The 61,567-nt window shown below is 41.3% G+C and overlaps 2 protein-coding genes and 1 non-coding gene across 8 annotated transcripts; all 3 read left to right on the top strand.

Moving 5' to 3' along the window:
* The first annotated feature begins 1,406 nt into the window (after positions 1–1,406).
* STX12 (syntaxin 12) lies at positions 1,407–35,568 on the top strand. Of its 4 annotated transcripts, XM_067725027.1 has the most exons (11): positions 1,521–1,673; positions 12,405–12,551; positions 13,332–13,520; positions 14,707–14,776; positions 16,557–16,656; positions 20,809–20,946; positions 26,857–26,900; positions 28,211–28,316; positions 31,822–31,894; positions 32,952–33,044; positions 34,336–35,568. In XM_067725027.1, exons 3-11 carry the CDS (start codon positions 13,433–13,435, stop codon positions 34,419–34,421), a joined length of 798 nt encoding a protein of 265 aa, XP_067581128.1. In that variant the 5' UTR covers positions 1,521–1,673; positions 12,405–12,551; positions 13,332–13,432; the 3' UTR covers positions 34,422–35,568. The 4 variants fall into 4 exon arrangements, with proteins under 4 accessions (XP_067581126.1, XP_067581129.1, XP_067581127.1 ...); XM_067725028.1 differs by lacking the exons at positions 12,405–12,551; positions 13,332–13,520 and adding an exon at positions 33,174–33,244 and having other exon boundaries at positions 1,409–1,673; positions 32,952–33,034; XM_067725025.1 differs by lacking the exons at positions 12,405–12,551; positions 13,332–13,520 and having other exon boundaries at positions 1,407–1,673.
* A 4,926-nt stretch (positions 35,569–40,494) lies between these two features.
* Positions 40,495–57,979, top strand: PPP1R8 (protein phosphatase 1 regulatory subunit 8). Of its 3 annotated transcripts, none has more exons than XM_067725030.1 (7): positions 40,495–40,652; positions 42,545–42,605; positions 47,240–47,393; positions 48,161–48,639; positions 50,506–50,650; positions 54,966–55,030; positions 56,519–57,979. In XM_067725030.1, the coding sequence occupies exons 4-7, from the start codon at positions 48,556–48,558 to the stop codon at positions 56,870–56,872; spliced, it is 648 nt and encodes a 215-aa protein (XP_067581131.1). In that variant the 5' UTR covers positions 40,495–40,652; positions 42,545–42,605; positions 47,240–47,393; positions 48,161–48,555; the 3' UTR covers positions 56,873–57,979. The 3 variants fall into 3 exon arrangements, with proteins under 3 accessions (XP_067581131.1, XP_067581130.1, XP_067581132.1); XM_067725029.1 differs by lacking the exon at positions 48,161–48,639 and adding an exon at positions 48,698–48,918 and having other exon boundaries at positions 40,496–40,652; XM_067725031.1 differs by lacking the exon at positions 42,545–42,605 and having other exon boundaries at positions 40,529–40,652.
* LOC137220361 (small Cajal body-specific RNA 1) lies at positions 44,177–44,342 on the top strand. The gene has a single exon (XR_010941661.1). It is a non-coding gene; the product is annotated as a small Cajal body-specific RNA 1 (non-coding RNA).
* Positions 57,980–61,567: the final 3,588 nt, after the last annotated feature.

The raw sequence follows: 61,567 nt of genomic DNA on the forward strand, positions 1-61,567 counted from the left end.
TGTAAATGAAAACATTCTCAAGACTATTTTATAGGTAAAAAAGTACAATGTACACGATTTACTATAAGATAGGACATAAAACTATGGATTCTAAGAAATCGTATGGTTTTAATAACCAGAATGAGAGGACCCAAATGTCGTCTGACCTTTTCTAAAGAGAAAAAATTGCTCTTATAAACGCTCCAACGAAAAATAGAGACAGCATTGCTTACAAAAGCTCTAAGGCTGAATGCAGGCTCATTCACCCATTTAGGGTCCCCTCCTACACAGGCAAGCAGCTTCCTCTCTTGGTCATTCCCCAGAGATTGCAAAGCAGACTGGAGTGAAGTGGGGTGGAGAATACAGGAAACAAACACTGCCAGTTCCCCCTCACTTCTCTCTATCTTGATCTCCTCCCAAAGCAAAATCCTACTCTTGTCTTTCCATCTAACATACGCTCACAAAATGCAGTCTTCTATGGGAACATTGAGGTCATACACTCCAAATTACTTAAGAGAATGATTTTAAAAATTTGACAGTCTAGTTCTCCAAGAAATCCTGGTTTGGGATATAGATGAAGAAGTTATTTGGGAGGGATTTAGATGGAGAATGAATTTGGTAATATGAGAATGCGTTTTAGGGACATAGCAAGATGACAATACAATTAGCTTAGTGTTTGGGTTTTGCAGTCAAATCTCAGAAAAACAAATTAACCTCTATGGTCTTAACTTTCTCAACTGTAAAAGGGAAAATAATAATGCTTGCTCTGTCGAGTTACTTTACTTCAACATTAAAAAAAATCGATTGTCCGTTATCTAGTCTGAAGGTAAAAATATAGTTAGAACATCGTCCCTTGCTGTGAAAGAGCTTATGAACAACTGAATTGCAGTGAGGGGATCACAAATAATACGTGCTCAAGAAATCTTATTATTATCATTTTATTGTTTAGACTAGAAGAGGGGTGGAGGGAGAAATGAAAGTAATTTGTAAACCATAAAAGTGCACTCCAATAAAGATGTAAAAAAAATAATAATAATAAAAAAAGTGCTCCACAAATCCTAACAAAGCCCTAGAGGATGGAAGCAGAGTGAGGAATTTCAGGAGTTTGGTTACGGATCTGGGTTTCAAGGCTGTCGAATTCTCCATATTTGGGCCTGAATGCTCAGAATAGAACAGAATAGGATGTTAGGGCTGAGATCATCTGGTACAATTTTATGCTAATCGAAAAATTCTTGCCTTCTGTCACCGTGCCCTGGCGATAAACAACACCGCCACCTCAGATTCTCCAATCCGAGCCCCAATGGTATGATGTCATCGCCCCGCCCCGCATCCCCAAGCTCCAGGGCGTCACGTCTCTAAGCTACCGTGCCTACACCAGTTCCAGAGGCGCCTGCGCAATGTGGGGGAGCCAGGGCGGACGTGAGCGCGCTGAGAGGGGGCGGGGCTAGCGCTCACGCAGCTTTAGCCCCTTCCCCGCCCTTTCTCTTCCCGGTTTCCCTGTCAGCCTGCTGGTCGGGTCTGGCGGCTGCTTCCGGTAGGAGCGCGGTGCAGGGCGAGTCGGTCTCGGCTCCTCGTCATGTCCTACGGTCCCTTAGATATGTACCGGAACCCGGGGGCCTCGGGGCCCCCGCTCCGGGACTTCAACAGCATCATCCAGACGTGCAGCGGCAACATCCAGCGGATCAGCCAAGCCAGTGAGCCGGGGTACCGGGCTGGAGGGCGGGGGCCGTCCCGGGGACAGGCCCGGGTGAGGCTGCCGGGACGCGGAGCCCGGCTAGGGCTACGGCCAGGGCCACACCTGAGGCCGTCTTGGGTGCTCTACTCTGGGTACGGCGGGCTGCTATCCCTGAGTCTGCCAGGCCCAGGCACCCCGAGGGTCCGGAGCCCCAGCTGCAGCTCGAGTTTCTTAGGAGTTCTGCTCTTACCGTGTTGGGGACAAGACAGCAGTCCTGACAGCCGCAGGGTGGGAGGGTGTGTGTGTGTCCCCTCCAGGCAGTGAATGAGTCGACTGGCTCCAGTGGTCAGCCTAGTTTTTCCTGTCATCTGCCTCCCTCCACCCACCTCTCTTTCCTCTTTGGCCAGCTTGGATCGGGAGCTGTTTACTGGTTTAGACTTTACATTCTGCTGAGCTTCTGGCTTCTTGGAAGTCAGAACCTTTCAATTAAGGGAAGTGGAGAGTGCATGTGTTTTGGTGACTTTAATACAGTTCTTCCTGTAAGGAATTTGGAAATCAGATACAATGACTTGGATTCGAGGGGTGAGATGACTTCTACTTTAATAAAGAGAATTCACCAAAAACATTTTAGTTTACATTCTTTTGTCTTTTGTAGCAAAAGATTTGCATATATTTTTGGATTTCAAGCCAATGAGGCTTTTGTTTTCCTTCCCCACCTAGTTACTCTTTTGAACAAGCATGATACACAGAGAAGCTCAGGGACATGGCCACAATCACATAGCAAGTAAGACATGGTAGAGGTGGTGGTGGATTTCAGAATGTCATTGCTTGTCTTAAAACTCCCTCCCCACCATTAGGGTCTGAATGATACTATAGTTGAATGAGTCAAATACACGTTATTCCTTGTGCCTGAAAATTAGCTCAGAGCCTTATAAACAGGAGGTCAGCAGCAGCAACTACTTGGAAAGAATGGTATCATGATCCTTGTTGTTTATTATTGTGTTTTTGTGAGCTTGGCTGTACCCTGTTAATAGGTACAACTAGTTGGTCCTGAATTACAATTATGTTCTATATTTTAAAGAACAATCTATCACTTAGCTTTTAAATTTAAATATATAATGAGAGAGGGAAGTTTCTGATGGAAAGCGTTTGAATCTGGGCACTTTGGAAGTGGAAAAAAGAATATGTGGTCTGTTAAATCCAGAAATTTGAAACAAAAATTAATGTGACCACTGGTTAGAAAGTATAGTACTTTGTGTTCCAGTTTCCTTTGTGAGGGAGCTGTAATACAGGTTAGATCAGAATATTCTGGTTCAATACTGAAAGTTTCTTATTGAGGCCAAATATAATTTTAATGTCTATTTGTGAAATTTTCATTCTGCATGTATTTGAGTATGAGGCATGTAGTATGTATAGGAACTGACATGGATTCCTTCAACAGGGAACCTGTGGCGTACATAATGACTGAAAGGGATCGCTACTATAGAAGAGATATAATAAAATTATAGATATTCAGGAGAGAAAGACACCTTTTTCACTTGGGAGAGGCCAGGGAAATGCATTATTGGCATTTGAGCTAGATCTGGAAAGATGGTGGAAAGTATTTGAACTTTCGAGAGTAAAGAAGGGAAGAGCATTCCAGGAGGGAATAAAATGAACAAGGCATGGTAGTGGGAAAGCATGTGGTATGTATAGAAAAGTAGAGTGATTTAATTTGGCTAGACTGGTGGAGTCCAGAAAGTAGTGGAAAATAGGATTGGAAAGGTGAGTTGGGGCCCAAACATGAAGTGCTTTAAGTGCTACACTAAGGGGGTTTGGATATAATTCTTTAGAAATGTGTAAATTGAGTTGGAAGGGAGAGAGACTGGAATCAGAGACACCAGTTAGGATCTGAAAATGAAAAGAAGGAAAGGATAGGAGAGGTGTCTGGTGATAGAATTGTTAAGGTTTAGCTGTTGATTAGGCATCAGGCTCAAGGGATAGTTGGATTCATTTCATTAATAACATTAATAGCTAACATTTGAGTACATACTGTATGCCAGGCAATATAAGTGCTTTACATGCATTCTCTTAATTTTGTAACAAACCTGTGAAGTAATTACCAATATTATTTCTTTTTATGGGTTAGGAAACAGGCTGAGAAAGGTTAAATAATTACCCAGCTTACAAATGGCAATACCTAAATTTGAAACCAGATCTGTCTCTTATGACCAGCATTCAGCCTTTTTATAATTTTTAATTAATATTACAGTTTTATAACAGTTAACACTTCAAGTTACAAGTGACTTTTCTTTCTTTTTTTTTTTTACTCTTCATAGGAAGCTATGGGGAATACCTGAGGCTGTGGAACTTTCTCTTCTTGTGGTGTGTCTGCCTCTCCTGCTAGATTGTTAGTTCCTTTGAAGAAATGGGACATGACTTATTCATCTTTATATTTCTAGTACTTATCTCAGACCCAAGTATATGTTAGATTCATTCATTCACTGTTCAACAAATATTCTATGAGCACCTGCTGAGCACTGGGGCTGGAGTGATGAGCAGGACAGACAAAACCCTGCCCTGATTGTGTGTATGTGTGTGTGTTTGTGTATGTGTACGTATACACACATATGCATACATGCACATATATAAACAATATTGAGAAATAATAAGTGCTATGAAGAAAAAAATAAGGGGACAGAGAGTGAGGAGAGCAAGAGGGTGGGTGTGCTATTTTATATTTTTACATCAGTTGGTCAAGGAAGGCCTCTCTGAGGGGGTGATGTTTGAGTAGACACCTGAATGAAGTGAGGGAGGGAACCTCGTGAGTAGCTGGGGGAAGGCATCCTAGGCAGAGGGAATAGCAAGAGCGAAGACCTCAGTGCTTTCAAGAATAGCAAGGAGACTAGTGTGGCTGGACTGCAGTTAGAGAAGGGGAGCGTAGTAGGAAAAGAGGCCAGGGAGGTAGCCAGGGATCATATCATTTAGGGTCTTGATGCTTAGTAAATTGTATTTAGTAGATTTGAATGAATGAGGTTTCTCTACCATCTTGGAACTCTTCCTGACTCATTTACCTTGTGCTGTGTGGTTCCTACCACATCTTATGACCCTAGTCAGTGTGAGTTGGAATTCTCCCCTTGGGATTGTTTACTGAGGCACTGGGAATTTGAAATTGGTAGGGTGACATTGACCCACTTATCAGGCTGGTGCCCATCCCCCAGACGTGGCCAGCATACCTAAGTATACAGTCTGAATGTGACCTCCCAGACATATGCCCACATCCATAAAGTCCTGCAAGGACCTGTATCTATTGAAAATTTGAGAGAATAGCTATTCTTTTTTTCTCAACTGTGGGTTTTTTCACATATGTGGGTTTGGAATTGCTGAGCATATCAGCCTGAAATACAGCAGGCCACTGCATGGGTTGTTATAGGTACAGCTAAGGTTGACTGCCTGGTACAAGGGGTTGTTACCAGTATGTGTGGGCTACAGAAGAAAAGTGCTTGACTCTGTCTATTGTGAAACAAAGGGTCTGGGCAAGTATTGCTGAGGCAGATATAAGGAAATAACCTTAACAGGCGCCAAGTTATCTCTGAAGAGATTTAAAGAACATCATTTCTGTTCTTTAACGTTGCTAATTTTTTTAAAAAATTTATTTATTTATTTATTTTTGGCTGTGTTGGATCTTCGTTGCTGCGCGCGGGCTTTCTCTAGTTGCGGCGAGCGGGGGCTACTCTTCGTTGCTGTGTGCAGGCTTCTTATTGTGGTGGCTTCTCTTGTTGCGGAGCACAGGCTCTGGCGTGCGGGCTTCAGTAGTTGTGGCACGCGGGCTCAGTAGTTGTGGCTCACGGGCTCTAGAGCGCAGGCTCACTAGTTGTGGTGCATGGGCTTAGTTGCTCTGCAGCATGTGGTATCTTCCTGGACCAGGGCTTGAACCGATGTTCCCGGCATTGGCAGGTGGATTCATAACCACTGCACCACCAGGGAAGCCCAACGTTGCTAATTTATTGATATGGTTCTGTTTACTAAAAAGATGAAAAGCAGTTGAACTTTTAAAACTGATTATCGTGTGCAATCCTCTGGGTTGTTCTTTCAGAGTTATTTTCATATTGGCCCCTTGCTCTTTATTTCATTGTCCTCCTCATAAGTCTTCATGATCTCAGCCTCTGTCGTCCAGCAGCATAGTCTCAGTGTCTCTGTTCCCATTCTAGTTCATCCTGATAAGGCTATCAGCAGTTTGTCTAAAGTCCTGTTTTCATTATACCACTCACCTCCTCAAGAGCCTATGGCGGCTCTCTGTTGTCTGCTGTATCAGATCTTAACATTCCACCTTGCTTTCACTGTCTCTGTCATCTTAACCCAAATTAGCCATATTTTCTACTTCTCTTTGTTACAGGCAGGCTGTTTTTGTTAACATCCCTAAACACGGGGTTTTGCTGCAAGTTTTTGCTCTTTCTGTTCCTCCTTTCTTTAATCTTTCCCTATCTCACTAGCTACCTAAATTATAAAAATCCTTTGAGTTGTGCTTAAATCCTGCCCCTTGTAACTAAGCCTTCCTTTGCTTTTGAAAGAGTGAAGTCAGGAAGAGCCTGGGCCTTAAGCTCAGTAGATCTGTGACTGAGTCCTTGCTCCTCTGTGTTGTACTGTTCACCTTGGGCAGGCTAGTTCCCCTTTCTGTCTGTTACCCCATATGTAAAATGAATGGTGTTGTTAAAGTGGGATGTTTGAAAGTGCCTAGTCTAGTGCCCGGTACATAGTAGACATTCAGTAAATGGTGATATCATTGGTTGAGCCCCCTGCTCCACTATAGTTTAGTAGTTAAGTGAGCAGGCTCAGGAGTCAGACTGCCTGGGTTTGAGTCCTAGATCTGCTTCTTACTAACTATGTAAACATATTGCTGTACCTCTCTATTTCACAGCTTCCTCATCTATAAGATGGAGTTAGTGATAGACTCTACTTCACAGGATTGTGAGAATTAAGTGAGGTAATTTATATAAAGTGCTTAAAGCAGTGCCTGCAACATTGTTTAAGAAATGTTAGCTATCATTTTGGTTTTTTCCTTTGAACTTGCAAGCTTAGCACTTACTTTATTCTGTAGTCTTTAATTCATGCTTTTTGACCTTGTTATTCCAACTGAGAGATTACTATTAGTTTTGTTGTGGGGATAGTGATCACACATTGTACAGCTGTCTTTAGCTTCAGTGCCTGGCACAGCAGTGGATATGTAGTTAGCATTCGATATGTACTTAATTGATTTTATCATTGCTAAGTACATTTTTCTTGGTCTCGAGTTTGATAATAATAGCTATCCTTAATTGAGTTCTTTTAAGTGCCAGACGTGTTCTAAAGTTAGCTTCATATTATCTTAGGTCATCCTCACAACAACCATATGAGGGTTCTCTTGTTTTTCCCATTTTTTAGGTGAGGAAACTGAGGCACAGAGGAATAGAAACTTTTGCTAGGAAGTGGTGGAACCAGGAATAGCACACAGCAGTCTTAACTGAGAGTCTGTGCTCTTAACGAGTTCGTGTCCTGTCATGGGTATGGTAAATAGAAGATTATACCTTTGATGTTTAGTATTCATGTTCAGTTTAGTTTAGAGCTTTACTATTGTAGTATAGCGGCTACTTTTTTTTTTTAGTTGTTTTAATTTTTTAGCTGCATTGGGTCTTCGTTGCTGTGCGCGGGCTTTCCCTAGTTGCGGTGAGCAGGGGCTACTCTTTGTTGCGGTGCGCAGGCTTCTCGTTGCTGTGGCTTCTGTTGTTGCGAAGCACGGGCTGTAGGCGCGTGGCTTCAGTAGTGCGGCACACGAGCTCAGTAGTTGTGGTGCGTGGGCTCAGTTTTTGTGGCTCGTGGGCTCTAGAGTGCAGGCTCAGTAGTTGTGGCACATGGGCTTAGTTGCTCTGTGGCATGTGGGATCTTCCTGGACCAGGGTTCGAACCCATGTCACCTGTTTTGGCAGGCGGATTCTTTTTTGTTGTTGTTGCTAGAAATCTCTCCTGTCTTAGGAAGTTGACAGAGAGATGCTACTTTTTTTTTTCTTGAATTTTATTTTATTTTATTTATTTATTTATACAGCAGGTTCTTATTAGTTATCCATTTTATACATATTAGTGTATATATGTCAATCCCAATCTCCCAATTCATCACACCACCACCCCGTGGCAGGCGGATTCTTAACCCCTGCGCCACCAGTGAAGTCCTATAGTGGCTACTTTTAAAAAGTCAGGTCATTTTCATCGTAGCTTTGCAAAAGCAGTGCAAACCTAATTTTCAAAGACACTGAGATGACTTCATTGTAATAGTGACCACATAGGCTATCATTTTCTCATTTAATGTAAATAATGCTCTTTCTTTGAATTTATATTTGCTTGTTTAATATACTGAATTAGAGCATTCGAGTCTCTCAGATGAAGAAATTTTTACCTGTATGGTAGTTGCTTTTGCTATGACTAGACATTGATTTGGATTAAGGTTCATTTGGAGATTCACATTCTGCCTATATCAGCTAAAAGCACACGAAGAGTGTTCAGTTTAGAGTAGTTCCTAGTGTGGATGTTAGCTGTAATGTGCAATAAATTGATTTGCTTCGTAGTCTTCTAAAAATTTTAGCCAGGACATGCTTTTAAAAGTGAGAGGTCAGTGATAGGAGAAATTGAGGCCTAGATTTAAAAATAACAAAATTGCTTACCCGGAACTGAGGCCTAGTCATCTGGTTTCCAGGATTATGTAGCATTTCATAGAGAATAGATACCCAATTATTTTCATCCAAAATATTTTGACAAATCAATCTAAAGTAAAACTTTTATTTACTAGAATGCTTAGAAAAGGAGTTTTCTCATTAACCAAGCTGACCAGAAAACCCTTTTAGATGTAGCCCATTTTGGTAAAAATTGTTCCAAGAAGTATCACTGTACTTTTTGACATTTTAAGTACATTCAAGTGAAAATAAGCATGTATGTAAACATTCACACTATTCTATTTCTTTTTGTGCTTTAGGTTTAAGGGATACATTTCTTAGTTGTAAAACAGATGGGTCATTAAGTCACTATTTTCAAATAAACCTCTGATGTTGGTGGTTATGGAGGGCGGTATACAAAACAATGATACTTCCAGTAGATGTAGACACCACTGTCTTTATCGTTTGAGTTTTGGGGCATCTGATACCTGAGTCTTGCTGGAAACTTTTAGGAAAATATCAACATGCAGGAATTTAGATAGAATTGATGGAGGCTTGGATTCATTCTGGTGCTAAACTAGTAAGTGACCCTATAAAGTCCTCCTCCGCCCCACCCCCCATCCCAATTCAGGTAATCTCAGCAAACAAAAGAAGTCAGAAAAGTCTAGATAAATAAAAGTTCTCAGCTGAGAATATACAAAGAGCAGCTGAATTTCAATTGATTTTTTCCCCCCCAAAGTCTGTAAAGTCCCCTTTGCTCTCTAGGGCATTTAATATGGTTTGATAGATGATTAACAACTTGAAACTTTGACATACCTGTAGAGTTTCTAAGGAGAATGCTCTATATAAAGACAGTCAGTAAGATGAAATGTTTCCTTGAACTGCCATACCAGTAACATTTCCCTTTATATGTCACCCTGTAACCAACTATTTTCTGGAGGGGTATGTATGTGTGTGTGGTTATGCAAAAATGAGTAGAATGTGGTCAGTGCCATCAGAGGCATATAGTCAATCCAGTCCCATTTGTACACAGGCAGAGTCTCTCTAAGCCAAACTCTGACTTAAAAACACTGCTTGGTTACACAGCATCATTCTGGGACTAGAGCTTCTTCATTATTGCTGAATTTTAGCATTGAGCAGTGGTGGGAGTACTTAGAGATCATTTAGTCCTTACATAGTTGTAATAATTTAATGAATACAAAGCCCCACACAAATAGTAAGTACTGTGACAAATAGTAAGTACTCAATATATGTTAGTTAAACCTGAATATCATATACAATTGGTGAAAGAGACCCAGCAACATGAAATGACTTGTCTGGTGCCATACATGTAGTTAGTGGTCGAATCTGGCTTAGAGTTTAGGTCTCATTATTCCTAGCTCATGTTTATTCATATCTTCTGCCTTGAAAGTGGCATGACATAAAACAGAGGCTAACTCAATTAATCAGCAGTTACTTATTACCCGCTGGGTGCTGGCACTCTGCTGAACTCTGGTGAGTACACAGGAACCTTACCAAAGGTGGGAGGGAGTCCGGGAAGGGAGCAGGTTAGAGCAAGGGCATCAGCCTATCTGGAGCAGAGAGCTATTAAGTTAGGAAGCTATCAGATAAGCAGGTGGGGCGAAGTGGAACACTGGGAAACGGAGGCCTGCCCTAAGTCACTAGTTCTGTGTATTTCCTTTAAGCGTCAGCCTTTTGAGGGAACCTAGTGTGGCATAAAATATATAGTCATTGGGGGCTTCCCTGGTGGCGCAGTGGTTGAGAGTCCGCCTGCCGATGCAGGGGACATGGGTTCGTGCCCTGGTCCGGGAAGATCCCACATGCCGCGGAGCGGCTGGGCCCGTGAGCCATGGCCGCTGAGCCTGCGTGTCCAGAGCCTGTGCTCCGCAAGGGGAGAGGCCACAACAGTGAGAGGCCCGCATACCGCAAGCAAAAAAAAAAAAAAAAAAAAAAAAATATATATATATATGGTTATTGGAATTAGCCCTCCTGGGTTTGAATTCTGGTTTTTATGACACTCTGCTCAAAACCATCAGTGGCCTCACATTTCTTTAAAATTCGAAGTCCTTGCTCTAGTTTACAAGGCCCTATGTCATCTGGCTCCCCTCTCTTTCTTACCTCTCTTTTGCTCCCTCTAGGCCTCCTGTGCCTCCATCACAAGTGCTCTTGCCTTGGGGATTTTGTGCTTAATGCTCTCTGCTACAGAGCTCCCCCAGAAATTTCGCATGGCTTGATCTTTCACTTCCTTTAGGTCTCTGCTCTGTGTCACCTTATCAGAGAAGTCTCTGACCGCCCGTGTAAACTAGTACCCCCTCCCTACCAGCCTTTATCTGAATTTATTTTTCTTTATAGCACTTATCACCACCTGATATATGCTTATTATCTCTTTTCCTTAAAATGTAAGCTTCTCGAAAGCAATATCTTATAGAGCATATAACAGTGTAGAGCAGGTATTCTAAATGAATGAATGAATGAGTTTTGTAACACTCAGTGTGAGCCTCAGTGTGCCCATCTGTAATAATGCTTATTTAATAAGATAATACTTATCAAGTGTGAAGGAAACACACTTCTGTGTTTCCTCCACTGTCAATACTTCTGACACCAGATGTGTGGATTTACCACACACCAAGCAATTATCATATTCTCTGGACTTCAGTTGGGTGTCCTCCAATTTAACTCAATTCTGACACTACCTGGAGTTAGCATCAGATTCCACAAATTAAGGACTTAGTCCCACAAGACTCCCCCCACCCCACCCCCTTCAGATGCCAATTGTAAGTCCAAGTTCTTATCTGTGCTTCTGACCAGTGAGCCATATTGGAGGTTCCCATGAGCCCCTCCTCAGGTTCAGCTAGTTTGCTAGCTCAGCTCACATAACTCAGGAAAACATTTACTTACTAGATTACTGGTTTATTATAAAAGGATATAATTTAGGAGCAGCCAGATAGAAGAGATGCATAGGGCAAGGTATGTGGGAAGAGCTCAGAACTTCCATGCTCTCTCTGAGCGCTGACACCCTCCCCGCATCTCCCCCCCCCCCCCCCCCAGCCTTTCCAGAGGTTGATGGGTGGAACTGAAAGTTCCAACCTGATAATCACTTGATCTTTCTGGTGACTAACCCCACCCAACCTGAGCCTATCAGGAGCCCTACCCTAAGTCACTTCAATAGGTAAACTCAGTATGCTCCAAAGGAACCCTTTATGAATAACAAAAGACACTACTATCACTCAGGAAATTCCAAGGGTTTTAGGAGCTTTATGCCAAGAACTGGGGACAAAGACCAAATATATTTTTTATTATACCACATCAAGTATGTAGCCCAGTGTCTGGCACATGGTGAATGCTCAGTAAATGCTAACGTCTGTCCTCTTTCTTCAATTATTTGTTTGGCCACCCAGTAGATAGCTTTGACTCTGATTCCCATTTGACTTAGGTAAGAAGGACATTATACATCTTAGTGATGAAAAATGATTATTTATATCTTACATAGTGTTTTTTTTAGCAGAATGCAGTATTTTATAGTGCTTACCTTTTCCAATGGAACCAATAAGCTAAAAACCCTCATTTAATAGAACAGATATATTTTAGGAAAGTTTGTCAAAAGGCAACTTTTTAATCAAGTGAATTCTATATTTCTATTGTAAAAGTGGAGTTATAGTTTTACTTAAAAAATGGCCTCAAAATAAGATAAAATCATAATTTGAAGTGTTAAAAACCAATATATTCTTGACTTTGCAAAATTTTGCTTTGCTACACCCATGATGACACAGGGATTTGGGCTAGCGAGTGTTGACCTAAAACAGAGACTGCCAGACATTTCTCCAGCAAAGAGGGGTTTATTCACGGTCAGCAGAGAGTTGCAATTTGGGGTCTGCAATCATGGCTAGCCAAGTGGAATCCCCCTCCTGGCAAGGGAAGAGGAAAAGGAAGTTGGGAGGGGTATAGCAAACAAAGAGTCCACGGCTTTTCATTGGCTGAGAGGAGTCTTCTTCATAGCAGTTGGGCTTGGCTGTTGTGGCAGGGTGTGTGAGCTCCCCCTTCTGGTCTCCCAACTCTGTTTAACTGAAGTTTCTGTTTATTAATTTTTTACAGGAGAAATAACTTGTACATGCTGCTAAGGACTAAGTTGTTCAGTTTCTACTTAGGAGAAGAGTCACTCAGCAATCACCTGGAAGATTTTGCTTAATTATTGTTTCTTAACAGACTTAGAGGCTATTAACACATCTGTGTTTTTGTAAGGTAACTGGTACTTAATAAACTTCGGCTTGCCTTTTTACTACCCTTGGTGACCGAATAAGGGCCAAGGTTATGACTCTGACCCCCAAATTTTGTTATTTAAGAAGCATCTTGTCATAAGAAACAATTAATTTTTATTTATTAATTTTAAAAAATATTTATTTATTTTGGTTGTGCTGGGTCTTAGTTGCGGCAGGTGGGCTCCTTAGTTGCAGCTCACGGGCTCCTTAATTGTGGCACGTGGGCTCCTTAGTTGCGGCAGGTAGGCTCCTTAGTTGTGGCGCGTGGGCTCCTGAGTTCTGGCGTGCGAACTCTTAGTTGCGGCATGCATGTGGGATCTAGTTCCCTGACCAGGGATCGAACCTGGGCCCCCTGCATTGGGAACACAGAGCCTTAACCCCTGTGCCACCAGGGAAGTCCCAGGAACAATTAATTTTTAAAATTTAAAATTCTAGTAAGTGCAATTTCATTTTCATTGGACATTGAAGCTTTGTTTATATATTGTTACTATGAGATATAGACAAATGATACAGTATACAGTGGTTTCCTCATCTTCTTCCACTACGCCAGTCATTTAGCAGTCTGGTGTTTCACAGGTGAAACTTGGGCATTAATCCTGAGAGGGTAGGAAAGGCCCTCACAAAGGACACTGTCTTTTGGCTAGAGGAGCCATATATTACCTATTGTGTTATAGTATCTCTTGAAGTTCTAGTGAGACTTGAAGGTAATTAATTGTGTTTCCCCTGGGCAAAAAGTACTCTATTATTGTGTTCTGTATTCTAGCTACTTGCAATAGAAGACAGGGAATGCTCTTAAAATGCAAGCATGTAAACAAACAAAAAAGTCGTACAATAAAATTCCAAGCTCTGCAAATGAATGAATGAATGAATCTCCCTCGTCCTCCCTGCCAACCAGAAAAAGAAAATAGAAAGCAGGACATGGGAAATCAGGGGCTCTGTTCCTGTTGCAGAGGTCAGTGAGGGACAAGGGTGTTCAGATTCCCAGGCAGGCTGGTGTTTCTCCTTATTGAGAGATAATCCATTCCTCTGCTTTCCTAGTCCAGGACTAGGGGCTTAAACATCTAGGATTCAAACATGACCATTCCAAATCTTAGCACAATATCTAGGTAGAGTAATCTGAACAAAACAATACACTGTTTGTCTACAGACAGCGTAGTTAAAATATAGGCATTGCAGTCTGATGTACCTGGGATTGATTTTTTTGCCCTGCTACTTTTTGTGTGCCCTTATATAAGATATTTAACTTCTTTAAATATATTTCCTCATCTGCACAGTGGAGATACATCTACTTCAGACTGTTGCTATGAAAATTAATAAGATTATGTATACAAAGCTCCTAATATAGTACTTGGCACATAGAGGTGCTCAGTTAGTGGTAACTTAATAATAAGTGTACATTGTCTTTCCAAAAATGTTTGCCGTATAAAATATTGTGTATGAGTGAATTTAAATTTTTATTGTTGTGAATTGATATTTGGTATCAAGGCCATTCCAAAAGCAATGAACATTTTAACCAGTGCCATGGGAAATCTGGCAAAATGTGGGAGTTCTTTGGGAGTGACGAACAAAACCACCACCCTCTACTTAGTGGCACAGTTACTCTAGAGGAGAAAGGCGGACCTTATAAGTAGCTTTAGACGGGAATATATATGCCAAGGTCTTGATCATAGCATGCTTTCTATTAGTTGTGTGTACTTATTCAGGATGTGGAGAGAGACCAGTGATCTGAGAATTAGGATGCTCGTGATGAATGTATTTTTCTTTTTTAAAAAATTTATTTATTTTATTTATTTATTTTTGGCTGTGTTGGGTCTTCATTGCTGAGCGGGGGCTACTCTTCGTTGCGGTGCACAGGCTTCTCATTGTGGTGGCTTCTCTTGTTGTGGAACACGGGCTCTAGACGCGTGGGCTTCAGTAGTTGTGGCACGCGGGCTTCAGTAGTTGTGGCTCACGGACTCTAGAGCGCAGGCGCAGTAGTTGTGGCGCACAGGCTTAGTTGGTCCACGGCATGTGGGATCTTCCTGGACCAGGGCTCGAACCCGTGTCTGCTGCGTTGGCAGGTGGGTTCTTAACCACTGTGCCACCAGGGAAGCCCTGTGTTTTTCTTTTCAATAAATCTTTTTTTCTTCTCTCCCCAGCTGCTCAGATAAAGAATTTGATGAGCCAACTAGGAACTAAGCAAGATTCAAGCAAGCTACAGGAAAATCTGTGAGTAGCTTCCTAACAAGGTTGGGATTTGTGAGGACCTTTTGGGGACACGCTTAATACCCTTGCTGCCTGGCAGCTGAGGTTTCAGGCCTGTGAAATCAGAATGAGAGGCAGTGGGATATTAGGTCATAGCTGGATCTAGAAGGGGAGCAACAAAATATATTAATGGGTTGTGATCTCCGTTGCCTCGCAGAGTCCTTGAACGCTGCTTCTTTCCTCCCTTGGGCAGTTTAGCAGAACAATTTAGGGAAGCAGAGAGGGAATCCCTACCACTCTTAAACTACATTCTGCCTAAATGAGCTTCCCTGTTGGCAGAGGCCTCCTGATCGAGTTACAGCGCTCGTCTAATCTGGTTGGATTTCCAACTGTCTATCATATTAGAAAAATGTATTCAGAATGACCCGAGGAGAGTCTGAGGGAGAGAATATTGGAATAGATTCTTTTTATTATGTCCTTCTTGACTCCATCTCTGCTTTTAGAAGTTCTAGTTTTCATCTTTAACACGCACTGAACAATATTCTTTGTTTCCTGACCTAGACATTGTGAAGTGAGAGAATGACTTACTACTTTGAGCTTTTTCCAGGGAGATGTGAGATAGCTCTGGGTATGTTAGTACTGTCTACGATGCTCAGGCTTCTGATTGACTTCCCTCTTGGGGTTTTTTTGTTTGTTTGTTTGTTTTGTCTCCCTCTTGGTTTTGATTCCTTTGTTTTATTTATTTTTTTATTTTTATTATCTTGGAGGCCCCTTTGCAGTGAAAAAAACATTAGTAATTAGTGGTGTGGTTTCCCTGTCCTCCCTTAAACGCTTTGTACAAATGGCCAGATAGTAGAGGAAACCATGACTAAAGGAGCCTTTTTTTTTTTTTTTTTGTTGCGGTACGCGGGTCTCTCACTGCTGTGGCCTCTCCTGCTGCGGAGCACAGGCTCCGGATGCTCTCCCGTTGCGGAGCACAGGCTCCGGACACTCAGGCTCAGCGGCCATGGCTCACAGGCCCAGCTGCTCCGCGGCACGTGGGATCCTCCCGGACCGGGGCACGAACCCGCGTCCCCTGCATCGGCAGGCGGACTCTCAACCACTGCGCCATCAGGGAAGCCCTAAAGGAGCCTTTTTTGTATTTCTACTACCTTTCAATCCCACTTAATATAGCACACATTCTTCCCTCTTTAATTTCCTTCCCCCTCTGCTCGTTACATTTTTTTACACAGTATAGGTCTTCTTTGTTTTGGAGGGAAGAGCCAGAAAGTCAGGCCTAAGGGACAGGTAGGGAGCCAAGGATAAAGCTGAAAAAGCATGAGCTTTAAGCAAGAGCGTGGGAGTAGATCTTTGGAGGTTGTTCCCTAGGGTGGAAGCTGTGCTTCTAATGCACATTTCGTCCAACCTCCAGTGCCTGGATTCTGTCACTAGTCGGTGGACTGTGACAGACAGTACCCATGCAGAACTCCTGGGCAAATCAATACGAGAGTTTTGAGAGAGCGTTCAGTGTGTTAAAACTCTTAGATTGAGGTGTGGGGGCAGCTTCTCCTTCCTCCCCGAGGAGTTAAAATACCCAGTCAGCAGGTTTCCTTGAGGCAGGTTCTTTCTACTCTGTAACATGAAGACGACTTGAGGTGAGTATGACTGGGTAGTATTTCCGGAATTTTGTTGTGAACCTGGGCATCTAGGAACCCATTTCTTCAAGTGCCCTTTCATTCCCTGCGTTGTGAGACACTGAGAATGAACTGATAACAACAGCTCTCAAGAAGTGAGAATATCCTAAAACATATCTTTTCTCTCTTAGGCAACAGTTACAGCACTCTACAAATCAGCTTGCCAAGGAAACAAATGAATTACTGAAGGAATTAGGGTCCTTGCCCCTTCCTTTATCTACTTCAGAACAGGTTGGTATTTTGTGGGGTTTTGGCTTGTTTTTTAATAAGAAAGGACTTTGTTTCTGTGGAGAGGCAGTGTGTGAAACAAAAATAACTTGGCCTGTGGTTCTAGATAGACCTTCTCTGAACCTCAGTTTCCTTATTCATAAAATGGATAAGTGTCTTTTGTGACAACAGAAAGAACGCATGCACCAGATCTTGCAAAGTGCCTAGCATTTAGTAGGTACTCAATATGGGTAATGGCTGCTGTTATTAGTAATAATATATTAGTAAAATGGGTTTAACTGGAGAAGAATGTCCATGTTTGCATCTTGTTGGGGTTTGACCTGCAGCTTTATGCTTTCGGGCTTGATCCTAGTTTTCTTGTATCCTGTATCTATAAATTTCAAGCAGACGTCTTCTATATTTTGTGGTCACTTTCATGTCGCATCATGAATCATTTATAGGTCTCAGGTTGAGGAAATGCTCAGGGAAATAGATTCCTCTATTTAAGTCATTTTCTTCAGTGGCCATTTAAATCCTTTAAAAACACACAATTTTTACTGGAATTCATTGTTCCCTTGATATGCGTGCCTTTTCTTCAGACGTTCCTGAAGTCAGATGTGCCCCCTCCATTGTGGCTTGACTTTTTAATCTATTATTCATGGTCTGCCTCAGGCCTCAGATCCTCTCTCTTCCAGGGCAAAAACCTTCTCCATCTATCTTAGCCTATTATGATTCTATTTTGCTTTTAGTTTCTGTACCATTCATGGGAGCACTTACCTTACATTTCTTTTTATTATTGAATTTTTTTAAATGATGGTATCCTATCTCTGATGGCTCTTAAAGATGAAGCCTACCACCTCCCTATCCCGGGTTGTCTGTGCATTGTGACTATTGGAACATAAAACAATTTTAGTGTGTTGTGATCATCATTTATAAAAATGAAACAAAGTAGAAATATCAGAGTGTGTAACCATGTAATAAGGGTAAATACTGTTAATGAAACTTTCATACATTTGTAGACATATGGTGCTAGGTCAAGATGTCACATTCTTATTCTGTGTCTCCATCAGAAAAGTTTGAAAATCATCAGTTTAACCCATTCCTGGCAAGTCATTTAATGAAGTATACGTTCAGTCTTTGGAGTTTTGGCATCCCCTTGCACAAAAGAAAAGAACCAAAACTAGGTGCTTTTGTCATCCTGCTCCAAAGTAGTAACCTTAATGTAATCACCCTTTGACTATCCGCATGTGCTGTTTGTTTTGTTACTCATCCTGATACTTCACCTATGGACCAGTTCCCCCTTGCCATTCATTATCTCAAATTGTTCCCAAATCACCCCTTTCCTCCTCCCAGCTGTGCACTTAGGGAATACACACTTGCAGATAGTTTTAGCAGTAATAAAAAGGGAGTCTAAGAGTCTGATGTAAACAGAGTATTGAAAGTACTTAAGTGTTAAATAGTAGCCTAAGCAAAATATAAAGTTCAATCTGCTTAAAAATAAATCTAACGTATTCCAAAATCAAATAGAATTTAGTTTTGGATTATGCATGCTCTTGTTCCCTTACGTTATCTTGGATCATTAAGAACATGAAATAAATCTACAGACATATTCTCTCTGGTGAAATACAAATCCTTGATTCCCTTCCTCCTATTGTGCTGAATATTCTTTGCACTTTCAATTGTTTCTTTAATTAATGTTAGCCCTGTCACCCATCTTTTTGTTACTGGACTATCAAACCATACATCCTACTCTCAGCATTTTTCTCATACTTACGTGCTATCATCAGTAACCTTCTAGTTGCTAAATCCAGTGGGCTTTTTTGAGTTTATTCACTTTTCTTTGTTTCATTTGATCCTCTTGCCCATCCTGTCTTCGCTGAAACTTTCTTCTTTCCATGATCTCTGTAGTAAAGCCTACAAAGTAGTTTTCATGTCTCCCAACTCTGGTGATCCCTTTCTGGCCTATTTTCTCTTACCCCAGGTTGAGTCTCAGCCTCCTTCTCTGACTTTATATCTTCCTAGAAGTGGGTGTGCCCCAAGGCTCTGCCATTGATCCTGTAATTTTATTACTCTATGCTTTCTCCCTCAGGAGTCTTTTCTACTGTACTTTTATGAGCTTCCTGTCACCTTTATGAATGTGATCCCCAGATCTTTTTCAAGCCCTAGCCCCTAAACCTCTAAGTATTTGGCCCATATTGCCAATTCCTGCTCTAACATCTCCTCTTGAATATGCTGCCTTCATCTAAAATTTAATGTGTTGTCTTATACTGAATTCCTACTGTTTCACCCAAACCCCTTAACTAAGCTGATTAACAATGCTTATTGTCATAAAAACGTTTGTGCCTTTTGACCTAATGTTCCCACTCATGCAAATGTGTCTGCGTTCTAAGAAAAAGAAACCAACTATATACTCTGGAGCCAAATTTCCTGGATTTAAATTCTACCCCTGCCATTTACTGTGTGATCATAGGCAAATTGCTTAACCTCTCTGTGCCTCATTTGTCTGATCTGTAAAATAGGTACTATAATAGTACCTAATTTATAGGTTGATGGATGGATCAAATGAGTTATTATATAAGGTACTTATAACAGTACTGGTACATGATAAGCACTGTATAAATATTAGCTGTTACAATGGGGCTCACTTTAGCTTTATTTATAATGGTTAAAAATGGAACAGTCTAGAAGGAATATTTACCTAAAATTTACTAGATCAACTTGATGGAGTATTATATAACAAAGACCATAATTGTGAAGAGTATGGTAACATGGAAAATGTTAATGATATACTTAAAAGATAGTACTTTTGTATAGTGAGATTGGGGAGTGATGGGTTTTTTTCCCCCTATTGTTATAATGTTTATGTAAAAATTAAAATCCAAGAAAAGGGATAAAAAGTCCCTTATCTAAATTTGCTTTTCAGTATTACCATCGCTCTCCCAGGTGTGAAATTTGAGTCATCCCTTGACTTTATACCCCTTTCCCCACAGCCAGTCACATAATATTCCTTAGATTCATTTCTTTGTGTTCCCATTACTGATACCACGTCTTCCTAACCTTAAACCTAGATTATTGCAGTCATCTTTTTGACTTGTTTCTTTTTCCCATTCCATCGCCATCACAGACTAATTTTTCTAAGTTATCATTTTGTACCCATCGTGTTCTCCACACAGAAATCTTCGTTGCTCTTTGTTCTGTAGAGGTTGAATCCCAAACTCATTATCTTGGCATTTAAAACCTGCCGTGGCCACCCCCTTTCCTCCTTTTCCAATTTTATCTTTTAGCTATGCTCATGAAAAAGCCTTTGGTTCAAGCCAAACTATCTTCTTCTAGATCCTCTGCAAATTTCTGCCACCATGGCTTTGCTCACACTGTTGCCTTGCCTGGATTCGCCTTACCCCTTCTCTCTGCTCTTCACGGCTTACTCTTCCTTCAGTGCCCACCTCCTCTGGAGGCCTTCTGATCACTTAGATTCTTACTGATCATACTTGCCTCTGTATAATGTGTACAGTACTCTGTATAGTACTAATTGAATATAGCAATTATTTGTATTGATTTGTTATTTGTATATCTAAATTCTTTATCTCCAAATAGATGATAAGCTGTTTGAGGTCAGGGGTGACTTTTTACTTCTGTGTTCTCAGCACCCAGCAAGTGCTCTCAGTATGTGTTTTTTGAGATGTAGCATCAGTAAGCTTAGTAAAGGTAGCTTGTAACTCTACAAAGTAGTTTTCAGGTTCTCAAAGATTTTGAACCTCACTACAGTGTGAAGGAAAATGATTCCATGGTTTTCAGGTAAGCTGCGAACTCAGTATAGATGAATACAGTTTTAACATTTTAGCAAGAAAACAATCTCTGTTGGGTATTCTGCTTTTAGATTCTCCTGGGAGCTAACATTTTGAATTGTGGTTCCCTCTGAGATTCCCTTACCAGGTAAATGATACCCAATTCCCAGGTTTGTCAGAATGAAAGAAGGAAAACTCTGACTTGGCCTATAGTATTAACCAGGGATTTGAGTTAGAAAAGGACAAATTTATTAATTTAAGGAAGAGCCTATTTCATAGTAATTTTCCTAGTTGGAACTCTTTAGGAGGTATAATTTTGCTTTTAATGGGAATTAAAACCAAATGATTCTGGGTTAATGTGAAATTTCAAGTTCTTATTTAATTTCCTTAGCGCCAGCAGAAACTTCAGAAGGAACGTCTCATGAATGACTTCTCTGCAGCCTTAAACAATTTCCAGGCTGTGCAGAGAAGGGTATCTGAAAAGGAAAAGGAGAGTATTGCCAGAGCAAGAGCTGGATCTCGTCTTTCTGTAAGTTTATTTCCAAAAGAAGACCTTTGCAAATTTCAGGATGTTCTTTCCTAAGTTTTTAAAAATTTTTTGACCATTTTCTTTGCTTACTATCCCTCCAAATAATAAACATAGACATTAGCTGCTGTGAAAATGTCAGATTGGTTTACCCTTTGTTTAAAAAAAAAAAGTGTACATATGGTCACTTTGTACACTAGACTAGAAAAGAATGTGCCCAAAGATTTACAAAAGTGACAGGTAGAATTGTGTGTAATTTTCTTTTTCCTTTTTTCTTGTCATGTTGATCTTATGTTAAAAACTTAAAAAAAGAAAAAAGAATACATCTGTTTCCTAGAATATCGCAGGCTAGGTTATTTGGACAAGCCTTCTCTTTGAAAAGAATTAACAAATACTAGACTTTAACAACCCAATTTCTTAAAAATATTAAGAGCCATGAAAATATTAAGGTCAAAGTCTAAGAGAAGGTGTGAACCCATAGACATGAGCAGAGCACTGAAACTGCTTTTCCACTGAGTGCATTTACTGAGGGCCAACTTCAGTTTTGATGTCCTCATGGCATGAAGGGGGACAAAAGTCAAAGCCAAGGATCCATGCATGGTGGATAATCTAAAAGAAGGTGCTCCTCAAATTAAACTGGGCCCTAAAAACTGAAAAGTAAGCCCTCCTTTCCCCTAGCAGACTGCAAAAAAGGTCGCATTAGCACTGAGGATGGCAGGAGGGAGGGGAAATCCAGACAGTAAGTTGTACCACAAAGTAACCTTCAGGCAGATTTACTGCCCAAATTCTACCTGAATGGTCCAAAAGCCTAAAGCTTCAAGTAGTCCTGGTCTGGTTGAGTACCTACATGCCAGACAGAAGCAAATACAAATCCTTTCTGTTTAGAGGCCTTTATCCTAGCCCTAAAAGAATACCCTCAAATAATTTTTGAAGTGTAATGAGCAGCCCAGGGTACACAAATAAACAAATAACCCCGGACAAAAACTAGTAGAAACAAAAGTGAGGTGAAATAGACCTATAAAGACTTAATGTATTAGAATTATAAGCTAACTATACTTATTGGGTTTAAAGAAATAGAAGATCTTGAACACATCTACAGGAAGAAGGAAACTACAAAAAGCTTTGTAAAGAGTCAAAAGATTTTCTAGAATTGAAAAATATAATGTGGAAATTAAAAACTTAACGGGTGTGTGGTTTAACTGGAAAATAGGTTAGAAGATATTATCCAGCATGTAGGACAGAGGGTTAAGAAGTTAAATAGGGAAGAAAGGTTATGAGAAATGGAGACTGAAGTAAAAGGATCTAAAATAGTTTTTTTTAAATAAATTTATTTATTTATTTATTTATATTTGGCTGCGTTGGGTCTTTGTTGCACATGGGCTTTCTCTAGTTGTGGCGAGTGGGGGCTACTCATTGTGGTGTGCGGGCTTCTCATCGTGGTGGCTTCTCTTGTTGCAGAGCATGGGCTCTAGGCACACGGGCTTCAGTAGTTGTGGCACACGGGCTCAGTAGTTGTGGCTCACGGGCTCTAGAGCGCAGGCTCAGTAGTTGTGGTGAACGGGCTTAGTTGCTCCATGGCATGTGGGATCTTACTGGACCAGGGCTCGAACCCGTGTCCCCTGCACTGGCAGGCAGATTCTTAACCACTGTGCCACCAGGGAAGTCCCTATAATAGTTTTAATTAGAGTTACAGAATGAGGGTAGAGCAGACATAGATCAGAAGTCATATTTGAAGAGATAATGGCTGGTAATATTTCAGAACTGATGAAAGTCACTAATCTACAGTTTCAAGAACCCCAACAAATCCCAAGAAGGATAAATTTAAAAACTCTCATTCTAGGTATATCAAAGAGAAACTTCAGAACACCGAAGACAAAGAGAAAATCATAAAAATAGCCAGGGAGGGCTTCCCTGGTGGCGCAGTGGTTGAGAGTCCGCCTGCCGTTGCAGGGGACACGGGTTCGTGCCCCGGTCCGGGAAGATCCCACATGCTGCGGAGCGGCTGGGCCCGTGAGCCATGGCCACTGAGCCTGCACGTCCAGAGCCTGTGCTCCGCAACGGGAGAGGCCACGGCAATGAGAGGCCCGTGTACCGCAAAAACAAAACAGCAACAACAACAACAAAAAATAGCCAGGGAAACAATAGAATATCTTCAAAGGTGCAATAGTTAGACTTCTCAACAGCAACACTTGAAGCCAGTAGAGTGTTGTCTTTAATGTTATGAAGGACGATAATTGCCTCCCTAGGATTCTAAACCCAGTGAAAATAGATAACCAGAATGAGGGCTAATTAAAGACGTTTTCAGTCAAAAGAGAGTTTGCTATCAGCACACCTTACTTAAGAACATTCTAAAGAATGAACTTCAGGCAGAAGGAAGGTGATCGCAGATAGTAAGCCTGAAAAGCAGAAAGGAGTAAGAATAAAGAAAGTGGTAAATATGTGAAAAGACAAATCACAAACAGGGAGAAGATACTGCTGTTTGTACAACTGACAAAAGACTGGTATCGACAATATATAAAGAATTCTCAGGAATCAATATGAAAAAGACACAACCCAACAGAACAATAGTTTCTTAAACTTTTTGATTTCAGGGCCCCATTATACTCTTAAAAATTATTAAGGACCCCAAAGAGCTTTTGCTTGTATGAATGATATCTATTGATATATATTGTATTAGAAATTAAAACTGAGAAGTTTTAAAAATGTTTATTATTTCATTTACAAATAATAATAAACCCATTACCTACTAACATAAAAATATAAATGAGATTTTAATTAATACTACTTTTCCAAAACAATAAAAAAAGTTTTAATAAGAAGAGTGGCATTGTTTTCATTTTTGCAAATCTCTTTAATATCTGGCTTGACAGAAGGAAGCTAGATATTCATACCTGCTTCTGTATTCAGTCTGTTACGATATGTTGTTTTGGTTGAGGTATCTGAAGAAAATCCAGCCTCACAAAGGTAAGTAACTGGAAAAGGAAGGAGTATTTTAATTAACCTCTTCAGATCATTGTTGATATTTTTCCTTGATACTACATCAAAACTGGACAAAACTTAGTTGCATTGTGGAATCGAAAACCATTGTCAATGACTTGTTCATACTCTGACGCATTAAAATCTTGGTCTGTCTTATGCTTTTATTGGATCTTTTATCCGTGTATGATTTTTATAACATCATGTATTTATCATTTGGAAAATATTGGTTCCCTGACTTATGCAGGTCTTCTAAATGTTGATATATTTCATTTTACAATATCAAAAAATCATGTATTATCTTCAGCTTGACCAGAAAAGTCTTTAAATATTGAGAATCTCTCAAGTTCACAAGCAGTAGATACAAGTTTTCCAGAATTCTTTTTTTTTTCTATTTGAAAGCTAGATTTTTATCACTGGCAACAAACACTGTGCATTATTTTCCTTGAAGTGACAGGCTCACATTGTTTATCTTGAAGACCTTGTCTTTTGAATACCCATCTGAGTAACCATAGATTGTTAGTTATTCTTTTATATATATCATATATAATATATGTTTGTGTATAATATATATGTATATATATATATACACAAATTGTATTAAAAGTTTATATATTTTAAAAGTTTTATATATAAGTATAAACTATATTGAATAAGTAAAAATGCTATTCCCTAAAAAAAGTAGCTAGTTCACCCAGCAACTCAATTACACAAGTGCTTTTCCTGGAGACAAACATCGTATTGCTGTTTGTAGCAGGAGGGCTTTATGTATACTTCCCATTTCATCATACAGAATATTAAAAAGACGTACTAAAAAAAAAAAACGAGACATGTACTGAGATTTAGTTAATTAATACATTTAATGGCTTCATTAAGGACGAACTGGCTTTTATCCCCCTATGTGTGGTGATAAAGAATAGAAAACTAGTATGGTTTGGTGCCACTGCCTTGATTTGTGTTAAAGTGCAAGTGGTAGTTTTGTCCACCTTTGTTTTTGTCAACACAGTGAAAAAAGCAAATAACATCTTAGTATTGCTTTGAATAATGGTCAAATGGACCATTTTTAGTAGTCATGGAATTACAGATTAAAACCACCCTGAGATACTATTTCATGTCCAAAATAAGGGCAGAAAAAAAAAAAAGGCAGAAATTTTAAATTCTGTGAACAAGGAGGGTTGTTGCCATGGATATGATGCACAGGAACTTTCCTATCTGGCCAGTGGTAGTATGAGTTGGAACAACCACTGGAAAACATTCTGGCTGCAACTTCAGAACACATGCACACCTTATGACCCAGCAGTTCTATGCTAGAGAACACTGTAAGTCTGTACCAGGGTATATGTACAGGAATGTTCATAGCAGCATTATTTGTAGTACTCAAAAATCGGAAACATCCAAATGTCAATTAACAGTAGAAGAGATAGGGCTTCCCTGGTGGTGCAGTGGTTAAGAATCCACCTGCCAATGAAGGGAACACGGGTTCGAGTCCTGGTCCGGGAAGATCCCACATGCTGCGGAGCAACTAAACCCATGCGCACAACTACTGAGCCTGTTCTCTAGAGCCCGTGAACCGCAACTACTGAAGCCTACGCGCCTAGCGCCCATGCTTTGCAACAAGAGAAGTCACTGCAATGAGAAGCCCGCGCGCTGCAATGAAGAATAGCTCCTGCTCACCGCAGCTAGAGAAAGCTCGTTGCACAGCAACGAAGACCCAAGGCAACCAAAAATAAATAAATACATTAATTAATTTTAAAAAACATAAAAAATACAAGAAAATGATGATCACAAAGTCAGGATGATGGTTACTCTAAAGGAGAGGGAGGTGCTTGTAACTGGAGGAGGGCACATAGGTAGGCTTTAGGACACTAGCAGTGTTCTGTTTCTTTTTTTTTTAAATTTATTAAATTTATTTATTTTTGGCTGCATTGGGTCTTTGTTGCTGCGCGTGGGCTTTCTCTCATTGTGGCGAGTGGGGGCAACTCTTTATTGCTGTGCACAGGCTTCTCATTGCGGTGCCTTCTCTTGTTGTGGAGCATGGGCTCTAGGCGTGCGGGCTTCAGTAGTTGTGGCACACAGGCTCAGTAGTTGTGGCTTGTGGGCTCTAGAGCTCAGGCTCAGTAGTTGTGGCGCACGGGCTTAGTTGCTCCGCAGCATGTGGGATCTTCCTGGACCAGGGCTCAAACACGTGTCCCCTGCCTTGGCAGGCAGATTCTTAACCACTGTGCCACCAGGGAAGCCCTTGTTTTGTTTCTTGATATGGGGAAAGAGTAAAAATGTTTTTTAAAAAAACCCACAGTGTTCCTCTGGGTGGGAAGAATTTTGAAATTTTCTTTATTTTGCTTATCTTGTTAATTATTGTTATCATAAAAAGGGACGGCTTTTTCAAAATAGGAAAAGATTGCTCTTTTAACATTTTTTCTTGGTTGTTAAATTACAAAAGTAATACATAATTAGACTGATTTTTTTAAGTCAGTTTGCCACTTTAGTACCTAATATGCTTTAAATGTCCATTTAAAAAAATCTTCACATATTCTGAAAATTTGTTTCCTAGCAAATTTTCAACTCCTTCCCTTAATCCACCTGCCTCCAAATTTTAAGATAGGTTATCATTATTATTAATTTTTATTCCTTTCTCCTATCCATGTTTTCTCTGTCCTACTTAGTATGGTTTCTGTTCTGAATCCAAATTGGAAGGCAGATTTGCTTTCAACTACTTCACACCCATTTCCTGGTCCAGTCAGATTGCCAGAGCCCTGTGTCATCTTACAGAGTCTGTTGGAGCCAAGGGATGTTACTTCTTTATACTGTAGCTAAAGGAAGCCATTGTGTGTGTGTGTGTGTGTGTGTGTGTGTGTGTGTGTGTGTGTGTGTGTGTGTGTCTGTCTGTCTGTGACATGTTTCTGGATAACAGCAGCAATAATGCCATCTGCTTTCTAGGTGGAGGAGAGGCAAAGAGAGGAGCAGCTCGTCTCATTTGACAGGTAAAGGAATTATTCTAATGTAGAGAATCGAGATGGGATTTTATACTTAATTTTAATTTTAAAAATCAATGAGAAAAAAGGAGGAAAAAGAAAGGGAGTCCTGGAGTAGGTAATTTATAATCCATCAAATAAAAAAGTCAAAACTGTGGGCTTTTCCAAGATCTTTGAATTATGGAAGGAATAATTTCAAAGTGAATAAAAAACTTACAAGAAATCTCTGATGTCTATGTGTTGAGGAGAGGGTGTGGCTCAATAAGAATAAGTATGAGCCCCCAAATCTACGGATTCGGAGGTCTGAATAATTTTACCTCAAATTCAGATTTAAATTATTCAAAGTTCTTGGGTCTGTGTTTACTCATCCCTAAAATGGAGGCAACCCATCCTTCTAGGAGTATTAAAAGAAGAAGCAAATAATTTGTATCTGAAGAACATCTCCTTTCTTAACTTCTCCAAACTGAATTAACTAATTCCATAAAAATGTACTGATGGTATTAGTTGAGAACATAAAATGTTTTCTTATAGCTTTGTATCTATCTCCCCCCCCCCCCACTGTGAGCACCTCAAAGGCCTGGGGTGCTTATTCAGTTTTGTATTTCCAGCACATGGAGGAAATTCTTTAAATATTGTGGAGATGATTTGTGATTTATGTGTACTGTTGGAAAATGCTTAATACTGAATTTTCAAAGTGTTACATTTCTAGTATAAGATGTCATATGCGTTTCTTTTAAATATGGTACCTGAAAAGAAGAGTTATAACATTTCACTAGCTTTTAACTTTGGCTTTCTGTTAAGAGACATTTAACCTAAAGCATAACCTCAAAGAGATTCTCGAAAACCAGGGGGTGTGATTCTATCGGACTAATTGGTGAAGCACTGACTGGTCACTTAACCTGCTCTCCTCCACCTGTCTAGTATCTGAGATACCAATACAGCTTGCACTTTGAGAGTGCCCTGGGAGAGAATGGGCCAGTGTACTTTGTTGATTTCAAACCTCTGTCCACTTCTGTCTAGCAAGCCCTAGCAAGATTGTAGAGTGTACCCCTGAAGGGAAACAGCAAGGAGTCCCATCCCTTATAATTCTGCTTCCTCTTAGTTTTGCCCAGGAAAGCTGAGACTTTGTTTTCTTGGTATTACCAACTCTTTGTCTCTGGATGTGAAGAATGTGGCCTCTGACACTTGTATTGATACCAGAGGAGTTGGAGCCCTGGTACTGTCTTTGGGCAGGCTCTGCTGGCAGCAGAGGTGATGAAGGTATGTCTTATGCACACCTTAGAGAGGAGGAATCAACTAGTGTGCTTGTCTCCCTGCAGCCATGAGGAGTGGAACCAGATGCAGAGCCAGGAGGATGAGGTGGCCATCACTGAACAGGATTTGGAACTTATTAAAGAGAGGGAAACGGCAATTCGGCAGCTGGAGGTGAGAGCCAAGTCATGTTTTTTGTTTAACTCAATGTAGATGCAGTCTCTTAATTCACTTGGTTTTTCTCGCAGTGATTATGAAAAAGGATGAAATGAGTTGTTGTATGGCTAATGAGACATATTATGTCTCAGTGTAATCACAGTGAATTTGAACTACTCTTATGTTGATATTGGCCATGGCACCTGAGAATACCCGAATCCTCTCCTCAGTTACTATATCTTATGTGGTCTCCATGAGACTATGCATAGAGAACAGAGCAAGGCCAACAAATATTTTATTGCTCATTAAGACTTTGTCCCGAAACCTCAATGCCAACCTCTCGGTCAGGTAGGACTCTATGGAGAGCCCTTTGCTTAGTCTGAACAGCCCAGAATAAAGATAGGCCAAAAAGGTTTGCTCCATTTTTGTGTATCCCAAAGTCCACTCCCAAGTTTTGGATATCACGTCAGTGAGTCAGAGAAACAGGAAGAGTTTTTTGTTTGTTTGTTTTGCTTTGTTTTGTTTTTTGGTGATTTTTTTTGCGGTACACGGGCCTCTCACTGTTGTGGCCTCTCCCGTCGCGGAGCACAGGCTCCGGATATGCATACTCACGGGCCTAGCCGCTCCACGGGCCTAGCCACTCACGGGCCTAGCCGCTCCAGGGGCCTAGCCGCTCCACGGCATGTGGGATCTTCCTGGACCGGGGCACAAACCCGTGTCCCCTGCATCGGCAGGCGGACTCTCAACCACTGCGCCACCAGGGAAGCCCCAGGAAGAGTTTTTGAGGTGGGGGTTGAGAGAGCGGTCTCGAGGCCTCTCTTCCCTGAGTTCCCAACTTTAATCTTGCACAGTGACCAGTAAGATATCCTTAAACCTGAGTACTTTTCTCCTCCATGGAGATAGAAAACTGCCATCCCCGGGGGCAGTGGGGAGGGGAGGCTTGAGAGAGGAGAAACTTGGAGCTCCTCCTTGACCTTCATCTGTGGCAGTCGTTCTGAACCATGACTGCACTTTAGAATCACTTGGAGATTTTTTTAAAATTCCCCAGCTCTCCTCCTCCACTACCAATTACTATGTTTGGACTATATGATTTGCCTATTTTTCGTAGATTAAAAATGGGCAAACATCCACAAGAGGCCCTGGCCGTGGACACTTTTCGCCTTACAAACTTCGCAGGTGATTACAATGTGCATCGAGGTTGAGCCCCACTGCCCTAGAGCCCGTCAGTGTCACTTTTTTTGATGGGACAGCTCATCCTCAAGTTTGATTATTACCTTCAAAAATGTCATGTCTTTTCTCTGTTTCACCTATTGCTACTAATCATTGACTTGGTTCTTTAACATGAGAAATCCTGTTATAGCAGGGAGTAGAGTGAGATACATGGAGCTAAGGAGAAGAATGTAATGTAGTAGATGTCAGGAGTGTAATGGGCACTTCATTCAACAGAATTAAGGCCAAATTCCTTAGCCGGGGCTGGATTTTCATATCCAGTCATTTCCTGCATCTAACATACAAACCCCATTCTAACGGTGAAGCATCACACTCCTGTGTGTCTCTTCTACTGTCACACTACACTTCTGACACTTCTGGCCCCCAGATGTGTGGGCTTATTCCCACATCAAGCAGTTCTGCCACACCATCGGGATGTCCTACAATTCAACTCCATTCTGGCACTATCTCCCTGGAGTTAGCCTCAGATCCCACAAGACTGACCCCCCTCCCTGTGACTTCAGATGCCACTCCCAAATGCAGGTCGTCACCTGTGCTTCTGACTGACAGGCTGGAAACTGGAGGTTCTCACGACCCCGTCCTTGGGTTTGATTAATTTGCTAGAGCTGCTCACAGAACTCAAGAAAACAGTTTACTCACTAGATTACCGGTATATTATAAAAGGATACAGCTCAGGAACAGCCATATGGAAGAGATGTATGGGGCAAAGTATGTGGGAAGGGGTACAGAGCTTCCGTACCCTCTCCAGGCGCACCACTCTCCCCAAATCTCCATGTGTTCACCACCCAAGAAGCTCTCTGAACCCTGTGGTTGCATGAGCATGATTGATTAAATAATTGGCCCTTGGTGGTTGATTTAACCTTGAGCACTCCTCTCCTCCCCAGAGGTCAGGATTGGGGCTGAAAGTTCCAGCCATCTAATCACCAAGTTGGTTCCCCTGGCAACCAGCCCCCATCCTTACTGGTTTTCCAAAAGTCAAGCCATTAACATAAACTTAGCAGTGGTTGAAAAGGGCTTGTTATGAATAAAAAAAGACATCTTTATCTCTTTTATCACTTAGAAAATTCTAAGGTTTTTAGAAGCTCTGTGCTGGGAATGGGACAAAGACCAAATATATATTTCTTATTATGCATCACAATATCACACCTTATGTTATAGCCAAACTGGGCTGTTTGTTCTTTAACCCAGTTACCTTTCTGTGTATATGGCTTCTCTTTTGCTGTAAGGCACAACTCAAGTCCTACCTCTTCTGCCATAGTCTTCCTCCTCTGCTAGACTTCCTATACCATTTATTAGTCATTTACCATGTAACACTCTTTCTTGTTATTTATCTTATTGTATACTGATCCCTCCCCGCCCGCCCCCCCCCCACGTTAGCTATTATTAAGCCCTTTTATATTCACAGCAATTAGCAGACTCTCCCAACTATAGTAGACTCTTAGCAAGTAATTGAGGTTCTGGCAAGAACTATTCTTGCAAGTTATGATTAGGAAGTCATTGCTTTGAAGACATCATTTTTTATTATAGCATTCTGAGAGGCAGTACACTTTGAAAGAGCGTGGGCTTTAGGGATATAATCCTGGCTGCAATGCTTAGTTTCCTCACTGACGAGTTGTATGACTAGACAAGTTACATAACCTCTCTGAGCCTCATTATCCTCAAAGATACTTAATTCATAGAGTTACTGAATGATTAATTCAAGTATCAAGGAGGCATAGTAACAAAAGATCATGAACTTTTAATTCTCAGTTCTGCCACTTGCTAGCTGTGAGACCTTGGGACAAGTCATTAAACCTCTTTGAGCCGTGATTTTCTCTTCTGTAGAATGGGGATAATACATGTCTCATTGGGTTGTCATGAGGGCCAATTAAGTAATAGTTAATAATAGCTGACCCTTATGAAGTGGTTATTTCACAGTTCTAAGAACTTTTTATTTAGTACTTCTGAAAACCCTATGAGATGGGTACTGTCATTGTCCACATTTTAGAGGGGAGGTCCAGAGAAGTTCTTAATTTAAGGTTGGACAACACAACTGGAGGATTAACAGTCCTCTGTAGCTGACAGGCTCCAAGAGACTGTGCTTTTAATTACCTACCTGGTATAGTACTTGGCACATAGTAGTCATTTAGTAAATGTTAATAATTAACTATTTTTCATTTTCTGTTCATGGAGAAAACATGATTTATAAGCTTTAAAAACACATGTGTTGTTACTAGACAAAACTTTAGGTAAGTAGAGGAAATTAATCTTCTAACATGTTGCTTAATGTTAATTGTTTTTTTGTGTTCCTCAGGCTGATATTTTGGATGTCAATCAGATATTTAAAGATTTGGCGATGATGATCCATGACCAAGGTGATCTCATTGGTATGTATTACTGATACCTTTAACATGAAGGTGAGTTGACAGTATTTGTGTGCAAAGAAGTCAGTAAGATGTGTCTTAGGAATTTTGGAATACCATTTAAAAATCATTAAATTCATTTTCTTAGCAATTTTCTTATGTTGTCAAATGTGTAAGTTAAAATGAGGCTTCCGTGAATAGTCAGCTCCATTCACTTGCCATAGCCTCTTGGTAAGTCTTTGGCTGTTTAGGGAAATATTAGCTGTCAGCTTCCCAGTTTTTATCTCCAGAAACTTGCACAACTATGGGCTTAGAAACCCTTTTTTTTAAAGCTTTTTATTTGGAAATAGTTTCAAGTTTATAAAAAGTTGCAAAAATGAAAATAATAAGGAACTCCTTGGGCTTCACTGGTGGCTCAGTGGTTAAGAATCCGCCTGCCAATGCAGGGGACATGGGTTCGAGCCCTTGTCTGGGAAGATCCCATGTGCTGTGGAGCAACTAAGCCTGTGTGCCACAACTACTGAACCTGCGCTCTAGAGCCCGCGATCCACAACTACTGAGCCCATGAGCCACAACTACTGAAGCCCACGCGCCTAGAGCCCCTGCTCCGCAACAAGAGAAGCCACCACAGTGAGAAGCTTGTGCAACGAAGAGTAGCCCTCGCTCGCCACAATTAGGAAAAGCCTGTGCACAGCAACAAAGACCCAACACAGCCAAAAATAAATAAATTAAATAAATAAAAAATAAGGAACTCCTTTATAAACTTTACCCAGATTTACCTCTTGTTAACGTTCTACCCCACTTGCTTTTTATTTGCACTCACTCTTTCTCACTCTATGTATATACCTGATGTTTTTCTGAACCATTTGTGGGTAAGTTATATACTTCATAACCCTCCACCCCAGTATTTATTTCCAAAGAATAGGGCTATTCTCTTACGGAGTTAGTAACTTTTGATTTCATGCCTGGATAGTTGGAGTGATGATGGTGAACCAGGACCCATAGCATCATAATTGTCTTCAGTTTGCAGTCTTGAGACATCTGAGTGTGGTAAAACATCCACTGCCCTTCTTTTTTGCAGACAGCATAGAAGCCAATGTGGAAAGCTCAGAGGTGCATGTAGAAAGAGCCACTGATCAGTTACAGCGAGCTGCTTACTATCAGGTAAAAGCAGGTACTAAAGAAAGTCACTGTGTGCTGTAGACTTTTTGAGAGCAAGCTGCAGCCTTTTGCTTAGACTTAAGCTGGAGACAGGTAGTCATAATTGCAGTCCCGGCTCCATTTTTAGTATTTTTCTTTGCAGAGAGATCTACAAAAAGGCATCAAACTTTGAATAAACTGACATAGAAGCCTCTTAGCTGCAAAGCTAACCACGTAAGCTAGCATGATACCTAATCTGGTGTAAGGCTACGTTTATAACCTAAACAGCTGAAGTTTGTTTCATTTAGGATAGTAATAGGTACAAAGTAGAACTTTGCAGATGGTTTATGTTGACCTTTGCCACAGAGGATGGACAAAGAATCAACTCCGACAGCTATTTATGAATTAATAGGGGCTTATCATTTTGGGGTTATTTCGTATGAATAAATAGGGGTTAATCGTTCCACTTTCTGTAAAGTGATATTTTTCTACATATGAGTTGAAACCCTAGTTTTATGACTTTTATTTGGGTCTTTACCTCAGTTTACAAATATTGTGAATGAGGTCCCTCTCATTTCTCCTCAATTTGGTGTTGCATGGCTTTTTAGAAATAAATAGCATTCAGTCAGTTACATGTTCCTAAGATAGCTGTATTTCACCTGGGACTGTTCTTAAAGAAATTCATATTTAATAATAGTGTTTCCCTTTAAAACTGAATGATGACTTTAATATCCAACAGTAAAGGAACAATTAAGTAAATTATATACATCCACTCAATGTTATGTGGGAATTAAAAGAGATGTTTATGAAGAGTTTATAATATCAAAATTTTTATGCTAAAATATTAAGTGATAAAAACATCAAACATCATACAATATGGTCCCAATTATGTCAGATAACAATATGCATGGATAAAAGATCAGAAGGAAATACAATCAAAATGTCAACTGTTTTATTATCTGTGGGTGATTATTTTCTCTTCTGCTCGTGTGTATTTTTTACAGTGAACAAAATTTTATACTAGGTATAAAACCTTTATTAAAATACACATGTACGGATAACTTATTTTATTGCAAATAATGCCTAGCAACATAGGTATAAACAGTTCCTTTGCAAAATTGTATTTGGGAGCCTGGAATTAGAACTTGCGCTGCTGCCTAGCACTGGTAATTTGAGATTTTTGAGAAGGTGTCTGCATAGTCATACATGGATAGAGTTAATTTTGAATTACCAGGAGGCAGATTGATGAAGCACTCTTGGGGTCTTAGACTGAAACATTTTTTACTTGTTTCATGAGTGTCTTCTTTACATATTTCTCTCCTCAGAAAAAATCTCGCAAGAAGATCTGTATCCTGGTGCTTGTCCTGTCAGTGATTATTGTAATCTTGGGACTTATTTTGTGGCTAGTTAATAAATGAAGTGATTGCCTCCGAGCCTTCTCCTGCTGAGCTGTTTTCAAGGGCAAGTGCTTGCTGGAGTCTTGCCAGAACAAACTGATCACAAGAAGACAGAATACACCAGAATGTCCTGTAATAATTTAGTTAGAAACTAACTACTAACTAGTCCTTGGAATTAGTGACCTGTGGAGACAGTATTTATCAATTTATGTATACATTTTATTGATTTCTCAAATTAAGAATTAATTTATGTGGATTTTGCTTTCTCTTATACTCTGATTGCCCTTCGTCCCAAGTGTTTACTGAAAATTACATTCTAGATATTCTTGTTTTGGTAGGTAACACTATAGTCTTGTAATAATTGTCTTTCTATGTACATACAAGATTTACCTTTTTACTAGCAACTGAGATAGAATTACTTTCTGTCACCCAGCATATTGGAGTCTGTCAGAAACTGTATAATAAGCCAGCAATTTTTATTATTTAATATTTGTTTGAATTTCTAAGAAGCCTGCCCCCTATATGCTTTGGAAGGTTTTGGCAATGTATTTAACTAGAGAATTAAAAATTGCACAGGTGATCCAGATTAAATGAGAAGTAACTATTTGAGCTGGTCAGCTGTTGGGGTGTGTGTTAATCTGGGTTTAAGTTTATTATCTGCTAGTGTCATCCACTGCAATTCATCCATATATACACTAAATGATCTTGTTCACTTTTTGAAGAGTTTCATTTAATTAACATTATGATTCTTTGTGGGGTTCCTCTCCCACCTGTCTGTATAGAAGGGGAGAATTAGACAAAGCGTTCTTCTGGAGAGCAAATAGGAATTGTTTGGAATGATTTAATCTTTTGTTGTTGTTGCTCAGTTGTGGTTCTGCATTCCTGGTAAATGATGAATGTTGCCATCAAAAGGCTGCCCCCTACCCTAATAAGGTTTGCTGGGCATTTGATGGCAGGAAGATTTTAAAAGCTAGACTGAAGTTGGTTTAAAATTTAGTCCTGTGAACCTGGCGATAAAGCAAAGGTTCTTTTTTGTAAATAATACTGGTTTGGAATAGTGATGTTAGACTTATCCTAATTTATGAACAAGAGATTAATCTCTCCATGCATAGTTTTAGACAAAAAATGTTTCAATAAAAGATTGCTGTCTTGTAACATAAATGTTGTCCACTCCCCTTTTTCACAAGTGTAGGGAAGTTAAAGGGAAAGTAATTTCTCTAGGCTCTCACATAAATGTGAATTGGGCCGACGATTTCAGTTCATCCTTTAGTGAATCAGAGGATCTCACTACCCTGGATATATTTATACTTATTTCTTCCATTCCCTTTAATGTTACTTAATCTTCTTTTACTAAACTAATGTGAACAGCAGGGAAACAGGGCTAAATGCATAAGTTTCTTTGCACTCTTGCAGCATTCCACCCACATAAGACAAATAAACACTTGAAAAGCTTTTGTAGTAAGTTTTTATGAGTTAACATCCTAATGCAGTAGATATTGGGTAATGTGCTGTCCAGAGAAAAATTGAGACCTGCAAGAAGACTGGAGATCAGGTGAGGATTGGTTTAGGGGTGGAATAGGTCCTTTCCTTGAGGAACAGGATAGAGCTATTGGGGCATCAAGTGGCCCAAGCAGCAGCTTCAGAGGTAATTCCTTGGTTATACAATCACTGCCCCTTCAGCTCTAAATTATGGTTGGACTTGAATACATCATTTGTAACATTCCAGGCAAGAAAAAAGTCTTGACTGTAAAAAAATACCAAACAAACAAACAAAAAAAACACGAAACCTTTCAGTTTGGGTAAAATGAAGCCACCATAGTTCTGTTCTGTGTTATCCAATGGTGGTGGTAATAGTAGTCATGGGTAGCAAATATGACCTTGGCCTAGAATTTCAATGGCCTGGAATTTGTAGTAGTCACCAAGAGGTTCTGCTAAGTGGTCCTAACAAACCTGTTCACAGAATCCTCCTTGACTGTGCTTTGTCCACCTTTAGGGCACCATGGTTTAGGGCAGTGGCTCTTAACCATGGCTTCACATTAGAAACTAAAAAAATACTGATACCTAGGTGACCGTGCCACAAGATTCTAATTTAGTTAGTTTGGGTTATAGCCTGGGTATAGAGACTTCTAAAAGCTCCAGATAATTCTCAGGTATAACCATGGTTGAAAACCATTGGTTTGGAGGTCAGAAACTAGACTGGGGTACAGAAGGCCTGGGGAATCTTAGCTCTGTCATTAACTTGCTGTAGGTATTTGGACAAGTTATTTAACGCATAGGCCCCTAGTTTCCTCAGTAGTTCTCTTAAAGCTATAAAATTCTTTGATTATAAAGACCATAGGGATGTGGTCTGAACATACCAACTGTATGTTTGTCTCTGTATTCCTTTCCTTTTCTCTTTCTTTCTCCATTCTTTATAGAATGTTTTCTCTTCAAGTGAATTAAAACAGTAGTACTGTAGTATAGGGTAAAGTAGAGGTGTCATGCTGGCCACTTCCTCTGCGAATGTTCCAGAACAAGAACTTGCTAGCTGCTAGACCAATGCTCCCTGGGGAGGTTTGGTTTTGTTTTGTTAAGGGGTGGTGATACACTGCCTTGCACCACTGGGGAAAAAAATACCAAAATGAAATCATGCTTCAGTCGGTGCAAACTAAAACATACCGAGCCTCCTCCATTCAGTGTTTTTGTTTTTTGGGTTTTTCCCCCTTCTTTTGTTCAGGGGCAGTTCTCAGTCAAGGGAATGAAGCTTTTGCTTTTGGTCACTAAATGCAGACCAGAACCTCACTCAGATTTCATTCTATCCTGTTTCCTAGGGCTAGAAATCTGCTTCCTCCCTTTTCTAAGCATGTTTAGCGTATCCCTAGGTTTCAAGGAATTTTTCAGTATTGCTTTCCAGTACTATGAATTACATCTACTACTTTAGAATCTCCATTTAGCCAGGAAATAGCTTGAAAGGTTTTAATTCCAACCCTTGATCCTGCTTTTAGGCCAACTGAGTAGTTCATTTTAATACGTATCCAAAATGAAATTTGATTAACAATATACTACTTAATTTTTAAAAGATAAACTTGAAATAATAGAATTTTTAATGTGGGACTCTGATTAAGGACCAAGTTTTTACAGTCCATGGAGAAATGAGAAAAATAACATAGTGGGCTTTTTAAAGTACCATCTTTGAACCTGAGCTAATGGCCTTCTCACTTTTTAAAAAGATTATGAAAAGGTGGTGATGTTAGGTGACAGTCTTCATTTAAAAATCTCAGTTGGCAAAATAAAAGTTGACACCCCTATAATACTTATTTTCCCCTAGTCCATAACATCTCGAATATCTGAACCACTCATCTACAGACTAGCCGCATCGCTTTACAACTGAAGAAGCTGAGGCCAGCAATGGCAGTATACTGCAGGAATTTAGAGGCTTGAGGAAGTGCTCTGTATGTGAATGGTCATTTGTGGGGTAATACTGGAGCCCTCACTACAAGCAATTTACTATGCTGAATGTTTTACCTTTATCATCTTACACTCACAAAACTATCGAGGAGATATATTTTTCTCGTCCTCTTTTTATGGATTAGGAAACTGAGGCATAGTAAGTAAGCGACCTGGCCAAGGGCACACAGTTCAGGAGCAGTGGAGCCAGGATTTGATCTCAAGCACACAGACTTCAAAACCACACCTTTAGACACTATACACTGTCTCCATTCATCACTGATACAAACTATCCTGCTCACCACGTCTTTCATGAAGCTTTAACAATGCGGAGTAGTGGCAATTTCTGTTCAGTTTTCATGAATATCTTTTCTTTTGTTGGCACCTTGTAAACTTTTCATTCACCACCCTGCTAAATGAAGTCTCCTGCTGTACCATCTCTACACAAACACACAATTTTTTCAGTGTCTCCATTTGATCACTCATACATAAAAGATGTTCTAAGAAGGTTTTTGATATCAATATGCTCCTTATGTCTTTAGATTCTATTCTAAGGAAGTCTCAAAGTCTAAGAAATTAATGTCTTTGTTGAGATACCAAAATCCAAAGGCAGCTAGCCCATCAGTCTTTACATTTCAAAAGGTTCATGTCCTAGACTGCTGTCCTCCAGTTTGCTGATCTCTATTGACATCATTGGTGCCCAAAGAGCATTTTGCTTTATAAGGCCCAGGAAAGTGTAAGGTGCCATTACATCAGAGGTCAGTGTGAATATCAGCTATGCTGGAAACAGGGAACATGGCCAAGGAATAAAAAATTATAAGGGTAAGAATATAGCTTAGGTTTCTTGGGTGTACATTCAGCATTATAAGGGATAAATAATAGACCACCCACAGAAGCTGAGAAATTGAAAGGCAAAGCTGACATAAGATGGTATTAGGTCCCTGATAGTTAGACATGGCTTCAATACCTCTTCATGCCTGGAAAGGGCATGGGACCTTAAAGGCCCACACAATCTCTGTAGATACAAGCACCTTGCTCCTTTCTGTTACACTCAAAACACTTGAAACTATTTAATTCTTTCTTAAGAATCACGTCCTTGTGCTCAAAGGAGGAAGCTATAGCCTGGTTTCCTGAAACCAAGTTTAGAGCTATCAGCCTAGTCTATTTTTGGAATCACGAAGCTGGAAAGTAGGATATTAACCAGTTTGTGGGATAAGTGATCTGAGGGAATTCCCTGACAGTCCAGTGGTTAGGACTCGGCGCTTTCACTGCCGAGGGCTGGGTTCAATCACTGGTCCGGGAACAAAGATTTGCAAGCCCCAAGGCACAGCCAAAAAAAAAAAAGTGATCTGATCAGTTAACATCCTTGCTGGATGAGTTCACTGTGCATTTGAAGACCAGGAGAAAATGTGATCCTCCTGCCTAAGAGTTGATAATTTTAAATTCTAAGTTAATATTATGCTGCAGCTAAATCTTGATGCCTAGAGATGTCACCAAGGGCAAACTCTTTTGAACAGGCTGATGTTCGATTTAAAATCTAGAGGAACAGTCGCAAGCAATCAAGAAAAGAAATAACTCCACCATAGAAGGAGATAACTTGCTGTGCAGTTAGTGCCTCTTTATGGGTGAACAATAATTTTGCATTCGGTTTCCTTAAAAGAAAGAAAAAAAAAGGTCAGATAATCCTCCCATGTTTTCTACAAAAGTGAAAAAGTGTTGGGCTTTAGTTGCATGCTAATATGATCACACCAACACCAAAATGTGACAGATAGCGATGATTAAACAGCATGGCCTTTGGCATCACACTGGTTTAGATTTGAATCCCACTCACCACTTGTTCTAGGGTGAGGCTGGGTAGCTCAATCTCTCTGACCCACCCCTCAGGAATCATAATACCTATTTCAAGAGAGTTGTGAGAATTAAATGAGATGATTCATAGAAACTGTATACTTGCACAGATAGGTAAGCACTCAGTAGACATAAGCCATTACAACCAGAGGACCTGCTGCTGGTCTCTTTCACCCAGCTGTTGGCCTAAAGCAGGCCTGAATCCTAATTCTTCCTTACACTATCTAGTCACTATGACCAAAGTTTTAAAATCCAAAGGGGCCTCAACTTGATTAACCATTTCATTCATGCACACTGAAGATCTGGACGCCTGCCATCTGGTTGGATCCGTCCCTGGCTCCTGTTTGTCCAGAGTTTAGATGACCCCCAAAGGTAGCTTCCCAGATAAACTACAGAAGCTCTCAAGTGCCGGATTTGGGTTACAATGGGGAAGGGAGTACGGTGCATGCAGCTCTACGCAGAAGGACCGGAAGAAGAGAAACAGAAAAGTTGGAGTTTTTCCAATCTCTGAGCTCTACCCTCTAGCTTCTCTCCAGACTGGGGTCGAAAGGCTGAGGGGGCAGGCCCAGAGCAAGGGTGGAGTCGCAACATTTTAGAGCCTGGGAGCGTGTTTGCAAAAAGAACGTAGAGGGAAACCGAACCCCTCCTTACGAGCCCATTTTCCCCAAACAACTCCCGGCCAAGGAAAACCCTGACCTCTGTAAATAGCGAACTATCAAGCACTGAAAAAGACCTCAAAACCCTATCCCTGTTCCCCCCGCTACTAGAAGCGCCCCGTGCGTCTGCGCGTCCATGCGTCCGTGGGTGGGCGCGCGCGCGCATACGCACAGGCTGCTGGGAAGCCGCCTCTCTCCTCTGGGTCTTCCAGTTTCCCGGCGTGCTTCAGGCCCGCCAAATGGGAGGGGGAGAAGCAAGATGGCAGCAGCCGCGAACTCCGGCTCTAGCCTCCCGCTGTTTGACTGCCCGACCTGGTGAGTGGCGGGGCGACCAGCGCTGGAGTGGCCTAGCCTACGCTGGCCAGGGCTGGCCGGGCGGCTCGTTTCTCGTAGCGAGCCGAGCGGCCCAAGGATCCTGGGACTGACTGAGGGAGAACTGTCTGTAGGGCCGGGCGGCGTGTGGAGGAACCGGGAACCCGGAGCCCGGGCCCAGGAACTGGGGAAACCCAGAGTTGGGGGCTCTGAGGCGCTCGCTTAGGCAGCCCCTCGGGCAATCAGCTGGTTGCCGGGGCGCTTCGGGGCCTTGACCCCGAACTTACCCCAACTCCTGTCTGGTGCTCTTGTGGAGCATCGTATCTGCCCCCCTGCTCTCTGTCCCGAGCGCGCACGAGCTAGCTTCCCGGCCCCGGCGCCCCGCTCAGAGCCCCGCATCCCGCGGTTGTTGATGCAGCCTGGGTGCGGCACTTGCCTGTCTCTCGCAGACTGGGAGCTCCCTGAGGGCAGGAACGGCTCTGACCTACCCCCAAGCTCGCCTCAGCGACCAGCGCGAAGCCGGGCAGCAGAGGGCATCATTGCTTGTTAGGATGAACCCCTTTCCTCCTTTCGCAAGTTCTTGGGAATCATGGAATAATTTTAGTCTTTGAGTAGAGTACACGATGAATACGTATGAATTGCCTTGCAAGGAGACCCATCCGAGTTGGGGCTATTTCTGCTCATCACAGTGTATTGTTTGTGTTACTCTCTGGCCCCCGTTATATAGAGATCCTCAAAGGCAAGGGCTGCCTAACGCATCTTTATATTCCGAGTTCCTAGACCTGAGCCTGGCACGTAGTAGGAGTTCAGAAAGCATGTTTTAGACATAACTTGGCTTTCCCTGTTTTCCAGACAAAATGGGCTTTTGTCCAATGCACTTGTCTTACTGACAACCTCCATAGAGGAGTTGGGTCAGGATTGTGAGATGACTGTGTTGCATCTTAAGTTAGATGTAAACAGGTGCATTTTTGTGTGTGCATATGTAGGGACTCTGGCAAGATTGTTCATCCTTCAAACTTCAAAGGAGCAAACACAGGAAGCAAGTGAATGTGTGGCTATTTTCTGGGTCCCTCTGCACTTTTGTAACACCCAGTTGCTTCAGTCTACAAATTCTGTGTCCATTTTGGTTCCTTGCTGCATTGATTTCAGAAGTTGGGCCAGGACAGTAAACTTATAGTTAGAAGAGGCTGTATAAGATCACCTACCATTTCCTCAGCGTCTGTTAGGCACCGGGCACTGTGTTAGGTGCTTTGACATACATGTATCTCCCTTGGATGGTGTGGTTACAGGAGTGTAGAGAAAAGTTCCCTTACCCATGCCATTGTAGAATGACCTGTTCAAGGTTAACAAATATGTCTTGTATTTATTGGTACCTGGTTTCATGGGCATAGTTTTGGATTGCCTTAGCTCCCTAATTACACTTCTCTGATTTGGACTCAGAGCTCAGGACAGTACCCTCTGCTTATTCTGTGATGAGTCTAGTCTTGATCAGCCCCAGACACCAACTGATTTATTCTGCCTTTATATGGTATTAATTAATGGTAGTGGCAAATCTTAGATTCAGACTCCAAGTGACCAGACAACCCCAGCTATAGTACTTGCAGTCTTTGTGCTGCTTTCTCTCCAAGGTGGATAATCCAGTGCTAAAATATGGGTTTCTTTGGTGCTGCTCTAAATACAGATCCACTAAAATATGTTTCAGAGCAGTTGAATCACTGGGGAAGTAAGTGTCAAATGTAGAAAGGAGCTATAATAACAGTGAAGTAGATGGCATTTCTGCTTGAACGTGAACTAATTATAGGCTAGTAAGAGAGCTACAGTGTTGAATGGGATAATGATTGTAAATAGCATCTACAAACTCATCCTGAAAATGTTTTTTCACACTTATTTTTCAGGGCAGGTAAACCCCCTCCTGGTTTACATCTGGATGTAGTCAAAGGAGACAAGCTAATTGAGGTATGGAAGTACATGTCTTCCCTTTTTTTCCCACCACACTAAAGATTTTTGCCAGTGACTCACTTTTCCACCTCCTCTCCTGTGCTTTGTTTTACAGAAATGCTACTTTCGTTCATCCTGATTTTTTTTTTCTATTAAAAGCACATGGTGATATAACACATTAAAACCATGTATCTCCACAGACACTCAGTTTTTTGTGACTCCTCTCACCTTCCAAATGAAGGGTTTTAGTAGATCATGGCCTTGTAGGCCTCAGTCAAACTGGATGCCCTATAACTTGGTGAATTCCTTCTCTCTGAGTATGTGGAGTTGTATGGAAGGTGCAAGATCTGTAGTAATTGAAGAAGAAAGTGAATGATGTAGATTGAATTTAACTTTTAAGTTGCTTTTATGAGATTCAAGCCAAAACTCTTCAAAGAAGATAGTAAACTACGATACTTGCTCAAAAAAGAGAATGGAAATGGTGACAAAATTCATTCATTCATTCAAAACATTTACTGAGTACTTATTATGTGCCAGTCATTGTGCTCGGCATAGGACTATAGCAGTGAACAGAACAAATGTGGTTCCTGTCCTCAAAGGAATCATCTGATGGGAACAACAGAATCAAACAAAAATTTGCATGATTATAATTGAAATAAGTACTATAAAGGACAAGTTGAGCAGAATTCCAGCTTTTCTACAAGTCTCTAGAATGAAAACCACATAGAACTTCAAGAGAACATGAATTTTGATTAGCTGTTAGGTTGTGTACTTTTTTTAAATCCTTACGTTACCATTTATTTACCAAGAGATGGAGATTAAGCCCACTCTGACTGTGGAGTTGTGAGTCTCTGTGTCTTCAACCAATTTTATGTTTGCTTGCTCAGATAGAATTTAAGTTCAAGGCCCTATTATTGAGTGCAGTTATTTTTCTTTGGTATATATAGTAAAAACATTGCATTCCATTAATGAAAAGCTATCTTTGAGGTCTCCTGCAGGATGTTCTATAAATACAGTGTTTTCACTTTCAGGATGTTGTAGAGATACCCACGTATTTTGCAAAGTATTAAGGCATGAGTTGTGATGAATTCTCTTATTAATTCATCAAGCCCTGAGCCAGTCACTTAGAGCCCCTTTGTCATGTGTTCTTCTGTCTTAAAGATTACAGAGTACCAAGATTATTCAAGGGAATAAGTTAGCTAAAATATTTTTTGTTTTGTTTTGTTTTTTTACACTGTAGACTGTTCCACACATATAAAATATTGTTGCTAAATAGACATATAGGAGTCTTTTTTTATATATAACCAGAATTTAGTAAATCTTTAGTTTACTACAGGAAGAAACAGACAAGGAGGGCTAGCTTTAATGATAGTGTCATATTCCTCTGCGAAATAATTTATACTTTCAAAGCACTCTGACTTGTCAAACATCCTTCTAATTACTGGTTTCCATTAAGTGATAATGTTCTCTTTCAGTGCTCTTAGGTGTGCTGAGTTGCCACAGAACTGTCATGTTACAATACTTAGACATCACTGTATTGTTTCCGAGAGGAATAGACACGAGATGTGCTTATTTTTTAAGGATTTAGGCAGCACTTGATACTAACCGAGCTATCTATGTCCTAGCCTTATGTCAGAGGCTTGTGATGTGTTGTGATAGCTGGGTTTAAGAAGTGCAATATTAAAACAAAAGCCATGAGTCTTTTAAGCCCAGTGTGTAAAGATACACTCTGAGTTATAACTCAGAGGCACAACTGAATAATGGTACTAGCCATAGCTAGTTAAGAAATTGTGGCTTAGTGGCTATTGAAAGACCAATGCATTATTTCATTCACTTGGACAGAAGAAGCATATTGTCTAAGAATTCACACATTTTCTTGCTTCTGAGGCATACTTTTTTTTCCCCTACATTTTCACATTTCTATAATTGAGATGCCTTTAATAGTGAATGTATATATTTAATTTGGAGGCCCTTTCTTTTCTCTCCCCTCTAAACACCTAAATCGCTGGTACTGGCAGCTTAGAATCATAGAAATGTGGTCAATTTTATATTAGAGCCCAAGTGCTGGTGATCTTATGTACTGTTTCTTTAAGTCTAGCCTGTGAACACTTTGGTTAGCAAATTTAAGCTTATGAGGACATAATCTATGTGCACATAAATATGAATGAGAAATGCAGTGAGATTCAACCTGCATAGATATTATCTAGAGAGAATAAGATGCTGAAATTTCAGGGCTCTCTCAATTCTGAAGCATTGTCTTATTTTTAACCCAAATCTTAATACTTGGGTCTGAGCAGACATGGGGATGCTTGTGTGACTGAGCTGTCAGGCTGTTGTTGAATCTTGGTGCTCCCTAGCACTAGGGGCCTGGGACAAGCTCTGCCAGCAGCAGGTGGGCACTGTTGGACAGGGTTTCCCAGAGGTGACCCCCATACCTATTTTGAGCCTTAAAGGCTAAGCTGGGAAGGAACTGGGTAAGTGATTGTTTAAAAAACAATTAAGAGTGTGACCCATAGTACTTGTTCATTCCTTAAAATGTTTTTTGCCATATGGTGGATTTTTTGACGCAGGAAGAGTGAAGAAAATATATAATGTAGTGGTTTAAAAAGCTTAGACTCTGAAGTCAGACAAACCTGAAATTTCTAATCCAGTTTATAAATATCTAGCTGTGTGAACTTGCATATATTAATTAATTTCTTTGTGCCTCACTTTTCCTATCTATAAAAATAGGAATAATAGTGCCTGCCTACTTCACAGAGTGGTTGTGAGGATGAAATGACATAGCATAAAACTCATAGCATAAAACTCATAGCACATAGGCACATAAGTACTCAGCAGTTGTTAACTGTTATTAGTACGTGAGGTGTATTTCTGGTTTTGTAAGAACCAGAACCAGCTACATAAAGCATAGGGGAGAATTGTAGCCCACTGTGGATTCAATGACATAGCCAGGAATGAAATATAAGCCTCTTGATTCCTAGCCTGGTACATCCTAGTTTGACTATACTTCCCTACTCAACTTTGTGTTGTCTTCTCTCAGGGATTTTAGAAGGAGCATAGTGTGAAATGTGAACTAGAGCTTAGTGAGACCTTGTGTTTAAAGGAAAAACAGGGAATTCCCTGGCGGTCCAGTGGTTAGGACTCGGCACTTTCACTGCCGAGGGCACTGGTTCAGTCCTTGGTGGGGGAACTGAAATCCCTGCAAGCCGCGTGGCACAGCCAAAGAAAACCCCCAAAACTTAAAGGAACAACATAATGTATATGAATGAGGGTTATTCTTCAAGTACTCATATTGTAGACTTTAAGAACTGAGAGCAGTGTTAGCGAAAATTTATCCAGAGTCCTTCATCTATGATGGCCCAGTCTACAACCAGTCTGTGGCAAAGGCTTTACTGATCATGGGCTAAAAGAAAAATAAAGACAGTGTAGTGAGTTTTTCATAAATTCAGCACGAAGAGTGGTCCTTTATCCCTCTTCTTACTTATTTGTTAAAATGACCTATCTTTCATAAAATGATTATAATACTGATTGGTGACAATTAAAAAAATACTTCTCATATGGCAAAAGAAAAGTTAACAATACTGTGTCAGCCCCTACAATTTTTAAAATAATAGATTGCTGGTCTGCGAAATCCTCTTTTCTGCTGTTATATTGGGGCCTTATTCAGTTTTGTTTTTTCCAGTACCACAGCAGTGGCTAGAAACATTTTGGAGCTCTTCTCAGAATTGTTTCAGACCCATGGCACTGTTGTTTAGAATGTTAGCATTGCAGGTCATTTCACACCTGAGTTTAAACCCCAGATCTGCTACTTAACCAGCTGGACTGCCTTGGATACGTGGCTTCATCTCTCTGAATCTATTTTCTTATGTTTAACAGTAAAGGTGATACTTGGTTCACAGAGTTGTTTTGAGGATTAGATGACATAATACTTAAAAATGCCTAGCAATAATAGTTCTTCAATAAATGTTTAATCCCTACATCCCCTAACCCCCAAACCTGGAAAATCTTTGCCCTGTGAGGTTGTTCCGTATTTGGACACAGCAAATACTCATTTAGAGTTAACTTTGAGTAATGCTTTTTTGTGGGCAAAATGAAATGGGACAATAAAGTTAGATTTAGAGGCTCATACAATGATGTCTAATGTAATTCTAGTTTCTAAAGAGGGTTCCAGAAATACTCTGGGTCTCTGGCAGCATGATTAGAATATAGATAGGTGTTTCTATCCCCTTCCTTTTTGAACCAATTGATAATCTTCATTTGAATATATATTTTTCTGAAAAGCGGTCTTATTACTTTATAGGCATGCTTTGTGTTTCCTGCTTGACCTAAAATTAAGATTCAGTGAAATCTTAAATTTCCAATGGTCAGAAGACAACCACTCTTGCATGCCATTTACATCTAATACGATTAGGAAAGTTCTTTTCATATCAACACTAAACATTTGACCACTACATTTGGGGAGATTAATTGCCATCCATCCCCCAATGTTCGTAAATTATTCTGAGCTCTTTATCTTGAAGAATAATAGTAAATATAAATATTTCCTTTGACAAGGAATTTTATCTTAAGATGCTCTACTTAGTTTATTGGAAGAATTTTTGCTAAACCCTGTTGAAACAAGCTTTAAGTAATATTTAATTTAATTTATTTAGAAACTGATCATTGATGAGAAGAAGTATTACTTATTTGGGAGAAACCCTGATTTGTGTGACTTTACCATTGACCACCAGTCTTGCTCTCGGGTCCACGCTGCCTTGGTCTACCATAAGCATCTGAAGAGAGTTTTCCTAATAGATCTCAACAGTAGTAAGTAACTCATATCCCATCCTATTTCACACATTGTCTTTTGGGCAGTGTGAAAATGCTCTTTGGGTTCTTCAGTTTTGAAATTGTGTTTTGTTGCTTATCAAGGAAGTTTATGTTTGGTTTTTAAATTAGTTGTTCTCCATTCCTGTGATATTTCCTATTTTACTGGAATAATTGATGACTGGAGAGAGAAGAGGGTTTTGGGGAGCACTTTCCTGGAGAGAGCAATAAGTATATACAGAGAACAGAAAAAGCATCCAGGAACTAAGGAATGTGTTTATAGGCCCATGATAGATTGTGGTCCAATTTAAGCAGAAGCTGTGATTAGCTCCATTAATGTAGTAGAGTTGTAGTACAGTAGGACATTAAAAAAAAAACAAAACTTGTTTTGACCAAAAGTTAATTTTTTATAATGGGCTCTTTATCCCAGCTACATTTTGCTGTGATATTAATAATATCAATTTTAATTCTATGAGCATACTCCAACTAATAAGATTTTCAAGTTTGTCAAAGATAATCCCAGAAATGCAGTTGAGACTTGACTGCATGGGGCCTTGAAATTTGTTCATTTTTGCCTATGTATAATTACAGCTTGAAATGTAAAGGATCTGCTTCCTGGGTTGATCGTGTTTTACTCCTTTCCCCGCTCCCCATACACACGCACACATCACCCCAGTATGCTTATATAATGGTTTTGGAGAGCATTGTCTCATAAGTACTTACTTGCAAATTTATCTCATCTTTTCTCTCCATTTCATAATATGCAGAATGCAGACATGGAAAGATATCCAGACTCTCCAGTAGGATTTTGGCTTGCCTTGCCATTGATATTGCACCTGTTTCAGCCAACCTCATTTCTTATCCTGGGGAAACCCCAAACATAACTGCCACCAGGCCAGCAATTTCTATGTTCCTTAGACTTGGGGCTGGAGAGGTCAGACCATAGCAATTCCTGTCTCCTGCCTTAGCGGGCATGCCTATTGCTGGGTTGGAACCATTCCTGCTGGACCCAGAATGGAGCCAAGCCTGTCTGGCAGCAGAGAGCAAGCAGTGGTATTTGTTATGTGGGGTAACAGCAGGTCTGAAGATGTGTGAGAAATCCACTGAAGAGATTCAAGATTCAGTGAAGGAGTTTCCTTTTCATTGTGACCCATGACAAGGGATGCAAAGTGGACCCAGTGCCATTTCCATTTTAAAAAGCAAAACTGATGTGCTGGCAGGAGCTACTCTCCCTTCTACAACTCAGGTTTGTTTGTTTGTTTGTTTGTTTTCCTCTCTTACATTTCTGATTTGGTTATTCCCAGCACACGGCACTTTCTTGGGTCACATTCGGTTGGAGCCTCACAAGCCTCAGCAAATTCCCATCGATTCCACGGTCTCATTTGGTGCATCCACAAGGGCATACACTCTGCGTGAGAAGCCTCAGACATTGCCATCGGCTGTGAAAGGAGATGAGAAGATGGGTGGAGAGGATGATGAACTCAAGGGCTTACTGGGGCTTCCAGAGGAAGAAACAGAGCTTGATGTAATTCCATTGTCTATGTCATTGTTATGTCTTTTGGGACGCTGGCTTTTGCAGTGTGTAGCTGTTCTGTGTAGTTTGAAATGCCAGTGACTTAGCAACTGGAGGTTTTCTTGAGCCCAGTGATAAGCCTTTGCCACTTTGGCAGTGTGGTGTGGCCCTTGGAGAGCTGCATTGTGTGGGTTTGGTTATGTATAACCAGGGCTAACTAGGAGACTGGGTCTCCTGCCAGTAGACCTTTATGGTTGTCTTGTGTACTTTCAGTGGATGTCAGAAGCCAAGGCTGGGAGTTACATTTCTCTAGAGCTGCACTGTCCAATGCAGTAGCCACTAACCACATTCCAAGTTCTCAGTAATCACATTTGGCTAGTGACTAACCATATTGAATAGCACTGATAGAAAACATTTCTATCATCCAGAAAGTTTGTTTGAACAACACTAGCTCACAGAGATTGAAGCTTTCATTCATTTATGTAGCTGTTTTTGATATTGTCCAGTCAGCCCAAGAATCTTCTGAGTAGAACTTGATTACTTTTGCTCTGGGCCTGGCTGCCCTGAAGGCCATGAATTTTACAAGATTTAATTTTAATGTGCTAAGGTTTTCTTTTCTAGAGCTGACCCCAGTAGTTTGTGATGTAGCTTTTGTCTTCACGTGTCTATCACTGCATTGGTGTGGCTGGTCTATCCAGGTAGATCAAACACCAGCCTGTCCTTAACCACCCACATGCATTTACTATTCTTGTATACCGAGACAGTTTCCCAGCCCTTAGGAAGAAAAGCACAGTAGCAGTCTTACAACTTAGAAGTTATTTTGTTCTAAAGAAGTAGCCTGATAGCCAGGGACCTGGTTGGCAGTCACTCTTGCACATTCTCTTCCAGGCTGCTTCCATGCCTTCCTGTCTTTTAGTTCAGTATGTTAGGTCATCTCTGGGTCCTTGTTCTCAAGACATTTGGGATGTCTCAAACTGCAGTACAGATTGGAATAAGTCCAGGTGATTGGGAAGAGGCAGGCAGCAGTGATGAGGCCAAGTTAATCACTGAGATGGATAGATAGTTATGAGTAGAAATGGGGCCAGATGAAGGGATGGGGAGTGACAAAACATTAATGCCAGATAGTCAGTGCACTGGTAACGTCCTTACAAGTTTTAAAGGAGAGAGCTACTGGGAAAGAAGCTGTCAGTTGTCCTTTCTCGTCTCTGTTACTTAAAAACAATTCTTGGATTTCTTCCCAGTTGTATTCTTTTAATTCTCAGCATGAAGACATGATAAACTTTATTCAGAAAAACCCAAAACCTCAACTCAAGGGTTTTTGCACAGATGACCTGTCTTCATCTCAAGGTCCTTCACTCCCTTTTGAATATCACTGCCGCACTAGTCAATGAAGATGTTCCACATTCTGTCAAATTGAGGCTTGCTGGTATTAGCTGTCTAGGGACGGTAATGAATCTTTTCTGAATGCAGAAAAGAATCTCATCTGTGTGGAGAGGTCAAGGTTAGCTCCTAATATCTTCCTGCCCTTTATTTGGTAATATTCTCCTTCAAATTCCTTGTGTACTTATTCCTGTCTTTCCTGTGTGAACCCTGTCCCAGAACCTGACGGAGTTCAACACTGCCCACAACAAGCGGATTTCCACTCTCACCATTGAGGAGGGGAATCTGGACATTCAGAGACCAAAGAGGAAGAGGAAGAACTCACGGGTGACCTTTAGTGAGGATGATGAGATCATCAACCCAGGTGAGGTATCTTCCTAGTTTTTTCTGATGAAAAAGCTGTGATGTCAGAGAGTAGTGTACACAGCCTGTAGGTCAGTTGTAATGTTTCTGTACAAGGTTTAGGATAACAGGTGCTATGTTGAGGGGAGATATTTTTGTACAGAACAGGCATACCTTGGAGATATTTTGGGTTCAGTTCAAGCATTGCAATAAGGCAAGTCACATGAATTTTTTAGTTTCCCAGTACATGTAAAAGTTACGTTTACACAACTTCAGTCTGTTAAGTGTGCAATAGCATTATGTCTAAAAAAGACAATGTACATACCTTAATTAAAAAATACTTTATTGCTAAAAGATGCTAACCATGCTAGTCTGAGCCTTCATTGAGTTGTAATCTTTTTGCAATAGTAACAACAAAGGTTGCTGATCACAGAGCACTGTTACAACTATAGTAATAATGGAAAAGTTTTAAATATTGTGAGAATTACAGAAATGTAACACAGAGACACGAAGTGAGTGAATGCTGTTGGGAAAATGGCACTGATAGACTTGCTTGATGCAGGGTTTCCGCAAACCTTCAATTTATAAAAAACTCAGTATATGTGAAGTGCAGTAAAACAAGGTATGCCTGTACATTGATGGAGTGCCCTGAAACTCAAGCATTATCCAGTTGCAGTGTGAAAGAAGTAGATGAAGGAAGGCTGTAATTCTCCTTTGCTGATCCAGGTATAGTGGAGCTTAAGTATAGGTCAGAGCAGACACTATTGTCATGGGGTTCCATGTATGATTGGTAACTCTAAGATTGGAGAACTTTCTGCTACTATTAATCGCATTGAAGACTTGCCTCTGTAAGGTCCTAATTTATAGATAGTTTGTATGGAAACGTCAGCAAGATGAGAGCATCAGTTTCTGGGAAGGCCATTGAGTTTACCCATTTGTTCCATCATTCACCATTCGTTTATTGGGCTCATGTTATATCTCAAGTACTCTGGGAGGTGGATGGCATGGAGCTGGGAGGTGCAGTTTATACAGTGAAGATGGAATTGGGATTCCAAAAATCTTGTTTGAAAATAAACCTTCATGGATGGAAACAAGGATCCCAGACTAACAAGTTGCTTTTATATCCCAAATTGAAATGCAGTGAGAATAACTTTCAAGTCCTGCATTTAGTTTCAGAATGTCAATTATTTAAATGGAGAAAATCTGCTCCAGTGACAGCTCATGTTAAAAAAAAGGTATAAGGATTTTAGTTAGTTAAAAATGCAGTCTGAGTCATCAGGGGGATATGGAAACTAATCAAGTACAGTTTAAAATTGCATTAATAGAATAATGGGGGGCAGTAACCCGGTGGCCTGTGTTCTGAGCAGAACTCGCCCAAATGTGTTACTAAATGCAGGCATGGCCTTAAGTACTAAATGTGTCATGTGGTCTTGAGGGAAGGAGGCCCCCAGCTGTGGAAAGTGGTCCCTAAATGCTGGGAGCTGTACATGAGGGAGCGTAGATTGGAGGGAGGCACCCTGAGGTGGGTGTTTGCAAGGCTGACCTTCGGGAGGACGGAGGAGGCGAAACCAGAGCCTGTGAGTAGCAAATATTTGGCTCAGCATGAAAAGCAACAACAAATCCTTCTTATATTTAGAAGAAGAATTAAAAGAATTCCTGTGAAAGAGATTGGGGCATTCATTCTAGTGACTTTTGTTCACTTTTTGATGATGTGTGAAGTGGAATGAATTACTTCTCAAGGTACTGAATGCCCAAGGGAAATGTTTGGGCAGAAGCTGGATGACTAATCTGGGAAGTTTATTTCTGAGTGCCAGATAAGAGTTTCTAGGGGTTGGACCTAGACATTTGTAGTTTTAATAAGCTCCTGTTTGTACTGATGAACAGCCAACGGTTTGGGAATCACTGAACTAGATAATTTGTTAAGTCTCTTTCAGGACTCGGGGTCTGATATGTTCTGTTTTTCTCCTTGAAAATTATTGTGGGACTTCCTGGCGATTCAGTGATTAAAACTCTGCACTCCCTGGTTGGGGAACGAAGATCTCACATACCGCACGGCATGCCCAAAAAAAAGAAAAAGGAAAAAAAAGAAAATTATTGTCCTGCAGCTTTATTAAGGCAGTACGTTCAGACAGAGTATGGCATAGTGTTTAAGAGCGTGGGCTCTGATCAGAGGGCCTAGGTATGAAATCCACCTCTCCGCTTAGTAGCTCTTTGACCCTGGCCAGTGACATGACTACTGGTCTCAGGATTGGTGGGGAGATTAAATGATTAATATATGTGAAAATACCTCATATCTGTGCTTGGCACTCAGTAGCCCTTGGTAAGTGTTAGCCATTGTCCTCATCATCATCCGCCACCCCTTTTGCCTTTACCTGTGCAGACTTTCCTATACTAGAAGTAGACTTAGCAAGAAACTTCTCGGTAGATCTTCCAGGAGCAGAGATTTCCTGCAATGGGCAGACCCCCTCTCTAGGAGTCGAATGGCTAGAGAATGAGGAGAGGGTGAGAGGCCTGAGCACCGTTCAGCCAGCACAGGACAGGGTCCCCCAGATGGCTTAGCCCCCACTTCCGCAGGCCTCTTGTGTTTGTGGGCCACATACCCCGTTAGCCATGCCTCTTGGGCTCCAGTTGCTCTTGCACTTGATTTAGCTTTCCTGAAGGGATGATTGGAGCAGGGCTGTTACGGTAATGAGAGAGAAGATAAGGGTGCCTTTTTTAGAGACCTCTCCTTCCTGATGAGCCTGGATATCTTTTCCTCTTTCTTCTTCCATATAGAAGCTATTCATTCATTGAACATCGATTGTTTGTGAAAATAATTCCAGGGTATGTTCCTTAGAGGCACCCTAATATGTGAAAAGCCAGACTTAAAACAGATAAACCAGGGACTAATTATTCAAGTTAAATAAGGAATCTTTGTATTCTAAAGGGACTCACAAGAGTGTTTCTTAAATAGCAAGTGCCCTCAACACATTAAAATAAGGTGAACAACATCTATTAGGGAAGCAGCTCCTTTCCTGCCACTGCATTAAGATAAAAGGGCCCTCGAGTAGTGTTTCTAGTAATGATAATAAGTCTATGCTTGCCTGTTTCCCCACACTCAGTCTTTAGTGAGAAAACTGTTCATTCTAGGTGATCCAGCCCAATCTCCCCTCTGTGCTCCAAGAAAACTATTTTTGCACCACTCTTCAAGCACCTCCATTGTATCCTAGCCTGTCTGGCTTTACAACTGTGAACTCCTTACAGGCAGGACGGTGTCTTGTTCTTTATTTCCGTGCCTGATGTCCAGTAAATGAGAGACTGACTGACTACAAGCATGTCCCTTACTTGGTCTTAGTGCATTCTTCTGGCACAGTGAATAAATGAAGCTAGAAGCTTCGTAGGGTGCAATAGTGTGTGTATAAGCTGTGAAAAGGGAGCCGCGGTCCCACCCTGCCTGGACAGGGGCTTCAGATCCTTTAGTGAGTCTTAATTGTACAGGCATACCTTGGAGGAATTGTGGGTTTGGTTCCAGACCACTTCAGTAAAGTGAATATCAAAGCTAGTCACACATATTTGTTTGGTTTGTCAGTGCATATAAAAGTTATGTTTACATTATATTGTAAACTGTTCAGTGTGCAGTAGCATTATGTCTACAAAAGCAGTGTACTTGTTTCTTTACAATGCCTTAATTACAAAATACTTTATTGCTAAAAAATGCTAACCATCGTCTGACAATGCACGGTTGCCACCAACCTTCAATTTGTTGTTTTTTTTAAAAAAAAAAACAATATCTGCAAAACACAGTAAAATGAAACTCAATAAAACAAGGTATGCCTATATACAGTTGTTCAGGTTGAAAGGCGAAGTTAAGCTAGAAGCCTTGGGTCTGAATCCTAATTCTGTTATTTGCTAATGAGCGGGTATTAGCAAGGTATGTGGTGTGTGACCTCTTTTTATCACTAACATGAGATTATTGATGTCTTCCCTCAAAAGAGGGAGGTATGTGGAATGGGAAAGAACCTGGGGGAGCCGGTGTAGCACATAGTCCGGAGCACAGGCCTGTTTCTGGCTGCTTAGATTTATATCCTGGCTCCTCTCCAGCAAGGTGACTGGGCTGGTCACTTTCCTTCTCCAAGCCTGAGTTTGTTTTCTCATCTATTAAATGTTTATTGTAGTGGTACTTACCTCGTAGGGTTGTTGTGAGGATTTAACACAGTACCCAGTAAACACTTGAAGTGTTAGCTGTATTTTACTGTTTTAATATGAATGACTGTGATTGCTTTATTCGCATTGAGCCCTATAACTTTAATCCTCCCAGCTGGTTACTGAACTAACCCTGCCCTCGTGTCTTTTTGCAGAGGATGTGGATCCCTCAGTTGGTCGCTTCCGGAACATGGTGCAGACTGCAGTGGTCCCAGTCAAGGTAGGAAGCATGTTGTGACAGTATTTGAAATGTCATATAGTCTGGTTTAAAAACCCACTCTTTTATATGTAGGTACGTGTTAAGTGTGTGCTTAATTTTAAAACATTCTCTGCTCCTTTCCCATTTTTCATACTGTGGAAATACATTTACCCCATCTGTGTGTAGGGATCCTGGAGTGCCATAGAGAGGCTGCAGGTGACCAGCTAGCTTGATCCTGCATGTAAATTATGGTGTGATGTGGGTCTGTAAATTTACCTCCCAGCAGGGTGCAGAGAGACCCACCTTTCTTTAACCTTCCCTTCTTGACTCAAAGTAAGCTATTAGGCAAAGAAGAGACATTGTTGCATTTCTGCATGGCACCTCTGGCCTTTACCACATCTTTATTTTGTGAATGGGGATGGCACAGATAGGAAAGCCAGCCCACATTGGATTAGGTTTAAAGAGCAGCTCTGTTGAAGAACCAAGAGGTGGAAGTTACAGAGGTGTTCTGATTGCTCAACATGTGGAGAACCACCTGCCAGCTAGGGCTCCAAAAGGGAGCAAGTGGCCCCTGGAAGTAGATCCCTATTAGTAGAGGTATTCAAATGTGATTGGAAGATGCTGGTCAGAGATGCTATAGGGAGTTTTATTTTTTTAAAAATCTTTAGAATATATTAGAATAGATTGATAAAATGTGTCAAGTTCATGCAAAAGGAGTAGAGGGGTGAGGGAGGATCTTTCATTGAACTTTAGTCCAGTGTGAAAAAGTATAAGATGAAATTTTTCCATACAACTCCATAGTATTTGTGTTACATGTCCCCTTGGGCACTTTTCTCTTTTTTCTTCACCCTTTGGAATTTTCTGTTGCCTTTAAAGTATAATTTGAATTTTGACAGATACATACACCTGGGTAACCACCACCATAATCAAAATACAGATTTCCATCCCCCCAGAAAGTTCCCCTGCGTCCCTCTGCTGTCAGCTTCCTCCCGCTGCCAGGCAGCCAGTAAGCTGCCTTCAGCCACCACAGATTTGTTCTGCTCTCAGGTTAATGTTTAAAAACGAGGTGCCCAACAGGAAGATACTAACTTCTTACTTTCCCCCCAAAAAAGAAAAATGGAAATACTTACTCCATCTATTATCACCTCTGATTCCTGAAAGGGCATTTTAACATTGAAAACAAGAGGGAGGAGTATGACCTTAGGGTAAAGAATGGTCACTTAAACTGGATAAATCTTACTTTATGGAAAGTTCACACACTAGCCTCATTTTTCTCAGTTTGATGTAGGATGGTGACCACTTTGTGTGGGGCAGTGTTCGGGAGCCGTGATGTTACATGACCACTGTAAGGTCTCTTCAAACCCTGAGATTTCAGGACAGTGAGATGGGTTGTTTAAGAAACAAAACAAGTTAGAGGTTTAGGGGCCTTCCCCAGTTTTTCGAGGACTGCAATAGAACAGGCTAACAGCACTCTTGTGTCTCACTTCTTGTCTTCTCTATAAACCACAGAAGAAGCGGGTGGAGGGCCCTGGCTCCCTGGGCCTGGAGGAATCAGGGAACAGGCGCATGCAGAACTTTGCATTCAGTGGAGGACTCTATGGGGGCCTGCCCCCCACGCACAGTGAAGCCGGCTCCCAGCCGCATGGCATCCACGGGACAGCACTCATCGGTGGCTTGCCCATGCCATACCCGAACCTCGCTCCTGACGTGGACTTGACTCCCGTCGTGCCGTCAGCAGTGACCATGAACCCTGCACCAAACCCTGCCGTCTATAACCCTGAAGCTGTCAACGAACCCAAGAAGAAAAAATATGCAAAAGAGGCTTGGCCGGGCAAGAAGCCCACACCTTCCTTACTGATTTGATATTTTTGGTAATGGAGGAGGGTGGGATTGGGTGGGAACAGGGTGGAAGGGTGATGGGGGAGCTAATGAATTAGGGAGAAAAACTTTCCATGTGTGCAGTATCGTCTTTCAGAATGTCTCCTGGGGTCCTAACCATGTAATATTAAAACTGGGGGTGGGGTTGAAGTATCCCAGAAAGACCTGTCTTCAGAACACTTTCATTGAAGAGAAATGTTTCATACATCCTTTTAAATAGACTGCCCTGGCTCTTTTGCACTCTTTCCATTATCTCCTTTTTTCTTTTCTCCCTCTTTCTAGGATCACTTTTTAAAAAATTATTTACCCCAGGGAGAGACTCCAGGCCCTCAGGTTGAATGTGGAGCTGTGGAGGTGACAGTAGCATTGCCAGCTTTGTGGGTTTAGCAGCCTGATTTATATTTACTATCCTGCAAGTCCCAGGTAGCAGAAGGGTTGCCACGGATTCCAGGTTAACAAGAGGGTTTAGAATGCTTCAGTTAAGCTAAGGTTTAAAACAACTCAGAAGTTTTCCTGGGTCGGTGGTTTTGAGGTCCAGTAGTTAGGCTTTTCTCTTTTGTCCTTTCTGTTAGAATGAGAACATTTTGATTTTTCTTCATCTGTGACCAGTGCCATAGACACAGGTTGATAGTTTTAAACTTACAGTATTGTTTGAACTTTACCTGTTTTTCTTGTCAAACCTGAGTACTCTACTTGCTGAAGTTTCTCATTTGATTCCAGAGTACTGTCCTCTACTCTCTAAGGCATTACTTTCCTTTTCAAGTGTGTTATGAAGGCAATATAAAGGATATGACCAGTTAGAGCAATTTCAATTAAAAAGGAAAAGATTTTACTTTGAAGTAACGGATATCTCGAAGAGGACATCTTCAGATGTTGATTTGGAGGCTCTTTCCCCCCCTTGACTGAGAGCTCTCGTTGTCCAGAGCTCCAAGACTAGACCTGGTTAACAAACATAGGAGACGAAGGTAGGACACATTGATGTGAGCTTTGTACAGAGATTTGTACATTTGTGTAATAGGCCTTTTCACGCTTTATGTGTAGCTTTTTACCTGTAACCTTTATTACATTGTAAATTAAACGTAACTTTTGTCATTCGGGTGCAGTCTGTGATTCAGTTGCCATCACCTATTTCTACTGCCTTTAGGGAATATTTGTCAATACACCTGTCAGGCTTGGGAGGTGATGCTCTGTCCCCATTTTATTACTACAAATAAAGATGCCCCCTGATGAACGTGGAAATTCTAATTAGAGATTCCAGTCCCCAGACTGAAGCCTCAGCGAGCAAAGTGGGTTAAGAAGTGCTTGCTGCCCTTCATCAGGAGGCAGAGCCGCAGGTCTGACGAGGAAGACTGGGCTTTGGGGCCCTTGTCCTGGGTGTAACCATTGCCCTCTGGTTACAGCTGCATGCATTTGCGCTATAGCTCAGGAGGCACAGGAGTGAAAGGAAGCTAAAGATGAGTACATTTAGAAGGGATTTCAGCCAGAGTTTGGATTGGATGGGTGGGTCTTGCATACTAGAACCTCGTGTGCAGGAAGTGCATTTGTGTGTGGTGAGACTTAATATATGTGGCTTTGTGGTGAAAATGCCAACTAGGTTCCAAATCCCTTAGATTGAGAGTGTGGACTCACGGCAGGAGCAGCCTGTTAAAGAGCAGATCTGTGAAATCACAGACAAGTTAACTTCTCCACTGGCCTCCGTAACAGTGAGTGTCCTCGTCCTCATGAGGGTGCCTTCCTCTCATCACAGCGAAGGTTACTGTTAGTGCTGGTTAACTGTCACTCGTTGAGCACCTGCCTACTGTGCCAGCCATCTACAAGCATGTCATTTAATTTTCATAGTCCTAAGAGGAATACTGTTTTTATCCCCATTTTACAGATGAGAAAACAGGCTCAGAGCTAAAGTAAACTTCCTTATGATCTCATGTAGTAAAGTCAGGATTTAAACTGTAGCCTGAATCCAGAGCCTGAGCACAGGTTTACACGGCCTCCGGGATGAGTTAAGGGGAAGGATGTGCCGGTCTTAGGTGGCTCGTCATTGTGCTCCGTAGACTGGAGCTAGGTGTTTGTTCTGAAGTTTGAAAAAAATATTTTTGGGACTTCCCTGGTGGCACAGTGGTTAAGAATCCACCTACCAATGCAGGGGACACGGGTTCGAGCCCTGATCCGAGCCCTGGTCCAGGAAGATCCCACATGCCGCGGAGCAACTAAGCCCGTGTGCCACAACTACTGAGCCTGCGTGTCACAACTACTGAAGCCTGCACGCCTAGAGCCTGTGCTCCTCAACAAGAGAAGCCACCACAGTGAGAAGCCCACACACCACAACTAGAGAAAGCCCGCGCAAAGCAACGAAGACTCAACGCAGCCAAAGATGAATAAATAAGTAAATAATTTTTTTTAAGAAGGGGAAAAAAAGGTTTTTTTCCAAACTGGACAACTTACTAGAATGTATAATAAGGGATTTAGGTCTAGTTTAGATAATAAAATAAATCCTTCCTGGTGAGAGAAAATAAAATCCTTCCTGGTGAGAGATGTCATGCATTATTCGGTTTCAGAATTTGAGTTGCAGAGTAAAACGAATTGGTGTCTCAAAGAAGGCTCAACAGAGAATATCCAAGCCTACAAAGCTCTGTCTTTCTCTTCAAAGGTCCATTTGCCTTTAGTGGCAGCAGGACTGGCTGAATTTGGTGGTTACACAGCATACGGAGGCATGTGTGTATGGAAACCTGGCTCTCCTGGCACCAGATTTCTGATTTATTCCAATCATGTTTTAGTGCCCCTCAAAGATGAACACTGCAGGAAGGGGCTCAGCTGTGCCTCGCCCCTAATGCAGCTCTAGACGATGACTGTGGGTAGGTAAGCCCCTGCTGTTCACCACCAGGATCAGCAAATGGTCTCTATCACTCAGGTGAGCACAGTGCTGCTGAGGGATGCAGGGATGAGAAGCAACTGTTGGTTTCCCCAGAGTCCTATGCCCCTAATAGACCACCTGCTAAGGAGGGAGGAGATGACTCTTCCCCTCCCCAGGGTGGGAGAGAGTGATGAACCCCATGGAGAAGGACCTATTGACAGAAAGCAATAGGTGATCACAGCTCAAGCTGTTTGGTGACTGCTTGCCTAAAATATGCTCATCATTATCAACTCAGAATTTTGGAGTCTGGAACGGTTTGTAAGATCCTGTCTGGATCCCTCATTTTGCTTGCAAGCAAACCATGGCAGCGGGGACTGACTTCTACTTCTTTCAACTAATATGGATTGAACATGTGTGAGTAGAGATGAGTGAAACCCGGGGTGTCAGGGAGGCTTCTAGGGAGATGATGTTTGAGCTGAGCATTGAAGATCAAGGAGGGATTTGCTGCGTGAAGGACTGTGGGCCATGATTCTCCAGGCAGAAGAACCAGTGTGAGAGAGGCATGGAAGGAGGACGAGGGGATGGCTGGGGGGTGGCAGGAGGGAGGAATCAGAAAGGCAGAGTCCAGGTCCCACACGGTGAGCTCTGCTGGGGAATTTGAATCTACCAGGGAGCCAATGAAGGATTTGTTTTCCTTACTTAAAAAAAAAAAAATGTATACAGACATTCTTATACAGCAATATTGGAAAATCCAGAGACATACACCTCACACAGACACGCACCCTCCTCACCCAGAGTGGGGAGACTTCCTCGGGGAGATTTCAGGCAGGGCAGCGACTGATGGGATTCAGATGTTAGAAAGTCCCTCTGGCAGCAGATGAATGAGGCAGTCCCTGACCTCAGGTGAGTCTCGAAGCAGGGGAGACAGGTGTTCTAGTGTACTCTCTCACACAGTTTAGCAAACCTAGAGGTAAGTCCAGATGTAGAGAGAATACGGAAAAGAAAGTTCCTTAGTAGTTCTATCTGTGAGAGGGAGGGGTGCTAAGAGGAGAGGGTCATGGAAAGCTTCAGACCTTTGATGTTTCCATATGGCGGAGGTGGGGGCACTCCAAGCAAGGGCAGCTGCAGGAGTAAAGGGGGTTAGGGTGGATTAAAGGCCCTGGCGATGATGTTGGGGGTGGTAAGAAGGCTGGAGTGCTCACCTACCGATTTGGGTAGTATCTGTAGCCGTGGAAAGAAATTGCTGGAGGAATTGTATGTGGAGGCTTCTACCTCTGAACTGGGGTAGAGGTGCAGTTCCAGAGTCGGCCAGCAGGCAGGGCCCTGCTCCCATCCTTGCAGCCGCCGTAGGAGCCAGTGTGAAGACCCAGGGTTGTGGGTGGCAGAAGATAGGAAGGGAAAGCATCTGGCTCCTTGTCAGGCACCTGATGGCACTTTACGTGTTTTACCTCCCTAAATTCTCCCAACAGCCCCGAGAGGAGGTTGGTTGAGTCCGACTTTATACCTGGAGAACTTGAGGCTCACAGAGTGCACAGCGGGCAAGTGATAAACCAGCAGTTTGAACCTGGACCTGCTGTTGAGGATGACGAAAAACACAGGGGAGCTCCTGACTCAGGTTGCTGTCCCTGCCTGTGCCTGGGGTCTGTGAGAGACTCTGGATTTTGGTCCCTTTCTGATTTTTCTCTTTCTCAGTTTCCTACCCCTTCTATCTCCATCTCTGGTCCCTTTTGGGGTCCATGGAGCTCCAAGTGCTGTCTCCATACCTGGGCCAGGCTGGGTGACTGAAGCCCCCTCCCGACACTATTGCACTCATGGCCTGGGGACAAGGTTAC

The sequence above is a fragment of the Pseudorca crassidens genome, chromosome 2 (genome assembly GCF_039906515.1).
Source record: "Pseudorca crassidens isolate mPseCra1 chromosome 2, mPseCra1.hap1, whole genome shotgun sequence".
NCBI classification, from domain to species: domain Eukaryota; kingdom Metazoa; phylum Chordata; class Mammalia; order Artiodactyla; family Delphinidae; genus Pseudorca; species Pseudorca crassidens.

What these genes read in the sequence shown, in the direction of transcription:
- STX12 (XM_067725025.1), top strand. Translation starts at nt 1,556, where the DNA reads ATGTCCTACGGTCCCTTAGATATGTACCGGAACCCGGGGGCCTCGGGG. An exon ending in GAGCTGGATCTCGTCTTTCT is followed by an intron (nt 20,947 to 26,856) that starts GTAAGTTTATTT and finishes TCTGCTTTCTAG; the next exon opens with GTGGAGGAGAGGCAAAGAGA. An exon ending in TTACTATCAGGTAAAAGCAG is followed by an intron (nt 33,045 to 34,335) that starts GTACTAAAGAAA and finishes TTCTCTCCTCAG; the next exon opens with AAAAAATCTCGCAAGAAGAT.
- PPP1R8 (XM_067725029.1), top strand. Translation starts at nt 40,597, where the DNA reads ATGGCAGCAGCCGCGAACTCCGGCTCTAGCCTCCCGCTGTTTGACTGC. An exon ending in AAGGAGACAAGCTAATTGAG is followed by an intron (nt 42,606 to 47,239) that starts GTATGGAAGTAC and finishes TAATTTATTTAG; the next exon opens with AAACTGATCATTGATGAGAA. An exon ending in AGGAAGAAACAGAGCTTGAT is followed by an intron (nt 48,919 to 50,505) that starts GTAATTCCATTG and finishes ACCCTGTCCCAG; the next exon opens with AACCTGACGGAGTTCAACAC.